The sequence below is a fragment of the Urocitellus parryii genome, chromosome 1 (assembly GCF_045843805.1).
Source record: "Urocitellus parryii isolate mUroPar1 chromosome 1, mUroPar1.hap1, whole genome shotgun sequence".
NCBI lineage: Eukaryota > Metazoa > Chordata > Mammalia > Rodentia > Sciuridae > Urocitellus > Urocitellus parryii.
The window spans coordinates 66,062,428-66,134,516 of record NC_135531.1 but is presented as its reverse complement, the minus strand read 5'-3'; positions in this window follow the sequence as shown (position 1 = coordinate 66,134,516).

Here is a 72,089-nt window from a genome sequence, read left to right as displayed (position 1 = left end):
CTGACTATGGCATGTGAATTAACTACATATCAATAACTATGCATCTTGAATCCATCTCAAGCTAAATTCTGCCAGACCCATCATTCTGAAGGTCAGGTAGGCCCACAGTGATGGCACATTTGGGATTGGGCAGGAATAGGGCCATAGGAAACAGTAAGGTGTAAATGAGATGTCTCAGACTCCCATGTCTTTTGTCAATATTGTACCTCTGCCTGTTCAAATGTATGGTCATGTGCAGTGATTGTGGTAGAGCCCTTATTTCCAGCTGACTAAGGAGGAAAAAGACTGAAATTGGTACAGAGATGAGTTGACTTGTATGTGATTGTAAGTCAAAAACAGATTGTGATCCACTGAAGCCTTACTCTGGAGTGGTTCTGAAAGACATCAGTGACATCCCCCTCTCTATCTACAATCCTGGCTCAGTGATCTCATAGTTATGGCTTTAGATACTTTCTATATGTTGAGAAATCCAAATTTGTATGTAAGCCATATACCTGCTCTGAAGTAAATTTGTCTGCACAAATATATACTAAATATCCATGCCTTATACTTAAAAAAATACCTAATACTCAATTCAAATTTAATATGTCCCCAATTAAACTTATTTTTCCTTAAAAGTAAGTTCTACCCCAAGTCTTCCCATTCAGTAACTATACATTTCCAGTTGCTCCATTTCAAAAAACCTTGGAGTCGGCCTTTACATTTCTTGTTCTCTAATATTTTTCAACCATCTGCAAATCTTTGTCACTCTACATTAACAATATGTCCAGGAGCCATCTATTTCTGCACCACAATTACTGCTATCTTCCTGTTCCAAATTGCCATTATCTCTCACCTGGATTACTCTGATAGCTTACCATGAGTCTCCTTCCTTGCTTTCCAACCTCCAGTTAGTTCTGAACACATTTTTTCAGTTGGAAATGTGAATCAGCATCTCTCTGTCCAAGTCAAAACTCCTGAAGTGGTCCCCATTTCACTTAGCAATAGGAGACAGAGATCTTACTTACAATGGATGACAAACCCAACATAAGGTGGCCATCATTTTTTCCTCTTTTCTTTCTGCCACCACTCTAATTTGTTCCCTCTTCTTCTGCCACACAGGTCCCTTTTCTGTGTGCTGACAAATCAAACAAAATTCTACTTTACAGCACTCACATGAGCTGTTTTATTGGCCTAGAGTGTTCTCCCCCACATATCCACCTGGGCAGCCACCTCACTTTCTTCAAGTGTTTCCTTAAATGCAAGCACCCCTGCCTAAAAAAGAGTCCTAAAAACTCTTTGGTGGTTTTCCTATCACCTCCTAAATATATTTTATAATTTAATTTTGGTATATCTATCATTGTCTGCTCTGCTAGAATGTAAGGTTCACAAAAGTTGAAATTTCTGTTTTATTCATCAATCTATTTCAAGTTCTTAGAACAGTGTTTGACATGTTTCAGGGCTATCTAAACGTTTATTATGTGAATGACACTGTCATTATACACCAGGCAACTGAACAAAATGATATAATGAGGTGACACCTTTTGTTGCTCTGAGCTTCTCATACTACCCTGAAAAATCTCCCTGATGGGCATTCCAGCCACAATTATGGGCCCTGTGCAGTGGGGTACCGTACAAGTGGAGAGAGGCAGGCTGGGAAAATGGCCAGGAAGGCAGGCTCTAGAGAGACCACCCAGCTCTGACACTCCACCTGCACAACCTTGAGCAGGACTGTCTGTACTGGGTCAATTTTCCTCACTTTTCCTCATTTGTAAAGCACTAATGATAATAATAGATAACTTACCTCCTCTAGCTTGTTGAAGGATATATAATGATATGTCCTGGTGTCTTATAAATGTTTCATTTTTAAAAAATTGTAGTCGCAACCTTGAAGATTAAGTATTTCCATTTTGCAAATGAGAAAACAAACAAAACCCCAAACCCCACAGATTGAAAATGATTTGAACAAAGTATTTTCTGCCACAAGCTACTGAACTATAATTTGTCCCCATGTTCATGTTATTTTTCTCTTTCCACTATGTGATACTCCTCTGCCATACATTTTTAGCCCACCCCACACCTCAGTTTACTCTTTCTTTGACAATGCTCCTGCACTAAACAATAATGCCAGTCTTGCATATAGAAGCTCATATCAGGGTTGTTTTCCTTCTCCTTCTCTCTCCCCCGTAATCTTCTTCCCTTTCCTGTTTTAGGTCATGAAATAGTAGCAAAAAGTTAAATAAACAAGGTGAACTTAAGCTTTAAAGATCCAGCAATTCTGGTGTCTGACTCTCTCAAAGTTAATAGTCATCAGCTTTGAAAGTTGTAAATCAAGCAGAGAAATCATTGCAGATGAAAATATTTCAAACTGGCAATAGGTATATGGGTTAAGCAGAGACTAGTAGATACAGTGTGGGAAATGGTCTTATGTGATAGGACAGAGATCTCAAGTTGAGTGGGCAAGGAGAATTTCCTTCTATGCAGGATCTTCTTCAATTTGCTTGTATCATTTTCTCTCAATGAAGTTAAGTCTTGATTTTTCTCAGGATCAAAACTGAAAGCAGAAAGACCTTGAGTACTTAGTAGACTTCTAACTTCTTCAAAAAAGGAAAGAACCAAAGTATTTCACAGTTTTGTTAAGAACATATTATGTTCCCTTAAAATAGAAATGACCTCTCCTTCTTTTATCAATGTCTGGAGAGGAGCTGCTAATTTTTAAAGAGAAATTCTCCCTCAGCCCAGTTTTGAGACTATCTTTAGACTTATCCCTAATTCTCTTCCAAAAAAAATAAATGAACATTCATAGACTTATCAGCCTAATTAATTAATTCAGACAGCTTCTAGTGGGGAGAGCAAGCAGTGTCCTTTCCCTCTACTGTAAAGACAAAGCTACTGGACAATTACTGATTAAGCCATTATGATGAGTAATCCTCCCAAGGTTCTGCTCCACGCTATAGGCTATACACCCAATCTTTAAACACTTTAAAGCTAAAATAATTTGCAGAATGTAGTTACTAACCAGAGACCAATCATCCTTCTCTAGAAAACAAGTCTGGCTTTCCATTCACAGCATATTCGTCAAATTTGACAAAGCAAATTTAGCCTGTCTCTTCTTGTAAAATGATGTCTGAAAATTATATTTTCCCCTTTTTTTTTGTAAAATTCTCATTTCTATGACATCAACTCTCTGGAATCTTTCTTCATTTTAAACATGGAGGTCTTACCTTCTTCCTGTAAGAAGCATTCTAAATAACAAACATCCCTACCTTGTCCCATTCCAAAAAGGAGAAGAAAATGTTTCTGTACTTGAGTGAAAAGAGAAATATGTAGGTATTCATATGATTCATGACTTTCTAAACACTGAGAATTTAAAATTGAAAAATGTAACCTAGCATACTATTCAAAACATCTATGGCTGTTGTCTGACATTAATTTTTCTAAATCTACTTCTTAATAAATCTTCATCCTGAACAACAAATTTTCACAGGGAGGAGAAGAAGGAGAAAAGCAGGCAGTAAGAGAAAGCTTTTGGGACCCAAACACGTTTGTTTTCCATCACCTTATATGAGTCAAGAAACAGAATCATCAGTGATTGGGCAATTTATTTTTAATGGCAATGAAAATGATTTATGAGTGTTAAATGTAGCATTCTTTCTCACAAAGCCTTTTTATTTGCCTCTGAGCTCATCTAAGAGAACAGTATTTCAAACTCTACTGCTTATATGATGTACCTAGTTTTGAAAGAAATCAATCTGGCTTGGTCAAATTTCTTGTGGCAATTTGGATTTGGATAGGATGGATTTGCATTTGATACAGAAAGATGTCTACTGTTAATAGTAAGAAACAAACCATGTAATAAGTTTAATGAATTCATCCAAATTATCACTTTTGTTGATGAATATTAGCAATCTCTAGAAAAATAATTACTTGGCTGTACTTTGGAATCACCTGAAGAACTTAAAAAAAAAAAAATGCATGTTTCCACTGCCAGGGGTTGTGATGTGATTGGGCCCATCCATGGGTTGGTGGCACTCTCTTATGCCACTGATATTAAGATCCTCTGCTCCAGAATGTGTGGTACAAACTGCTCATCATGCTGCAGACACCAACAAGGAGTTACAAGGTGCTTCATTATTTAAGCTGCCCCACATGTCTCAATTAGCATCAGTTGAGAAACGAGACTGACAGCATTCCTGAGAGCAGCATAGAAGGTGAACCCTGAACTCCTACAGAATTTACTGAGTAAAGTTTTTGTAACTCTAAATGTTAGTGGGCAGCCTGAATACTCAGTTCATCACCTATCAAACACACACACACACACACACACACACACACACACACACACTCAATCTGCACACATTTGATGAGAAATTTAAGTGGAAACACACATGCCAGAAAGGAAAAAGGAAGATTAGTTAAGGAACAAATCAGTGGAAATAACTTTAGACAGGACATCTTTCATCGTTTCTTTTGACTTGCTCTGAAAGGGAAGGTATTCATGTTTTCCTTTCCCTCCCAAAAGAAAGTGGGGATGGATATTCAAGCAAAAATAAAGTGGGTGCCAAAGAGTGCAGGGTGGGAGCATTGGTCACAGTGGCCCTGCCCCTCCCTAAGTAGTAAGATCTTTGTAATGTGCAGGATCATCCCTTCCCACAGCTCTTTTCCTGGCTGGCTTATGTCTACTCTATGGGTGCCACAGAGGGAAAGGTGTCCACTGGGAGGCTTCTCGGTCACCAAGGTTGTCAATGGGGAAAAAAGACAGTCACAGTCACAAAAGACAGACACCACATCGTTTAACTTCAATTCAACTAGAACTTCAAGAAAGTAAAATAATAAGGGGGTTTATAAAAATCAATGTACAGCAGTCAGGATAACTTTTGATGTTCATATTACAGAAACATGAATGTTCTTCCCATGTTCTTCTCTCAAAGCTTTCACAGGCTGCATCCCTGTTACACAGATGTGTGTAAAACAAACTGACTTTGGAATGTAGATAGAGATTATAGCATTCTTTCTACAACTAGTCTTCTAGAAACTGACTCCTAATCATGCCAAAGATCTTGTAAAGAAAGTTGGCATTTTTTTTTAACTTCCTAACCCATTTCCTAATTAACCAATATTTTCCAGTATTTCCCAATTGTACCAAAACTTCTGAAATTGGAAGGTCTAAGTAATAGTCAAGTTGTGAGACACTGTTTTTCAAGACCTGAAGAGAAACCCCGCTCCTTCTTTACATGAATGAGGACAAAATGAGAGTTAGTATGTTCCTAACAGCAACATATATGTTTCATTTTCTTTGAATATAGTCATGTAATATTAAAAATTATTTTTTAGCATACCCAGTATTAACTTTTCAGGCTATCATGCTGAGTAAGATTAAAACCTTTTTCAGAAACTCACAGGGCAGTGGGAGAAAAAAATCACAAACACCACTGGAATAGGGGCTATTCTGAAGGCATGTGTAAATCTTTTAGGGCATGGAGTCAGAAGTAACACAAAAGGGGTGTGTGTATGTGTGTGTGTGTGTATGGGAGTGTGTGTGCACATGTTAACATATGTATGAGTGAATGTCCCCAAGTTCTTGATAAATTAGGAAAGAACAATGGGGTCCATTTGTTTCTTCCTATGAAATCTTAGTATATCTTACTTTTATACCTTTGTTTATTTTTATGTTGTGCTGAGGATCAAACCCAGTGCCTTATACATGCTAGGCAAGTGCTCTGCCACTGAGCCACAACTGCAGCCTCCATTATATCTTACTTCTAACACCCATTGTTGCCCTAAAAACTGGAGGTCCAACTAATAACATAATGCCCATTTTCTTAGGCTCTACAGATCGCTGTTAGGATATACTAACAAGCTCCTGTTAACGATATTTATTAGGTTTGATGTCAGAACCATGAACATATCAACAATCTGATTATTGATAAAGTAACCAGTTTGTGAAGACTGTAACACACACGTTAAACGATGCACAGCCTCAAGTGCTCTTAATGCTGTGGCCCACTCTCCTTTTTTATGTGTATCCTAATCACTGGCTCATCTGGGTTTTTCAAATGGCTAAGTACAAAAACTTCAGAATGATGCAATATGCCTGTGGGATAAAGATAAAGTTTCAAAATATTTTAAAGTCAGGAGAAGTCTTATATCCAAACAAAATCTTATGAGGAAATTAACTTATACAAAACAAATTGAAGCAAAACTTTTCTGGTCTAAGGAAAGGTGGGGTTAGAGCAACAGTTCATAGAGCCTATCCCAGTCCCCTGAATGCCTTTTCACCTTCCTCTTAGGCTCCTTCCTGAGGTCCTGCTGGGGAACCCCAAACATTTCTCAGGATGCAGCAGAAGCTGCCCAGCTACTGTTCTGTCACAAACCATGCCAAACTGGGCATGTCCCTGAAACCTTCTGAACACTCCCCATCTCTAACATGGCTGTCCTGTGTGCCTTATGAGTTATTGTGAGACTTAAAATTAATTTGCAAATGTAAAGAATACTCTAAGAACTCCTGAAACTTTGTAGCATTTTCTCTTGAGTTAATTGAGGTAGAGTGAAAATAATTTTAGACTCAGAAAGGTATACATTTCAATCTCAGCTCTGCAATTTAGTAAATGTGGGACTTTAATTAAGTCATTTCATTTTCCTGGAGTCTCATTTTCAAAACTGGGGGCAGTAATAGCAAGTAGGCTTGTCATGAAAAGTAACAACAGCAAGAAGCCCCTACCTAGCCCAATGGTTGGAACATTGTAGTCACTAGATAAATGTTCATCAAATCCAAATGACTATTTTTTTTAAAAAAAGAGCTATACAATTTCAATTTAGTATGGATTTTACATCACAGAAATGCATTGTAGCAAACATATTACCAATTGTCTCACCTGAAAAATGGAGCTATATAAATGCAAATTTACTTACTCACTACAATCACACATACTCTTCGGTATCTGCTGCCTCACATCTTTCTTTCTTAAAAGCTATTATATCTACTTTGCTCTGTACAGCAGCTGCCCTTAAAATTTAATGAGTAAAATAATTCATTTCTGAACTTATTTCTTTTTTGATAGAAAAAGCTTATGTGGTCAAAGGTGACTTTATGAAAGTTCACAGAGAAATCAATGTAGAAATTATCAAATTCAGTTCTTTCAAATTAGAAAAAAAACATTTGCTTTTTTAAAAAAAATCATTAATTTTTGAAACAAATATATGTTTCCTATTACACATGTGACATTTCTGTATTTTCTATGTTTCATTGACAATAGATTATCATGAAATCTTACAAAAGAGAACATAGAAACCAGAAAAAGACCACCCTGATATCTAGCTCTTTTTTAATTTGTTTAGTGACTGCTTTTGAAATCTTGGAATATGCAAGATACATATTCTGCCAAATCTTTATATGTTTTGTCACTTCCAATAAAATATTAGATTTCACATCTGTTTCTATTTTGAGTATTTTGAGAATACATCACATTTTTTAACAGATATGTGAAAATCATAAAATGGAGGAGTCAGAAATCTGTGCAGAGAATCTGAATCTGTGTGTTATGGATGGGGGTGGGGAGGGGAGTGGATTCACAGTGATTCCTGGACTGGTAGAGCCTTAGCCAATACCGAAACACCCATCACTGAATGCCCTTTCAAGGCATTTTAGTTACAAGGGCTCTGAGCCTTTCCCATACGAGAAGCTCATTGACACTTCCAAATCTGCTTATTTGATGAGTTGCTGTTATCTCATGCCTCTAAAACAGTGTGGTCTTGATTCTAATTAATTAAAATCAGTGACCATTTATTGTAGGCTTATTTTATTAGTTCTGCTTGGGAGAAAAGAATTCTTACTCCAACTCACTATATTAGAAAGATTGGAATGATGAGACAAGACATGCATTTAGTGTAACTCATAGTTTCTGAGGAACAACTCCAATAAACCTAATGCTGCAAACCACTCAGTGACACGCTAAGCCACAACAAAAGTTGCTGGAGACACTACAGAGATGAAATCAGCTGAGAATGCTAATATCGCACAGGGAAACAAGTGCTCTTTCTTGATAGGGACTTTGCTGTATATATATCACCGCCTTGGCAAGGAAAGAATGTTCAAAAGGACACAAATGTTTTCTTGGCTTCATTCTTTAAGGAGGTGGGGAAGCAGGTAAGGTAGGCATGGGAGTTATCGAGACCCTTAAAAACAAATGTTCCTGTGGGCTACTTTGTTGGCAGGTAAGTGGAAGATGCAGGAGTGAAATTTGCTTTTGGTCAGAACTCCTTCAGTGAGGATGACAGTCACCTTGGCTACCTCCCTATCCCCCTCCCTGAGGCTGCTCCACTAAATTTTGCAGAGTGAGTATTTATACTACTGTGTAATTATTCTTCTCTTTGGTTCCAGAATATTGTTCTATTTCTAGTGTCTGTCTTTTGGAAAAAAAGCAAAATATGATGATTCATCATGGTTTGTTTTAAATTGAATTTTTTTTTTCCCCAAGATAAAACGAGACTACTACTATGGGTTGTTTTATGGTGGCCAATTTATGCCCCACAGCTTCCTAAGTAATGAATCAAGGTTAGAATCACTTTGTCAATTCCAAATGCCCAGAACAGAGACTCTCACACCTGGATTTGGTTGTGTGGTCATTTGATCCAACTGGGAAGTTGTGGCTATTGTTGAGAGAGGTTCACCCTTTTGGGCCTCACCATTCAGAGAAGATGGGATGATTGAGGCCTGGGCAGGCAGCTTAACATCCCTCTACCACTTGTGAAACTGCATGCCCAGGCTCTATGAGTGAGAGCTATATATTTCTATAGAGAAGCTTTATTATTTATTGATATCCTGCTTTCCTCCAAATGAATTAAAAATGTTACAGAAAATGATCACATGACCTGAAAAGGGGACTTAGAATTGGTGCTTTCAAATTAGAGTTTTATAATATAATAATGAAATGTGCAGAAAAAGGAGATTACTCTTTGAAGCTATTAGGCAATAAATTTGTTAATCCAATTATGTGCTTAATTTACATCTGAGTCCCCAAGTAGCCAAGTAAATAAGGAAACCTGATATAGACTTCTATAATCAAAAAAGAAAGAATCAATTAAAAAATAAACAAAAAAAACAAAAAACTTATTTCAGGCCCTAAACTCTAGAAAGAATTCATGATCTGGGTGCTTACTAAAGAAAACCACATGAATTAATAGAAAATTACCTGTAATTATAATTTTGTATATCATTCTTCATGTGGAAATTCCCATTTCATCTTTCTGTAAAAACTAAAGGAATAACATCAAACTGTAACTCAGTACAGTCATGTGGGTAAAAGATTAATGTTCTGTCTGAGCAATCTGGGAACTCCTGATTTTCAGCTTGCTGTTGGGTCTGCAACAGACCTGAGTTGGTCTGGTTGTTTAGGCTGGGAGGTACAGGGTTATGAAGTAATTATCTAATTATAATAATAATATAGTACATAATAATAATAGTACATCTTCCGATTATTAATATATAATGCTTTATTATAGAACTAATCATTCTATAATACAAAATTAAAACTTTCCATTGCTGCTCCACAATGATTACCATTAAAAATTCTCAGACACATCTTTCCAGATATTTTTGTGTATATGGGGTTTTGTTGTTGTTTTGTTGAGGCTTTGTTTTTTGTTTTGGCCAACTTGCCATTTTTTTCCAATCAACAATCTACCTCTTTCCTATTCAATAAAATTTCATTTCATCTAATACTGAGACAGCATTTAAATTTCCCCAGTTGCCCCTAAAATACTTTTGTCCAAACCAGAATCTAAATGAGGAAGGTACTGCATTTGATTATTGGGTCCCCTTAGTCTCTTTTCAGCAGTTTCTTCCTTCCTTTCTTTCTTTCTTTCTTTCTTTCTTTCTTTCTTTCTTTCTTTCTTTCTTTCTTTCTTTCTTTCTTCCTTCCTTCCTTCCTTCCTTCCTTCCTTCCTTCCTTCCTTTCTTTCTTTCTGACCTGAACTTGTTGAAAGGACAGAGGCAGCATTCCTGTAGTGTTCAAACTTGCAAAGTTGTTTGATTATTAGATAATTTAGTGAGAGTGACCATTAAAAAATTCAAGGGACCCAGATGCCATCTCCTGCAGGTCTTGTTCTAAGCCACAGAGATGGCATTCAGGCATGCACATACTGATCTGGGCAACCTCTGGTAGGTGGAACTATAGAAGAGTCTAAATTTTAGATAAATTAATCTGAGAACTGGCTGGCAGGAGAGGGTCCCTTCTCAGGAGTCTGTGATTGGAAAATTGCAGTCAGAGGAAAGAGAGTAAGAGCAGGTAGTGGGCCAACAATGAAGGAGGAACTAGTGGAGATCTGTTTATTGGAGCCTGTGTCTCTCAGAAAACAAGAATCAGTAGCTCTGATGACCAGGGTTTGGCTTACTGCACTACTCTTGAATGGGAGCAATTACCCCATTTGGGAGGCAAACTCACATTACAGCAGTCCTGAGAGATGAAGGAACTCCCTCTCTGCCAGTGCTCATGTTTGTGTTTTAGAGTGGCCTTTTCAGAAGGGCATAATTCACTCAAGGGTGGTAACCGACTCATCTCTGAATCTGCAGTACTTGGCACGGCTCCTGGTATACTTCAAGACATGACTTTTGGAGGTGTCTGACATCTCTGATGCATGATCATGAGCAGCTATTCAATACCATCTAAACCCAAGCCCTTCCTTTAGGAGCTCTGTGCCGGCCTCCTCTAGTCATGCCCTTCATTGAAGTGAAGTTTTTCTGGGCTAAGGAAGTGTGCCCAACTCAGGGCACACCTCTACTTTCTAGATAATATTGTACTTATATGGGCACTGGAATTTGCTGCTAGCCCTGGAATTCACTGCTCCAATGGGCACAAATGCATTTGTAGAACTTGAGTGGATCTCTTGGCATGTATAATTTCCTGAGGGGTTTTCCTGAGCCACAGTAACTGCATTTCTAGGTCTGAAGGCTGGCCACAGGACAGTAATTTCAAGGATTGTAGGTGGAGCATGGACCAGAGGACAGGGTATCCACATTTGGATTGAGATTTGGGGTGGAGCTAAGGATGGAAAGAGAAGTCTATAGTTCTGGACCGGCTGCCCCAAGCCTGTCACATTTCAACTGGGAACCAAAGGAATCAAAAGAGTTCAAAATCAAAGCTGGCATCCTAGCTTATTAGGAAGGTGTGTCTGTCAAGGTAGGAGGCTAGAACATTTTGTTTAGTGGTGTTTCTCTCTCTCTCTCTCTCTCTCTCTCTCTCTCTCTCTCTCTCTCTGTGTGGGGGGGAGTGGTACCAGGATTGAACTCAGACACTCAACCACTGAGCCACATCCCCATTAGTATGTAGGGTCTGTATTTGTATTTTTACCCCAAGCCCATAATCACCTGGGAAGACTCTGCAGCCACTTCAGATTGTTGAGAGAAGCACTTCTTAAAGAAAAGGGTTTTGTTTCATTCCCGCCCCCCCCCGACTCGTTTTTTTCCCATAAAGTGCTAAGTGCCAACTAATCTACTAGAGCCCACTCTTCCTGAATGAGCTAAGCATTGGTTTGAGAAGCCAACCAAATTCAGGGGAATCCTTCACAGCTTCCATATTCCTCTCTGATCCCATCACCACATGGTCACAAGTGAATTCCACTGCAGTCTGAGAAATACTAGAGATCATTCAAGCTCCCACTGTTTCTCCTTCTACTCAGTTTTTGGCCATTTCACTGCTCTTCCCCACCCCTGCCAGTTCAGTAGCATAAGAAACATAAAGAAAAAAATGGCCATTAATTTCACTGCATTAAAGTTCCTTGTAATGGACAAGTATACTGGTAATGGAACTATAAAAATATTATATTTTGTTATTATTGACACTATTGTGAACATATTTCAACATTTTTTTGCTTTCCATTAAATGGTATAGCCAAACGATGACTAAGGGCTATTTTTAGGAGATACAACAAATAGCTAATGCAAGCCAAATGAAAATATTAAAAAATCATACACTGGAAGAACACTTTTGCAAACAAGAAGCAGGAAGGGAACATTTCTAGCTTTTCAGCTATGCTTTTATTGAAAAAGAAATGAAATATTTTTACTTTCATAAAGCAGCATTTTGTTCTAAACCCGAAATTACACATCTCAACTGTATCAGAGACATGTCTTACAATAATTTTGTAAGGAAAAAAAAAGATCCTGTGCCAACAAAATTCAATCCTCAATTTGAAATGTATTTATATAGTGTATGGGAGTTCAGAAGAAAAGGACTTGAGGAACAGATGGAAAGTTTTCTTTGAAGTGTTCTAAGAATAAGAGAAGCCCCAATGCCCAGATCAAATGCCATATCTCCTTCTCTTCCTCTCTCCTAGGACAAACTATTGCGTGTCCCCAGAATAATATTTCATAGGAAGGCTTGTAAGTGAAAACATCCGAATCCTGGGAACCTGATCCCTGTTACCAATTTTACATTTCCAAACGGGCATTTAAAGACATCATTGTTTGTTCCCAGTGACTAGTTAATTGCATTTTGATTTGGTAATTGCAAGCAGATTCCAGTGTCTCAACTTTTATACAAGCATAACAATCTTAAATGTGGTGGAACAAGGGTTATACTTATAAATTCCCAAAGAGGTTTGTATTAGATTCTCAGGTGTTTTCTGCTATATTATTGTCAATATTAGATGTAGATTTTTTTTAAACCTACAACTATGATTATTATTGATTAAATGTTGATTTGGTCTATTGGGAGATTGCTCCCCCCCAAAAAAAAAAGTTCCTATTATCTGATTTCACATGATAGATTATTTGCATTTTCATGCATTCCAGACCTAGAGAAATAAAGGACACCCATAAGAAATGGAAGACTTTCTTCCTAGTTTGGAAATATATGTGAATGATAAATTGATATTAAAAACTCTACTTCCTTTAAGAGGATAATTAGTCATAACATTTGCACCAGTTCTAAAGTGCAGACACAGATTACTAATTGAATTAGTAAGATTCAGAGCAAGATAAAACTAATAATAGAAGTGAAAAGGGACTCCCTACACAGCAATAAAAACAATGAACTATTGATAATATGCAATAAAATAGATAAATATCACAGACATTTATTGGTAAACAAAGTTAGACATAAAAGTCTACATATTGGGTATGGGGGTGCATCTCTATAATCTCAGTGACTCAGGAGGCTGAGGCAAGAGCATCACAAGTTCAAGTCCAACCTGGACAACTCAGCAAGATCTTTTTTTTTTTTTTAATTGTTTTTATTTTTTAAGTACATGTCAAAGGTAGTCTCTTTTCTTTAGTTCTTATTTTATTTAGCTTCTCTTTATTTTTTCATCTTTTTTTCTTTCACTGTTTTCTCTTCACATCTCAAATAAAAGGTGATGGGAGGTTGGCCAGAGAGAGAGAACAAACTGCATTCGAGTCTTGATTTCCTTAAGGAAGTAAGTACAAAAAAATGATAAAATTAACTAGTTTATCACTTTAAAGTTTCCAAAGCACTTCCAGATTCATTATCTCATTTGATCATATCAATAACACTATAAAATATGTATTCATGTCATCATTTTATAGATTAAAAAAACAAAAAACCCTTTTCTCAGAAAATTAAAATGACAAAGTCATGACATAATAAGAGTAAGTTAACCCCCTCTTTTTTTTTAACCCAGATTTATTACTTTGATTTAGGCGATCCAGCAACAATTTGGAAAAATAATATGTGTCTTTATTTTTATAACTTCTAACTAAGCATATCTCTCTATTATAAATGTGTGCAGCAAACTTCAGTAGTACTGATGGTACTGTGACTTTGTCACCAATAGAAATAACAACAGGGGGCTGGGGATGTGGCTCAAGCAGTAGCGCACTCGCCTGGCATGTGTGCGGCCGGGGTTCGATCCTCAGCACCACATACCAACAAAGATGTTGTATCTGCCGAGAACTAAAAAATAAATATTTAAAAAATCTCTCTCTCTCTCTCTCTCTCTCTCTCTCTCTCTCTCTCTCTCTCTCTCTCTCCTCCCTCCCTCCCTCCCTCTCCTCTTAAAAAAAAAAAAGAAATAACAACAGGCACATCTTATAGTTGAAAGTCAATCTTGAACTATCATTTATATACAGAACAGCTCTGAAGTCACTACTAGATTGCATGTGATTGAAGCCTTTCTTCACAAAAGCTGTGATGCTCACAAAAGCTGTCTGGGCATTTGGCACATTGTGGGTCCTTCACCACATCGGAGACGAGGGTTCTCACTGTGACCCAGACATTTAGGTCACTTTTCAGCACTTCATACCTCTAACTGTTGGTCATCAATACTTGGAAGGAGGTGAATCCAAGATCAAATCCTACCTAGTGTTAGTGTTTTCTTTCTAGCTTCACACACTGTATCTTTAAAATGCAATATTTAAACCTTAGCATTCTTATTTAAAATCATATATTTAACATGCATTTTACATTGACAGATACATTATTATTTTCATGCCTCTAATATCAAATATTGTTATTAAAAATTAATTAATAAAGAAACGTGTTACTTTCTCACAATATTTTTAAGTACTCGAACTTCATTTCATTACAAGTAGTTTCCTTTGGAGTTGTATGCATTTTATTTTATACTTTAAAAACACTCTTCTGAGAAGATATTCATAGGTTTCATTAAACTACCAAAGGGGACCATGGAATAAACAATTAAGAACCTCAGCTTAATACTTCTGCTTTTTCCAATATGTAAATATTTCACTATATTTAAAAAAAAACAGGAACAAATTTAGGAAAACTCTGAAAAAGAAGGAAAAACTTTGTGATCTGCATCATTCATTTTCTCTAGCTATTGCCTAGAACTCCAATGGAACATTTTAACTTATTGTTTTCTAGATCTAAGGACCAACTCAGGCAAACATATGCCAAATTGCAACTTCCCTCCTAACTGTTGCTGTTAGTCCTAACTGCCTACAAATGCAAAGCAGTCACTTATCACTGTGGGACCATCAACAATGAACATAGTTTTGGCATCTGTACTGATGGTTGCACTATCAGTAGGTCAATATGCCACCAACACATTGCAACATCAGGTGACCCAATAAGGTTTGGCATACAGTATCTGTGTTTAAGAATTAATGCAACATAAGATGATGATGATGATGATTTAATTATACTGTATCTTTTTCAGTTAGGATGAGTTTAATCAGAATATTTTGATTGAGTATACTATATCCTCAAATTTCATTTATAATTAAATTATAGTTGCATTGTTGGTACATACTAATTATACAGAATAGTGGGGGTTTGTAGCATACTAATACATTCATATAACATAAATCAATCTATATCACTCCCAATAACTCCACTTACCCTTCCTTCTTCCCTCCTCCTTGATACCTTTCCTCTACCTAATGGCCTCCCTTCTACTTTCATAAGATTACTACTTATTTTTTTTTCTATCTCTAGCTTTACATAAATGAGAGAAAACATATTATCTTTCTGAGTCTGGCTTATTTTGCTTCACATGATGCTTTCCAGTTCTATACATTTTTCCTACAGTTAATACATAATTTCAATTGCTGAATGAAACCCCATTGTATATAAATACTATATTTTTTTATTCATTAATTCATTGATGGACACCTATGCTGGTTCCATAATTTGGATATTGTGGATTGTGCTGCTATTAACATGGTGTACCAGTATATCTAAAATATGTTGTCTTTAATTCTTTTGAGTAAATACCAAAAAGTGGTATAGCTGAATCATATGGTAGTTCCATTTTTTTAGTAACTCCATACTGATTTCCATAGGGCATATACTAATTTACATTCCCACAGTATATAAGTGTTTACCACCCCCCCCCATATCTTCACCAGCATTTATTGTCATCTGTATTGCCTTTCTGAGTGAGATTAAACCTCAAGTGTAGTTCAGATTTGCATTTCCCTGTTGGTTAAAGATGTTGAATATGTTTTTCTCATAACTGTTGGCCATTTGTACTTCTTTTGAGAAGCGTCTGTTTAGTTCATTTGCCCATTTATTGAATGGGTTATTTGTCTTTTTGGTGTTGAGTTTTTCAAGTTCTTTATGTTTTCTGGATATTTATCTGTTGGAAGAGTAACTGGTAAAGATTTTTTCCACATTCTATAGACTCTCTTCACATTGTTGTTTGCCACAGTCTGGCTGGGCACAATTCAGGAGCCACTTGTCAAAAGAAACAAACTTTATTTTTAGAACCACACACACCAAACAAAACAGCTCCTCAGGAAAAACCTTCAGAGCCCAACTGCCACCACTGGCTTCCCACAAGCCTCTCAACCGCCCCTCCCCTCCTGCTCTTGAGGCCCATTGGCTGGGTCATGTGGGCGGAGCCAAAAAAGTCCCCCAATGAGCAGCTCCGTAGTCTGAAAGGGCCGGGAAACAGCCCAATGAGCATCACCGCAGAGGAGCCAATCAGCTAGAAGTTGCTGGGGCCACTGTGAGCCAATAATCAGCTGGCAGCTGGAAGTTTGCTGGCAGCTGGAAGTTTGCTGGGGCCCCTTGGGCTGTGGCTCTCAACAGTTGTTTCTTTGCTGTGCAGAAAGTTTTTAAATTTGATGTCATCCCATTTGTTGATTCTTGGTATTATTTCCTCAGATATTGGCATACAATTCAGGAAGTTGTTGTCTATTCCTATATGTGGGAATATTTCCCCCTATTTTCTTCTCACAGTCGCAAAGTTTCTGGTCTAATTCCTCGTAATTTTATTCATTTTGGGTTGACTTTTGGGCAGGGTGAGTGATAGGGATGGAGTTCCCTCCTTCTTCATATGGACATCTATTTCTTCTAGAACCATTTGTGAAAGAGACTGTCTTTTCTTCAGCATGTGTTTTTGATCCCTTTGTCAAGTATCAGCTTTATCTGTGTAGGTTTGTCTCTGTGTCTTTTAATGTAAGAAATGCAAAGGACTGTTTTATTTTTTTTAATGGAAGAAGTGGTATTGTTCAAATTATGTATATGGAGGAAATAAAAAACAGATATGGTTAAACTACTCCTATAAAAATGTCTAAAAATGTATTTAATAGAATTGGCAGCAGGTGCCAAAATGCCTAACTCCACATTCCTTTTTTTCAGTTTGTTGAATTAAAAACTAATTACAAGTATTGAACACTTGCAAATGATTAAAATATATTTAGACTGCAATACTGCCTTAAAAATAAAAATAAAAATAAAACCGCAATTGTATTGCCAAGTTCAGCACTTAATTATTCTGTTGTTTTTCATACTAATGAAGCATGGTGGTTAAAAGTGTGGAGTTTAAAGTCTTACTAATTCCTAGCTCAACTACTTCCTGGTTTTGTATTTCAGAATAAGTCTCTTACCCTCTCTGAGGCTCACTTTTCTCCTTGTAAACTGAAGGTAATGTTGGTAACTTCTAGACAGGCACAACAAGCCCTCTGGGATAGCTATTGTAAACCACTCAAACCTTTAGAAAACAGATGCAGGTAAACATTATGGTTTAATTTTGGTTCCACATATAAGTGAAAATAATTTGTGGCTTTATTTATTTATTTATGATAATTCACCCTTCTAAATTAAGAACCAGATGGTTAACATTGGTTCTTAACACATCAGATAAAATATTTAAAATATTTAATTAGTTCAAAGGAAGGCATTTTTATAAAAATCTTTGAAAACTTAATCATCCAAAATGGTATTTCCCAGTGAGAAATATTTGAGTGACAAATAACCAAAACATAAATATTCTGCTCTCTGTCTACCTATAAGAAGTCATTTGACCATCATCACCACTACAAGTACAATTGCCTTACTCACTGAATTGGTTTCCTGCAGTCATGAAATGCTCTGTAAAGATCATATTCAAGGGGCTGGGGCTGGGGTTCAGTGGTAGAGCACTTGCCTAGCACATATGAGGCATTGGGTTTAATCCTCAGCACCACATAAAAGTAAATAAGTAAAATAAGGTATTGAAAAAAGAGATTATATTCAAACCTTCAGTGTCATACATCAATATGCATGTATTTTGCTCATGGAATTGAGATGTGAAGCATCTCTGTGATATACGCAGGGTTCATTCACCCAGCTGAAGATTGTTTAGCTAATAACTGATCTAGAATGGCTGTGTTTAGGTTGCCTGGGATGACTCCGCTCTATGCACATGAATCTTCTGACTCAGGTTAGCTTAAACACATTGTCTTCATGATGTAGAAGGCAAAGGCACAAACTTGGTCATATTGTCGAAATCCTACAGGCTAAAGCTAGCCATAACAAGCTCAGAATCAAGAGGCAGAAAAACATATTTCACCTCCTAAGAACAAAAGATGGAAAGTCATGGACTCAGTTAAGAATAAAGAACCACCACCACTAATGCTACCAGTCTGCCAGACCCATCACCATGTAGATCATTGCCACATTTCACTTCTCACGTAGTTCACAGCTTGGACCAGTAACTGACATGCATCATGATAATATGTGTTCACTGCCCTTTGAATGCTGCCTGTACCACCTTCTCCCTTTTCTGTATTTATTAATTTCTCTCACAAGTAGTATCTTACCCTAATTTCTGTCTCATTATCTTTTACTAGAATAAATATACATTTATTTTCAAGAAAACAATACAATACATATACATTTTCTCTAGTTCTAATGTGCCTCTATTGACTGTAGCTGAAACATTTACATTTTGCACAAGTCAAATTTAAATGCACCTAAAACCCAAATTTATGGTAGTACCTGAAGGGCAAATATATCTTCTGTAGGATTTCACTGTTATGAAAGAGTCATGATTGATGGTTTATAATAGAATCTCTTAGACGCAATTGTCTCTTACATTTATATTCTTCTATAAATACCTCAAATCTACCTACAATCTGGTCCACAGCTGACTTCTGTAACAATACCACGTGTCTGTCATGTGCAATGATGATTGCGTTGGCAACATTTTCACCTGCAAATAATACATCAATAATACATATCCATGTCTTCATGGCATATTTCCAGCCAGCAGTTTTAACTGTTTCCTTCTACATGAGTTTTCAAAAGTGAGTCATGACTTTCTTTGCTGAGTCTTAGATTGGGATTCTTCATATTTGGTATTTGCAATATTTCAATAATTTTACAAATGAAGATGCCCACAGTACAGTCCTTAAGGATGTACTTGATAACTTCTTGGAACTTCATTCTGATGTTGAATCAATAATGCAAAGGTTTTGAGATGAGTTTCCCTTATCTCTTCTTGGAATGTTAAAGACCTTTTTAGAAATGTTATCCTCAGTTCTTGGTATAACAATAATTTATTAAATCTCACAAAACTATGTTCATCTGTCTCTAAGAAACATTACACAGAGGAAGTATGTTAATAGGAAAAGCCAGGTTTTAAAAAAAATATATAAAATGTATGTGTTCATTTTATACAGCTGCAGTTAAAACAAAACAAAAAACAAACAAAAACAAAACAAAACAACAACAACAACAAAATCTCATCCACCTGGTTAGTTTAAAGTGATACAATGACAAGAAATAAAACAGGACATTTTTACAAACTTGCTTTTGCTGTTGTCTCCCTCTCTCCTACTTTGCTCTCACTGCTTTCTGTAACGAATCCCTCGCATTTCATATATTAATGCCATGAGAAGGCACGTCTAAGTTTTGTCCTGGTCTCTTGTTAAACCTCCCTTGTGGGTGTCAGCCATTCTTCCTCTCTTCTCTACTATACACTCTTCAATTCTTTGTTTCCTATAGTTCTTGGAAGAGCCTTCTTTGTTTATTCTTTTTATGGGCTGCTATGGAAAGCAGCTGTTTTAGCTTATATATAAATTTAGGTTTCATCTTTTCTGTTTCAGAGCAACTTAATCCTGAGTTTCTTTCTAGGCTGGAAAGACAGGAACAACAACAAAACATGGTTTCATGAATGTCTAATTTAAATGGATGGCATTATTTCATTTCTCTCATACTTAGTTCTGTTGTAAAATGATCTCACTAATGTAAGAAATTTTACTATAAAATGTGCATTTGGAAGGCATTTTGGAGAGTTATGGACAGTCATCACTGCTTCTTTTGCCTTTATGTGAAAGATTGTCAGAATCCCAAAGCAAAAGGAGAGGGCAACAGCGGGAATAGAGCTGTTGACAAGGGGTGGTACCAGCTTCCTGCACTTTTTGGAATTTGAAGGACAAAATGATTTAGTCCAGAACACTGATTCCCCTAATAAGTAGTAAGGGAACATATAAAATTTGTAGATAAGCTATGACACCAGTGCTGCATTGTATGGTGACAGGCATTATCAAAATTGGTATAATAGTATAAATTAATATAAATTTTCTGATCAAATAGCTAACAATTTCTCTGAAACATAGTATTTGTCCCTGTAGGCTGTTCTAGTGGTTCTAGATTTATCTTCAAACTAATTTTTTTAAAGTAATAAGTAAACTAACACATTCTAAAATAAAGGTATCATATGTTCATTTGATCTCTCTGGAATTTTTAAAATATATTAAGGATAAAATGAAAATGATCACAATCCTAACAATCAGAGATGACCACAGTTTGTATTTTGCTTGTTCCTTTTAGTTTCTTGTATATCTCTATGTCATATACAAGTGACCCATAAGCACCTCAAACTCAACATAACTTAAACTGAACTTGCTCTGTGTCAAGTACCTCTTTCATGTCAGGCATTTCATTAAACAAAACTAAGTTTGTGCCTTATTGGCTCTTATACCATAATGGCAAGGTAGCAAACAAATCAATAAGAAATATATTTAAAGGCTGAGGACGTAGTTCAATGACAGGGCATATTCTTAGCATGCATGTGTGCTTGGATTGGCTCTCCAGCAAAAGAAAGAGAAGAAAAAAAATCTATCGTATGATCTTATTATTTCTCTCCTTTAGATCAAGTTTTTTTGGCGGGTCTGTTTAATTAGAAAATACTGGAATGCCAGCAATTCTTAAATATTAGATCAAAAGCATTTTTCATATTCTTTCTATTGAATAAACAAAGGCTAGGACGTGCATGGGAATTTTGAGCATTTTTTAAATCTTTGGTAGTTTTATCTTTTATGACATTTTTGATCCACAGTATTGTTTTTATGTGTAAGTTATCTGAGAAAAATGTGAAAGCAGAAACAAGATAATAGGAAAAAAGAAGTACACAGTTCAGAATATATAAGAAGGAATGATAACAAGGAACCAAATCAAAAAGCAGGACATAAGATCCAGTATTTAACATAGGTAGGAAAATTGTGCAGTTTTAAATTAAGAAATAATCCATGTCATGGAAAAAATGGAGGGAGGATAACTATAGTGTTTATAAAATGAAGAATTAAAATATGTTTATACCCCTGGGTGGAATATGCTTTTCCTCATCTAAAATCTGTTACTCTTCTTAATATGTAACATAGTCAGTTAAGGATATCTATACATCCCACTTAAGTGACAACAAAGCTTTGCCAATTGGAAGGAAAAGGAATAAGGAATTGGTTTTCCCAAATCAAAGGAAGTAGGCAAAATGGAGTCAGACAAACATCGTCTGTCCTGACTCTACCTTTCACTATCTGTGAGTCTGAGCAAGTACTCAATCCCTCTGAGCATCAGTGTCTTCATATAGAAAATAGCAATAACATCTATCTTATAGGGAAGTTCCAAGGTTTGGAAACGCTGCCTGTCACGCACTTGGCACAACCACTTGGCACTTCTCTGAATAAATGGTATGTACGTATTATTATTAGAGTCATTGAAAACTCTAGAATCAAACCAAAGCAATCATGTCGTTTGGCCTAAATCATGTTATTATGACTAAAGAAACAAATGTAATCATTAAATTCTAGGCAGAAATTACAATGTTTTGAAATCCTTTAAATTAATTTTTAGAGCCCTCACATACTGTATCTTCTTTAGGAGGAAAATGTAATCTTCAGCATTTACCCTGTAAAATTCTGCCACTTTTCTGCTTTTCATTGTTTAAGTAGGTTACCGAGAAAAGCCTGAAGAGAAGCATAGAATATTTATTTTGTGGGAGAATAGTCCAGACCCTGTACTTGAAAGATCTCTGCTAGCGTGTTGAAAGCGGGTGCTTTGGTGATTCATGCTTGGTGTAGTAGCTTAGGTCACTTAGAAGTGTTTTGCAACCTGTGTCTTGGCAGGACTATAATTTCCAACTTCATTCAAAGCCCCAAAGAAAAAATATATCCTAACAACACAACAATAACAAAAAAGAAAGAAAGAAGAAAACAGGAGACAACATCTTTTCCAGTAAACACTGAATGAATGAACAGAGCAGTGCTTGTGAAGAAGCCACTGAGTCATGGCTCATCCAGAAAGTGTGTGTCAGAACACCAGGTATTTGGTTTCAAAAACATGTTGTACTTGGCTTTTCCACCTTTAATAAATATCATGGAGCAGCCAGCCCCAAATCCAAGGGAAAGACAACTTGCATACAACCATCAATTTTGCTTGTAACAGGATGGAAGAGGAGAAGGTTGACTTAATGGGTTCTTTTAGGCTGTTAACTCCCCTAGTGGCTCTTATCCTTTCCTCTCTTAGGAAGTGAATTCTGCCTAGAAACTAAGGCCAGGATTGGTTATGGCCAGTGTGCCGCTCTAGAGCTGAGGGCCTGTGCCTGGCCAAGACTAACAGTGTTGGTCCATATGCAAGTCTGTTCTAGTGGCTTGAGTGATTGACTTCAGGACTGAAATTTTGGAGCACACTGAAGGAAAAATATAACTTGATACATGAGACCCCATTTTTCTAAATTTTAACTTTTTAAAAAGTTATTGGTAGCATATGAATACCTGATCAACTGCAAGACTTTATTCCTAAGAAATAGTTTTTGCCTTTTATTTTGATTCTCTCACTAGGTGCATCCATAAATGTTAACCAATAAATATATTGAGATCTTTTGTCAATAATATTTAGAATTTTGTTTCTGGGATTCTGTAAGTGATTATTCTCCATGTTCTGTCATCTACCAACTCATCAATAAAAGTGATAATCAGAGTAATATGAATACACATTGCTGCATTTCACAATGAAGAACTGCTCTAACAATAATCTATATTCTTCCATCAGTTCCTTTTCTAGTTTATTTGTTCAGTTATGAAACCACCAAACTCTCTGTGACTTCAAATAATGCTCCTCAATATTGTCCTCTTGACCAATAGGAAATTATGAGAAACTTTGTAATATACTTTAATAAAATCCATATACACTAGGCTTGCAACCTTTCTGGTTTTACTAGGTATACCACTCCATCCATGAACAAAGGTAATTAGTTCAATTTATTTCCCCTTTCTTCCTTCATCCCTTCCTCCTTCCCTTCCTCCAGCACTCCCTCCCCCCTCTTTTTTCCTTCCTCCCTCCCTTCCTCCCTCCCTTCTTTCCTTCCTTCCTTCCTTCCTTCCTTCCTTCCTTCCTTCCTTCCTTCCTTCCTTCCTCTTGTACCAGGGATTGAACCCAGAAGTCCTTAACCACTGAGCCATCCCCAGTGCTTTTTATGTATGTATTTATTTTCTTGGAGACAGGGTCTCACTGAGTTGCTTAGAGCCTCACTGAGTTGCTAAAGTTGGTCTTAAACTTGTTATCTCCCTGCCTCAGACTCCTGAGCTGCTGAGATCCTAGACATGCACCACCATGTTCAGCTCAATTAATTTCCTGAACTCATCTGGCTCCTATGACCCCTGGTCTTTCTTTTAGCTGCTCAAGAACTGTTTGCTTTTTACGTCTTTCCTATAAAATATGTTTATTGATAATGAAAATATATACCATAATGTTCACCTTTTACAGTAAACAATTAAGTGGTGCTTGGTATATTTACAGAGTTATATCTAACTTTACGTTTTTGTCATCCCCAAATGATATTTTGTACCCATTAATAGACCCAGCCCATAATCTTCTACCCACTTGCATTCCCTTCCCCAGCCCCAGTTAAACATTGATCTGCTTTCTGTCTCTTCAGATTTGCCAATTCTATGCACTGTCTTTCAATAACATTATACAAAATGTATTCTTTTCTGACTGACTTCTCTCATTTAGTAGGTTTTTGAGGTTTATCCATGCTGTACTGTGTATCAGAACTTACTTCCTTTTAAAGTCTGAATAATACCCTATTATATGTATAAATGTTTTTATTTATTCATTTATCAGATAATGGACATTTGGGTTGTTTCCACTTTTAAGCTATTCTGGAACAATGCTGCTATGTACATCTGTATGCAAATTTTTGTGAGAACATGTTTCATTTTTCTTGTGTAGATAAAGACTGGAATTACTAGATCACTCTACATGTAACATTTTGAGACACCACCAAACTGTCTTCCAAAATGGCCAACCATTTTATATCCTCACCGCTGATGTGTCAGAATTTCAATTTCTCAGAATACTTGACAACATTTTCAATTTCTCAGCATTCTTTTCTATTTCCTTTTTATTATAGCCACTCTACTGGGTATGAAGTGCTATTGTGTGGTTTCAATTAGATTTTCCTAAAGACTAATGATGTTGAACTCTTTTTATGGGATAATTAGCTGTTAATTATCTTCAGAGAAATGACTATTCAAATCCTTTTACATTTAAAAAACTTGTTTGTCTTTTTGTTGTTGACTTTTTTTAATATATATTTTTTAGTTGTAGTTCTTGATGGATGATTATTTTATTTAATTTTTGTGGTGCTGAGGATCAAACCACATGCTAGGCAAGTGCACCATCACTGAGCTACATCCCCAGCCCTGTTGTTGACTTAAAAAAAAATACCTTTATTTTATTTACTTATTTTTATGTGGTGCTGAGGATCAAACCCAGGGCTTTGCACGTTCTAGACGAGCGCTCTACCGCTGAGCCACAATCCCAGCCCCTGTTGTTGACTTTTTTTAAAAAAAATATTTTTTTAATATTTATTTTCTAGTTGTAATTGGACACAATACCTTTATTTTATTTATTTTTACGTGGTGCCCAGGATCAAATCCAGGGCCTCATACATGCTTGGGACACGCTCTGCTGCTGAGCCACAACCCCAGCCCCCTTGTTGTAGACTTTTAAGAGTTCCTTTTATATTCTAACTACAGGTCCCTTAACAGAGTGATTATTACTAAGTATTTTATTGGTTGTCTTTTACTTTCTTGGTGATGTTCTTCCAAGTGCAAGTTTTAAAAATATTGATTTATTAATTATTTTAACTGATTAAATTAAAATTACTTTTAATTTAAAAACATTTAAGTGACAATATATTTGTATATATACATATATACATATACTATATATATACATATATGTGTATACGTGAACATATATATATGAATATACATGAATATATGAATATATATATATATATATATATATATATATATATCTCAAGGTGTGTAATGAGATCCTCTGATACATGTTTAACTTTTTTATAATTACCATGGTCAGTAAAATTAACTAACATATTGATCACCACCCATATTTTCCATTGAATATATGTGCCTTTGTGTAAATTTGTGGGGGGGGGTGAGAACAATTAAAATTTGCTTTCATCAAATTTTAAGTTCCTAATATAAGTTTATTAACTATAGTTATCATGATGTAAACCAGATCCCTTGTATACTGTTCATGAAAACATAAATAGGTATAGCCATTATGCAAAATGATATCATTTTCTCAAAAAAAAAATAAAATTAGAACTACTGCATGACCCCAAAATCCCACCAATGTGTATCCAAAGGAAAGAAAATCAGTATCCCAAAGAGGTATCTGTATCCCCTGGCTCATTTTATCACTATTCACAATAACCAAGATATGGGAGAAAAACCTAAGCATCCATCGATGGAGAAAGAAAATGTCTTATGTATACCCAATGGAATATTATTCAGCAGTAAAATATGGAAATTCCACCATTTTTTACAACATGAATAAAACCAGAAAACATTATGGTAGGTGAAATAAACTAGACATAGAAAGATAAATACTGTATGATCTCACATGTGGAATCTAAGAAAGTGAACTCATTGAAACAATGAGTAGAATTGTGTCCGGTGGTGGTAGGGTAATGGCGAAATATTAGTCAAAGTGGACAAATTTTCAATTATAAGATTGTTTTATCCAGCTTTTTCATCTCTATAACCAAAAGATCTGACAAGAATAACTTTAGAGGAAAAAGAATTTATTTGGGACTCATATTTTCAGAGGTCTTGGTCCATAAACAGTTAACTCCATTGCTTTAGGCCCAAGCTGAGGCATAACACTCTAGAGGAAGTGTATGTGGAGGAAGAAAACATCTCAGGACTTGACAATTAGGAAGTATAGAGACTGCTCCACATACTAGAGACAAAATACCGACCTCAAAGGCATGCCTCCAGTGACCCACTTCCTCCAGCACTCCCCACCTGCCTAGAGCTAGCCTCTAGTCAGTCCATTCAGTAATGCACTCACTAGGTTAAGGCTCTCATAACCCCATCATTTCACCTCTAAGCTTTCTTGCATTGTCTCACACATGAGCTTTCAGGGGACACACCGTGTCTCAACTGTATCCACGACAAATACATCTTGGGGCTCTAGTGCACAGCATGATGACTATAGTTAATAATATTGTATTGTTTACCAATCTTTTATCTCTTGAGTTCTGGGGATCATATCTAAAAACTCATTTACTAACCCAAGATGGAGAAGATAACTTCTGTGTTTTCTAATACTTTTCTTGTTTTAACTCTTGCATTCATGTTTAAAAATCCACTTTGAGTTAATGGATTATGCATGGTATGAAGTAGGTGTCTAAATTAACTCCTTCATAAGTAGGTACTTTGTACCTACATAAAATTTTGGAAACTGTGTTGACCCCTTTGAATGTCTTGATTGAGCCATTTTTTAAAACCATTTAATCATAAATGTAAAAAGAATGTTAGAGGGGTTTTTTTAATGCCACTTCTTACTAATTCTAATGTACCTAATGTATTTGGGGAATTTTTTTAAATTTTCATTGAAAATATGTACCTTACTATTATTTTCCTCTTTTAAAAAATATCTTCACTTTCTTTACATTCAGAGCCTAAGGATCCTTTTCAATCATTTTGACTTTGCTGTGATGTGTTTGTCAGCTTTCCATAGCTGTGATATAATACCTGTAATAACCTAAAAGAAGAAAGATTTATTTTGGATCATAGTTTGAGAGTCTCAGACTTTGGTTGATTGGCCCATTCCTTTGTGGCCTGTGGCAAAGCAGTGCATTGTGGCTGGAAAGTGTAGTAGAGTAAAGTTGCTTACCTCTTGGAGTCTGGGAAGCAAAGAGAGAGAAGTCAGGATTCCAGTATCCTTTTAAAGGCACACCACCATGGCCTTTTCTTCCTCTAGGCCTCACCTCCTAAAGGTTCAACCACTTCCCAATAGTATATAGGCTGGGTACCAAGCCCTAAACACACAAGATCTTTATTTATTTTTTTTTTTCCTTTTCTTTTTGGTAGTACACATTGAACCCAGGGGTGTTTTCCTACTGAGCTACTTCCCCAGTCCTTTTTATTTTTTATTTTGAGGCAGGGTCTCACTAAGTTGCTTAGGGCCTCGCTAAATTGCTTAGGCTGGTGTTGAATTTGCTCTGATCCTCCTGCCTCAGCCTCTGAGTCAGTGGGATTACAGGTTTATGCCACTGCACCTTGTGGTGCAAGCACATGAGCTTTAGGGAGACAAACATGTGACATTTTTCCTTTTCAAAACCCTCAAGATCATAATCTGTTCTAATCTTTATAATTGTTTTATTTTTTGCAGGGCAATGGGGACAGTATCAGGGATTGAACTCAGGGGCACTCAACCACTGAGCCACATCCCCAGCCTTATTTTGAATTTTATTTAGAGACAAGGTCAGTTCACTGATTTGCTTAACGCCTCACTTTTGCTGAGGCTGGCTTTGAACTTGTGATCCTTCTGCCTTAGTCTTCTGAACCTCTGGCATTACAGATGTGCATCACCAACCCAACTATAATTGTTTTTAAATAAAATTTAAAATATATTCAGAAGTTTTTGACAAGTAAAGGGCATCACATGGATATATCACACCAAGTGTGATCATTCCTACCACTCATTATTTCATTCATTTTTAATCCATAGTTTTTATTTTTATGTTATAGTCTTTGGTTTATATATATATATATATATATATATATATATATATATATATATATATTTGTAGATGGACACAATACCTTTATTTCATTTATTTGTTTGTAGATGGACACAATAGCTTTATTTCATTTATTTATTTGTAGATGGACACAATACCTTTATTTCTTTTATTTATTTGTATATAGTGCTGAGAATTGAACACATTGTCTCATATGTACTAGGCAAGTGCTGTAGTAGCCACAACCCCAGATATTTACATGACAAAAATGGATCTAAATTAGAGACCAAATCCAACCATGTGTAAAATGCAAATAATCTAATGGAAGAACATGCCATAGCTAAAAATCACTGTAGACAGTAACAATTTGTATCTCGTGGCTGAAGAGTACATTTTGTCTTTGGTTATAAGATACCAAGATGTTAACATTTTCTAAGATGTTAATGTGTTAAAAACAACAACAAAAAATGTGACTTCAATAAAAGTACAATAACAAATCTCAAAGTGGTTCATGACACGTATTCTCTCCCTTTGCAAAATAACTGAGTTACACACATGGATCCCTAGTCTTTCAGCAGTTCTCTATGGTCTAAGATCCCTGCTCTCTCCTTGAAAGGTCTTGTACCTTCTGGTGTAACTCATTCTAGCCATTTGGTAGAGTCCTTTAGAGGTTTAAAAAAACATGCCAGATTTATTCTGTATATATTTTCACTTTTCCATATTCATCCTGTTTTCTATCTCTGAATCAGTCTCCTTCTTAATGGAAGAGAAAAGCAAAATAGAATGTGGAGTTTAGGTTTTTGTCTCCTCCCAAACTGCCCCATTGTCCTTGGTCAGAAGGCCTACTTTTCCTTTGCTGTTATGCTTTTAAAAACGACTTAAAGCAAGTTTCTTTTTTCTTTTCTCCTTTTCTTTCCGCTATCAACATTTTTACAATAGACTTCCTGACATGAATTTAATCATGCCGTGCTGGCTCCTTGCACTTATCCTCACAAGAGAAATGACATGTAAAATGCTGTCTATGGTGGCCGGCGTATCAGCAGCAATTGCTGTGGTCTTCATCATATTTGTTGTCACCATGGTTGCCACAGTTCCTTTAAAATCTGAAGTCCTGGTGCCATTGCAAAGCCTTCATTTTTAAAAAATACAAACCCCTAATAACTAAGAACCTAATAACCATCATCACTAATGCCTCACTCTAAATTGCTTGTCTGTGTTCCCATAAGAAAACCAGATTTCTAATAGTCTTTGAACAAGAAATGCTATATTTTCAGCAAACAGGAGGAACAAATTAAAAATTGGCTCCTATTCCTAAAGCTCTAAATGGGTGCACCCCATGGCTTTCTTTCAAAAGATTTTATATAAGATGTGCAGACTGGAAAACTGATCTCACAGGTGTGCACTTTGTATCTACTTATACTTGGACAAACAGCGTGGGGGAAAGGGACATTTGAAAAAGGTGGTCCTGAAAGGTTTCAGTGACTGGTCCCACCTGGAGGGTCACGAGAAACAGACACAAACTCCAAGGGACAAAGCTCTAACTAAAGGATCTACTCCCCAAATTATTCCCCCCCCCTTCCCTCCCTCAGATTTCTTTTGTGTTCCTCAGCAGTCTGGGGGTTGCTCTACAACTCAAAAATGCTAGTTAATTGGCCACCTTTGCCAGGCTTGCAAATTTCTGAATTGTATAATTAATAATTCTGAAAATATCAATAACAAGAGTAATCATCTATATTCAATTTTAGGTGATCTCCCATGAAATCTTTTCTGACTCAGGTAAGCCTAACTACTTCCTCCTTCATGGCCCCCCTCAAACTACTCACTTGACTATCCTGTCACACAACATTCACCGTGTGTATCTGTGTTGTTTCTACAGCACCCACTTTCTGCTACTAGGCATTAGCTTCTTGTAATGGCAGTCACACTGCAGGAACGTCACGAATCCCAACAAATAGTTGTTGAATGATTCCAGAACTAAAGAAATTAGTAAATAATTAATAATTAACAGTTTGGTACATCAATGTAACATGTAGTCAATACTGATATTTTATATTAAAAAAATGCTTTTCCCTAAAAAGATTGAATATTTGACCACTCAGAATAAAGACACGGTAGCAGATAAAGCCTCTCACCTTTCCTTTTTCTATTCTATCATCCTGACACCCAATCAAGTGCTGGTAATCCTGCTCATCAGAGCCCTGTCTGCTACCTACACTTATGGCAAGCTTGTGAAAATTTAAAAATTAAGACAGATGGGAGAGCTATGGTCAGCCTGCAATTAATTTGCAATTCATAGGACAATAATTAGAGGTTGGTAGAAGAATGTGTCAAATAGCTCACCAACATTCAATGACTGCCTGACTTAAAGAAATACTAATGACTTTCTAAATCTAGCAGATAATTTTCATAAATCAATCTAAATCTGAACCACTCATTTATTGTTCTGCATTTATTTTAGCACGTTTATTAGTAGTAAGTCAAGAAAGAAGAAAAGAGAAATGTAAAGTTAAATGCAAGAAATTATTTGCACAGAGTAGTCATCTTTTTTAAAAAATACATATATGTTGTATTCTTATAATAAACATTTTTATTGAACAATAACATATATGTAGAAGTTCATGAATCATAAAAAATGATTAACAAAATTTTTTCCAAAGTTAACCCACCCATATAATTATCACTCAGAACATTACAAACATCCCTTACTTTATCTCAACCCAATCACTACCACAAAATTTCTGAGTGAAAATAAATATGTATTTAACTGCAGTAGTTAAACCAAGTGTCAGCTGATATAAAAAAAATGTTTATATCAGTTGACACTTCCCACCAGTGGTTTGTGAGAGTCTCCATAGGATCTCCAACTCTTGATAAAATCTGTCATTTTTACTATACCCATTTAAGTGTGTATGTAGTAGTTTCGCATTGTGATTTGATTTTGCATTTCCTTGGTGATTAATGGTGGTGAGTACTTTGTGTTTACTGGTCATTTTCCTAGTAGTCACATAACAGGGAAAACAGGTTTTGGAAAAATGTTTAAGGCAGCAAACCTGAATTGAGGACTAAAACTTATTTGGATCCCTGCCCTAACCACCCTGCACAGCATTCATCAGAAAAACTAGCTTTAAGATTGCAACTTAGGTCCAAAGACATGTAAGTCGCCAGAAAAACCTAACATAGCACTTAGACACAGACATTATACACATATAGACACATATAAACCTCCAAGAGAAAGGAGATGAAAACCTTATACCAGAGTAAGTGCACATTGTATAATCTTTATATTCTCTTGAGAGGTTGAAACATGTGTGGTCCCTGGAAAAGAAGTTAAATGAATTATGCAGGAGATCAAAGAAGAGATAATAAAACACCATGAGAAGATCAACAAATAGTTAAAACTAGCAAAGAAATGGAAAGGAGAAAGAAAATCTTAATAGAGATCAAAGCCACATTAGAAACAATGGTAAGGGAACTCGACCAGAAAAAAACAAAAAACCAAAAATGAATGATCTCAAGGTTCCTAGTTGGTTTGATTTCTTCTTCCAATTTTCAGCTTTCTCATATTTATATACACACACATGTGTGTACATAAATATGTATATAGAATGTTTTACATATGCATATATAAGGCATATAGCTATATACATAATAATAAAACTCTATATACAACTATATATAAAACATATGTTAGTCTTATATATGTGTGCATAATATATGTGAATTCTCCAAAATTTTTAGCTCTGCTTTGTAGCAACCATAGGAAGGCATGTGCTTACCATGTTACCAGGATCTGAAGCCTGTAGATTGTATATTGGACGGATTTTTATGGATTCTCAATACATTTCTCCTCCTAAAGGAACACAGGATGGTTCACTCTGAGTTAGCATCTATTGGCCTCCCTTTTCCATGTTTCTACCTAAAGGCAAGCTCATGGAGTGGGGGTACTTTCGCTAGGATACTTTCTCAGGTACATTTGCTCATACTGTCTGGCTTTTAACTGGTTGGGCTAATAGGAATTTTAATGGTAGATGGAAAGAAGGCAAAAAGAAGGATATCAGGAAGGTAGCTTCTTGTTCTCTTCCTTTGGAGTCATGTGAGACCTACTATGTCCTACAGTGAAGATCACCATTCCACTTCAAACAGTCTTTTAAAATTTTCTTCTTGACCATGATGTTCAGGCTTACCATAAGCCCTGAGGAATGGAGCCCACCTTCTGTGGACTAAGACCTCTGAAACTGTGAGCCTTCAAATAAACTTTTCCTCTTTCAAAATTTTTCTGGGATTAGGTGGAATCCCACCAGCCAAGCCCACACGGACCCTTGGGCCGAGCACGGGTTCTCAGAAGGGGAAGGAAGCGGTACAGTCCCATCCCCCACAGCGGACACTCCGCCGAGCCAGTCAGCGGCCACCATCCGGGAAAGCTGAAGGATACACCGCCACTCTCCTTCAGAGTGCGACATCAAAACAGGTCGGTGTCATTCAGCTCACCCCCCAGACAGCGGGAATTCGCATAAAATCTCTCCTAGGCTTGCCGGGAGAGGGAGTATCAAGCTGAGCCTCCATACAGGCTAGGGGGAAACCAGAGACACCTGACCTCCAACCCCTCCTCCCAGTAGCAGCCAAAAGGAAACCTGGCTAGCCAGCGCTGGGGGAGGGGCAAGCAGAAAAAATCAAAGTGATAGAGTGCCAGGGATCCCAGCAGCCTGCAGCAGGGCCCGGAGAGCCAGGCCAACTGATTCGCGTGGCCTGCCCTGCGGCTACAGAAGGCGTGGCGCCTCAGTGAAGCCATTAATTGGCAAGCAGGGAGGTTAGGGAAGGCCATTAGGTGGAATCCCACCAGCCAAGCCCACACGGACCCTTGGGCCGAGCACGGGTTCTCAGAAGGGGAAGGAAGCGGTACAGTCCCATCCCCCACAGCGGACACTCCGCCGAGCCAGTCAGCGGCCACCATCCAGGAAAGCTGAAGGATACACCGCCACTCTCCTTCAGAGTGTGACATCAAAACAGGTCGGTGTCATTCAGCTCACCCCCCAGACAGCGGGAATTCGCATAAAATCTCTCCTAGGCTTGCCGGGAGAGGGAGTATCAAGCTGAGCCTCCATACAGGCTAGGGGGAAACCAGAGACACCTGACCTCCAACCCCTCCTCCCAGTAGCAGCCAAAAGGAAACCTGGCTAGCCAGCGCTGGGGGAGGGGCAAGCAGAAAGAATCAAAGTGATAGAGTGCCAGGGATCCCAGCAGCCTGCAACAGGGCCCGGAGAGCCAGGCCAACTGATTCGCGTGGCCTGCCCTGCGGCTACAGAAGGCGTGGCGCCTCAGTGAAGCCATTAATTGGCAAGCAGGGAGGTTAGGGAAGGCCATTAGGTGGAATCCCACCAGCCAAGCCCACACGGACCCTTGGGCCGAGCTCGGGTTCTCAGAAGGGGAAGAAAGCGGTACAGTCCCATCCCCCACAGCGGACACTCCACCGAGGCAGTCAGCGGCCACCATCCGGGAAAGCTGAAGGATACACCGCCACTCTCCTTCAGAGTGCAACATCAAAACAGCGGACACTCCATCCAGGCAGTCAGTGGCCACCATCCGGGAAAGCTGAAGAATACACCACCACTCTCCAACAGCTTGTAACATCAAAACAGCCAGCAGCAGGACCCCGGAGATCCAGGCCAACTGATTCGCGCGGCCTGCCCCGCAGCTACAGAAGGCGTGGCGCCTCAGAGAAGCCATTAATTAGCAAGCAGGGAGGTTAGGGACTGCCATTAGGTGGAATCCCACCAGCCAAGCCCACCGCCCACGCCCGGAAGAGGCCCAGCGATCTGCCAGCATTGTAGTCACGACACCCCAATTGGAATAGGGACAGAGTAGAGCCGCCTTCCACTCCCGGAACAGGCCCAGAGAGCCGCCAGCGTGATAGACACGTCACCCCAATTGGAGTAGGGGCACAGCCGCCGCCCGCACCTGCAAGGGAGACTTTTCAAGTATACAAGAGCAACATAAATAAATAGGGGGTAAATTTCAAAACACAACAGTTGCACCAAGCAGAAAGAAACGCGGGCAGTATGAAAAGACAAGGAAAGAAAGGACCACAAGCAATGCAGGTCAACTCAACTTTAGAAGAGGTAATAGCTGCAACAGATGGAATATCAGATAAAGAGTTCAGGATATATATGCTTCAGATGATCTGGAGTCTCAAGGAAGACATGAGACAGCAAAATCAGACAATGAAAGATCACATTGACAAACAAATCCAGGAAGTCAAAGATCAATTTCACAGGGAGATAGAGGTAATAAAAAACAAACAAATTGAAATTCTAGAAATGCAGGAAACAATAAACCAACTTAAAAACTCAATTGAGAATACTACCAGCAGAGTAGATCACTTAGAAGAGAGAACATCAGACAATGAGGACAAAGTATTTCAACTGGAAAAGAACATAGACAGCTCAGCAAGTCTGCTAAGAAACCATGAGCAGAACATCCAAGAATTATGGGACAATATCAAAAGACCAAATTTAAGAGTCATTGGGATACAGGAAGGCACAGAGCTCCATTCCAAAGGAATAAACAGTCTATTCAGTGAAATAATACGAGAAAACTTCCCAGAATTGAAGATTGAGACAGAATCCCAAATCCTAGAAGCCTACAGGACGCCGAATGTGCAAAATCATAAGAGATCCACACCTAGACACATTATAATGAAGATGTCCAACATACAGAATAAGGAGAGAATTTTAAAAGCTGCAAGAGAAAGAAAGCAGATTACATTTAGGGGTAAACCAATCAGGATAACAGCTGATCTCTCAACACAGACTCTGAAAGCTAGAAGATCCTGGAATAACATATTTCAAACACTGAAAGACAATGGGCTCCAACCAAGAATCGTGTATCCGGCGAAATTAAGCTTCAGGTTAGAAGATGAAATTAAAACCTTCCACAATAAACAAAAGTTAAAAGAATTCGCAGCTAGAAAACCATCTCTTCAAAAAATCCTTGGCAAAACATTACAGGAAGAGGAAATGGAAAACAACATTGAAAACCAACAATGGGAGGTAGGACAGTAAAGGGGGGAAAGTAGTCATAGAGGATAACAAATCAGGTTTAGTAACATCAATAAACAAATATGGATAGAAGAACAAACCATATCTCAATAATAACCCTAAATGTTAATGGCTTAAACTCACCAATTAAGAGACACAGGCTAGTAGAATGGATCAAAAAACAAGACCCAACAATATGCTGTCTACAGGAGACGCATTTGATAGGAAAAGATATACATAGACTGAAGGTGAAAGGTTGGGAAAAATCATATCACTCATATGGACCGCGGAAACAAGCAGGAGTGTCCATACTCATATCTAATAAAATAGATTTCAAGCCAAAGCTAATCAAAAGGGATATAGAAGGACACTTCATACTGCTCAAGGGAACCATACACCAACAAGACATAACAATCATAAATATATATGCCCCAAATAATGGTGCAGCTGTATTCATCAAGCAAACTCTTCTCAAGTTCAAGAGTCTAATAGACCAACATACAATAATCATGGGAGACTTCAACACACCTCTCTCACCACTGGACAGATCTTCCAAACAAAAGTTAAATAAGGAAACTATAGAACTCAATAACACAATTAACAACCTAGACTTAATTGACATATATAGACTATACCACCCAACATCAAGTAGCTACACTTTTTTCTCAGCAGCACATGGAACCTTCTCAAAAATAGACCATATACTATGTCACAGGGCAACTCTTAGACAATACAAAGGGGTAGAGATAATACCATGCATCTTATCTGATCATAATGGAATGAAACTGAAAATCAATGATAAAAGAAGAAAGGAAAAAGCAAGCATCACCTGGAGAATGAACAATAGGTTGCTGAGTGATCAATGGGTTTTAGAAGACATCAAGGAGGAAATTAAAAAATTCCTAGAGTTAAATGAAAACACAGACACAACATATCGGAATCTATGGGACACATTGAAAGCAGTTCTAAGAGGAAAATTCATTGCTTGGAGTTCATTCCTCAAAAAAAGAAAAAACCAACAAATAAATGATCTCATACTTCATCTCAAAATCCTAGAAAAAGAAGAGCAAAACAACAGCAAAAGAAGTAGAAGGCAAGAAATAATTAAAATCAGAGCTGAAATTAATGAAATTGAAACAAAAGAAACAATTGAAAAAATTGACAAAACTAAAAGCTGGTTCTTTGAAAAAATAAATAAAATTGACAGACCCTTAGCCATGCTAACGAAGAGAAGAAGAGAGAGAACCCAAATTACTAGCATACGGGATGAAAAAGGCAATATCACAACAGACACTTCAGAAATACAGAAGATAATCAGAAATTACTTTGAATCCTTATACTCCAATAAAATAGAAGATAGTGAAGGCATAGATAAATTCCTTGAGTCCTATGATCTGCCCAGATTGAGCCAGGAGGATATAGACAACCTAAACAGACCAATAACAATAGAGGAAATAGAAGAAATCATCAAAAGACTACCAACTAAGAAAAGCCCAGGACCGGATGGGTATACAGCAGAGTTTTACAAAACCTTTAAAGAGGAACTAACACCAATACTTTTCAAGCTATTTCAGGAAATAGAAAAAGAGGGAGAACTTCCAAATTCATTCTACGACGCCAACATCACCCTGATTCCGAAACCAGACAAAGACACATCAAAGAAGGAAAACTACAGTCCAATATCTCTAATGAACCTTGACGCAAAAATCCTCAATAAAATTCTGGTGAATCGGATTCAAATACATATCAAAAAAATTATACATCATGATCAAGTAGGATTCATCCCTGGGATGCAAGGCTGGTTTAATATACGGAAATCAATAAATGTTATTCACCACATCAATAGACTTAAAAATAAGAACCATATGATCATCTCAATAGATGCAGAAAAAGCATTCGACAAAGTACAGCATCCCTTTATGTTCAAAACGCTAGAAAAATTAGGGATAACAGGATCATACCTCAACATTGTAAAAGCAATCTATGATAAGCCACAGGCCAGCATCATTCTGAATGGAGAAAAATTGAAGGCATTCCCTCTAAGATCTGGTACAAGACAGGGATGCCCTCTCTCACCACTTCTGTTCAACATAGTCCTCGAAACACTGGCCAGAGCAATTAGACAGTCAAAAGAAATTAAAGGCATAAAAATAGGAAAAGAAGAACTTAAATTATCACTATTTGCAGATGATATGATTCTATACCTAGCAGACCCAAAAGGGTCTACAAAGAAGCTATTAGAGCTAATAAATGAATTCAGCAAAGTGGCAGGATATAAGATCAACACGCATAAATCAAAGGCGTTCCTGTATATGAGCGACAAATCCTCTGAAACGGAAATGAGGACAACTACTCCATTCACAATATCCCCCCAAAAAATAAAATACTTGGGAATCAACCTAACAAAAGAGGTGAAAGATTTATACAATGAAAATTACAGAACCCTAAAGAAAGACATAGAAGAAGACCTTAGAAGATGGAAAAACATACCCTGCTCATGGATAGGCAGAACTAACATCATCAAAATGGCGATATTACCAAAAGTTCTCTATAAGTTCAATGCAATGCCAATCAAAATCCCAACAGCATATCTTGTAGAAATAGATAAAAGAATCATGAAATTCATATGGAATAATAAAAGACCCAGAATAGCAAAAACAATACTAAGCAGGAAGTGTGAATCAGGCGGTATAGCGATACCAGACTTCAAGCTATACTACAGAGCAATAGTAACAAAAACAGCATGGTACTGGTACCAAAACAGGCGGGTGGACCAATGGTACAGAATAGAGGACACAGTAACTAATCCACAAAACTACAACTATCTTATTTTTGATAAAGGGGCTAAAAGCATGCAATGGAGGAAGGATAGCATCTTCAACAAATGGTGCTGGGAAAACTGGAAATCCATTTGCACCAAAATGAATCTGAATCCCTATCTCTCGCCGTGCACAAAAGTTAACTCAAAATGGATCAAGGAGCTTGATATTAAATCAGAGACACGGCATCTGATAGAAGAAAAAGTTGGTTATTATCTACACGCTGTGGGATCGGGCTCCAAATTCCTCAATAGGACACCCATAGCACTAGAGTTAACAAATAGAATCAACAAATGGGACTTACTCAAACTAAAAAGTTTTTTCTCAGCAAAAGAAACAATAAGAGAGATAAATAGGGAGCCTACATCCTGGGAACAAATCTTTACTCCACACACTTCAGATAGAGCCCTAATAACCAGAATATACAAAGAACTCAAAAAATTAGACAATAAGATAACAAATAACCCAATCAATAAATGGGCCAAGGACCTGAACAGACACTTCTCAGAGGAGGACATACAATCAATCAACAAGTACATGAAAAAATGCTCACCATCGCTAGCAGTCAGAGAAATGCAAATCAAAACTACCCTAAGATACCATCTCACTCCAGTAAGATTGGCAGCCATTAGGAAGTCAAACAACAATAAGTGCTGGAGAGGATGTGGGGAAAAGGGCACTCTTGTTCATTGCTGGTGGGACTGCAAATTGGTGCAGCCAATTTGGAAAGCAGTATGGAGATTTCTCGGAAAGCTGGGAATGGAACCACCATTTGACCCAGCTATTCCCCTTCTCGGTCTATTCCCTAAAGCCCTAACAAGAGCATGCTACAGGGACACTGCTACATCGATGTTCATAGCAGCTCAATTCACGATAGCAAGACTGTGGAACCAGCCTAGATGCCCTTCAATAGATGAATGGATAAAAAAAAATGTGGCATTTATACACTATGGAGTATTACTCTGCATTAAAAAATGACAAAATTATAGAATTTGGAGGGAAATGGATGGCATTAGAGCAGATTATGCTAAGTGAAGCTAGTCAATCTTTAAAAAACAAATACCAAATGACTCCTTTGATATAAGGGGTGTAAACAAGGACAGGGTAGGGACGAAGAGCTTGAGAAGAATATTTACAGTAAACAGGGATGAGAGATGGGAGGGAAAGGGAGTGAGAAGGGAAATTGCATGGAAATGGAAGGCGATCCTCAGGGTTATACAAAATGTCATATAAGAGGTAAGGAGGGGTAAGTCAAGAGAATACAAATGGAAGACATGATTTACAGTAGAAGGGGTAGAGAGAGAAAAGGGGAGGGGAGGGGAGGGGAGGGGGGATAGTAGACAATAGGACAGACAGCAGAATACATCAGACACTAGAAAGGCAATATGTCAATCAATGGAAGGGTAACTGATGTGATACAGCAATTTGTATACGGGGTAAAAGCGGGAGTTCATAATCCACTTGAATCAAACCGTGTAATATGATGTATTAAGAACTATGTAATGTTATGAACGACCAATAAAAAAAAAAAATAAAAATAAAAAAAAATAAAATTTTCTTCTTAATTTGTTCTTTTAGATATACGTGACAGTAGAGTATATTTTGATATATTATACATAAATGGAGTATTAATTATTCTTTTTAGGATCCCATTTTTGCAGCTGTACATGATGTGGAGTTTAACTGGTCCTGTATTGATATATGAACACAGCAAAGATATGTCCAATTCATTCTACTGTCTTCCCTATTCTCATCCCCTACCCTTTCCTTCTCTCTACTTTGTCTAATCCAATGCCCTTCTATTCTTCTCTCCCTCACCTTTATTATGTTAGTATTCACATATCAGAGAGACATTCTGTATTTGTATTTTGGTTTTGGGGAGGCTGGCTTATTTCACTTAGAATGATAGATTCCATTTCCAACCATTTACCAGTAATGCCATAATTTCATTCTTCTTTATGGCTGAATAATATTCCATCATTGTGTGTGTATGTGTGTGTATGTATATATGTGTATGTGTGTATATATACATATATGCCTATAAATATATAATACTTTCTTTATCCACCTGATGAAGGGAACCTAAGTTGGTTTTAAAACTTGGCTATTGTAAATTGAACTACTATAAACATTGATGTGGCTGAGTCACTGTAGTATGCTGATTTTAATTCCTCTGAGTATTTTCCAATGAGTGGAATAACTGGGTCAATGGTGGTTCTATTCCAAGTTTTTTAAGGAATTTCCAGACTGCTTCAAAGCCTATTTGCAGTCCCACCAGCAATGTATGAGTACCTTTTTCCCCACATCCTTGTCAACATTTATTTTAACCTAAATCCTTGATAATTGTCATTCTGACTGGAGTGAGATGGAATCTCAGTGTAGCTTTGATTTGCATTTCTCTAATTGCTATAGATGCTGAACATTTTTTATATATTTGCTGACCATTTGTATTTCTTCTGTGAAGTACCTGTTCATCTCCTTTGCCCATTTATTGATTGGGTTATTTCGAGTTTTTTGGTATTAAGTGTTTTGAGTTCTTTATATACCCTGGAGATTAGTGCTCTGAGGTGCAGTTGGCAAAGATTTTTCTCCCATTCTCTAGGCTCTTTCTTTGCATTTTTGATTGTTTCCTTTGCTATGAAGAAGCTTTTTAGTTTGATACCATCCCATTTATTGATTCTTGATTTTACTTCTTGCACTTTAGGAGTCTTGTTGAGGAAGTTGGTTCTTAAGCCTTCATGATGGAAAGTTGGGCCTACATTTTCTTCTGGTTGGTGCAGGGTCACTGTCTAACGCCTAGGTTCACTTTAAGTTGTATTTTGTGCCGGGTGAGAGATGAGGGTTCAATTTCATTCTGCCATATGGATTTCTAGTTTTCCCAGCATCATTTGTGGAAGAGGCTGTCTTTGCTCCAGTGTATGTTTATGGCGTCTTCATCTAGTATGAGATAACTGTATTTATGTGGGTATGTCTCTGTGTCTTCTATTCTCTTCCATTGGTCTTCGTGTCTGTTTTTGTTGCAATACCATGCCAGTTTCATTACTACAGCTTTTTATTGGTATTGTGATGCCCACTGCTTCACTTTTCTCGCTAAAGATTGCTTTAGCTATTTTGGGCCTCTTATTTTTCCAAATGAATTTCATGACTGCCTTTTCCTTTTCTATAAAGAATGTCTTTGTAATATTAATAGGAATTGGCCATTTTGAAAATATTAATTCTGTCTCTGTAAGAACATGGGAGATCCTTCCATCTTCTAAGGTATTCTTCAATTACTTTCTTTAGTCTTGTGTAGTTTTCATTTCAGAGGTCTTTCACCTATTTTGTTATGTTGATTCCCAAGTTTTTTTTTTTTTTTCTTTTGAGGCTATTGTGAATGGGATAATTTCCCTGATTTCTGTTTCTGTTGATTTGTCATTAGGGTATAGAAATGCAATTGATTTATGGACATTAATTTTATATCCTGCTATTTTGATGAATTTGTTTATGAGTTCTAGAAGTTTTCTGGAGAAGTTTTTTTTGGATCTTCTAGATATAAAATTATGTCATCCACAAATAGGGGTAGTTTGAGCTCTTCTTTTCCTACTAGTATCCCTTTAATTTATTTCTTTTGTCTAATTGCTCTGGCTAAGGTTTCAAGGACTATGTTGAATAGAAGCAGTGAACAAGGGCATCCTTGTCTTATTCCAGTTTTTAGAGGGACTTCTTTCAATTTTTCTCCATTTACAATGATTTAGGCTTTAGGTTTAGTATATATAGTTTTTATATTTAGCTTTTACAATATTGAGGCATGTTCCTACTATCCCTAGTTTTTCTAGTATTTTGAACATGAATGGATGCTGAATTTTGTCAAATGCTTTTTCTTCATCTATTGAGATAATCATGTGATTCTTGTCTTTAATTGTATTGATGTGAGCAGTAGAAAACAGGAAATGATTAAAATCAGAGCCAAAATTAATGAAATTGAAACAGAAAAAAAATCAAAAGATCAATGAAACAGAAAGTTGGTTCTTCAAAAAAAAATAAACAAAATGGATAAAACCTTAATCAAGCTAACAAAGTAAAAAAGAGAAAAAAATCAAATTACTGAAATTTGTGATGAAAAAGGCAAAATCACCTGGTACACAACTGAAATACAGGTGATAATCAGAAACTTCTTGAAAAATCTATACTCCAAAAAAAATGAAAAACTATGAAGACACTGACAAATTTCTAGAGACATATGACCTACACCAATTGAATCAGGAGGACATAGAAAATTTAAACAGATTATTTCTGGCAATGAAATTAAAGATTCCCCCAAAAGCCTACCAACAAAGAAAAGCCCAAGACCAGATGGATTCTCAGTCGAGTTCTACCAAACCTTCAAATAAGAACTTATATCAAAGCTCCTCAAATTATTCCATGTAATAGAAAAGGAGGGAACCCTTCCAAACTCATTCTATAAAGCTAGTATCACCCTAATATCAAAACCAGACCTTGACACATCAAAGAAAGAAAACTTCAGACCAATCAATATCTCTGATGAGCATAGATGCAAAAATTCTTAGTAAAATACTGGAAAATCGCATACAAAAATATTGAAAATATAGTGTACCATGATCAAGTAGGGTTCAACCCAGGTATGCAAGGTTTTTTCAACATACAGAAATCAATAAAAGTAATTCATACTACAAACTCTTGACACAACTTTCTCCTGCAAGTTCCTTCCTGACTTCAGAGTTAAGAATGGTTGGAACTCCACTGTCACTCATCTCAGGCACTGCCCTAGTACTACCAAGAGCACTTTACACAATTTTAACCATTGCCTGACAAAACATATGACATATCTCCTTAAAATCATCTTCATTTTATTTATTTATTTTCAAATTTATTTTTTAAAAAATGACAGCAGAATACATTACAATTCTTATTACATGTATGTAGCACAATTTTTCATATCTCTGGTTGTAAGTCTTCATTTTATTTATTTGTTACATCACACTCAGTATTTCTAAGTTTAGCTAAAGGGTTTTCAACTTATCTCATTTTTATATTCCTCTTGACTATGCTTCTTAATATGTCTCAGAATCCTGATGGACTCATTTTGAGTGTGACACTTTGGGTGCATTTATTCAGGTCTCTAAACCACTATTTGGAGTTAAGTTTTTTTATTATTTTGAGCTTTGATGAAATGAAGTGTACAGAGGTCCAGGCCCAATACCTGCACCATGCCCTTCCTTTAGACTTAACTTGCTCACATGTTTTATTAGCCTCTTTCCAGGAACTAGAAAGTCCCTTGCTCTCATCTTTTGCAAAGACCTTTCAATCATCTTTATTCCTCAAAGTACCAAAATGCAGCTGCCCATCATCATCACTGCACATATTTTTGCATTGCTTTTCCATCTCTAATCAAAGGATATATATATCATCTTTGATGTTTGTTTATTTCTTGTTCTTGTATCTTTCATTACCATACCTTTGGAACAGAGAGCGTACTTCAAAGCCTTAACTCCCTAAGTCACCGTGGCTGAAAGCTTGTTCCATTCTTCTGAACCGCAGACTGTTCTCCATGTCAGTCACCTTCATAATTATTTCAGTGTCTCATTCTTCTCTAAAATCACTGGCCACAATTAAATAAATATATACCAAAAGTCTCCTAAGAACAAGGTTCTGTTCTAGGTGATGAGGACATAGTCATGAGTCAGGAAGCGAAGTTCTTATGCTGGTTGATATAATCACATGTTTTTGTTGCTTCTCAGATAACTTTCACCTCCAGCGATTTTTCTTCTTCCATCTTTTTCTTAAGCTCTTTCTTTCCATAAACTGTACTCTGATCTCTTCCTTTAGTACTATATATTTCTGAGCACTTTTAAAATTAAAAATTATGTTATCTGTATTTAAAAAAACTGTATTTTGTCAACATTTTTTAGAATGACTTAAACAATATTTGACACATTAAAAGATATAGAGACTTTTTTTTTTTTGCAGTGCTAGGAATCAAACCCAGGGCCTCGTGCATGCTAGCTAAGTGTTCTATCACAGAGCCACATCCTTAGGCAAGAGTAAATTATTGAACATACATGTAAGTAGTAGCTAACTTAAGAACTACGATATTCTTAATATAGTTGAAGGCTCTCCTGAATCTATTTATGTGCCCCCTACTGCTACAAGCAAAAAAAAAAAAAATTTTTGTCATTTCTGTGCTTATCTTCTGAAGCAGTATATAGTAATGTTATTCATGTTTTAATAATCAAAAAAGATACCTCTTACTGTATGTATTATTTGGACATTTTAGGTTGATCTATATTGACCATAGAAGTATTATTTTTCATATTATCATGTCACGAATATGATAATATCCATCTTGTAACCAAGGAGCTTGATCTGTTAACATTTATTGTTGATTTAGTTGTTATTGTTTCTAAATTTCATTTTGTACTTTTGTCCTATTTTTCTTGATTTCCTCCCCTCGCCACCCAGTTTTGTTTTGTTTTTTGCTTTCTCCATTTGCTGCTGTTATGCTGTATCCATTTTTCTTCTTATATTCATTTTTAAGTCGTATGCAATGTTTGATAGTCCCCATAACTGTTCCCTGTTCTTTACAGTCTGAAGTTAATAATTTTTTGCCTTCCTATCATACAATACAAAGACCTTGATCTCTTAATTCTTGGAGCTGCTTCTGATTTCACATTTCTTTCTTTATTTTTATTTTTAATTATTTTATTTATTTGTTTGTTCGTTTGTTTTTGGTACAGGGGATTGAACTCAGGGGCACTTGACCACTGAGCCACATCCCCAGCCCAGTGTTATATTTTTTATGTAGAGACAGGGTCTCACTGAGTTGCTTAGCACCTCACCTTTGCTGAGGCAATCCTCCTGTCTCAGCCTCCCGATCTGCTGGGGATTACAGTTGCGTTCCACTGTGTTCAGCTCACATTTCATTCTTGTTCATTTTTCTGTGCTCATTCATAAGCTTGTTTTATAAAATATCATTTTTAAGGATTTATCATCTTATTTAAATTTTTCTTTTCCTCTTTTCCCCCTTGAATCTGATTCCTTTCTGGGTTCAAGTTCCTTTTTCTTGAAATACATCATTTAAAAAGGCCTACCAAACATCCTTTAGTAGTCTACTTTCAGTTTTGACTGGTCTAGAAATGTCCTATTCTATTCGGTAGCAAAACAGAACAAAACAACAAAACAAAAAACAAACAAACGAACAAAAACAAACCCTCCAAGTTAGAACTAATTTTCTCTCAGCTGTTTGAACATTTTATTTCACTACCTTCTGACTTCAGTCATAGTTGAGAAGTCAATCATCAGTATAACTATTGTTCCTTTACAGATTGGGTTTTATCTCGGAACACTCAAATTTTTCATTAGCTTGAATATCCTGCAGTTTAACAGCAATGTATGTAGCAATGTATGTATTTACTTTACTATTCTTGGCATCCATCAAGAGTCCTAAGTCTTTGGGTTAAGGTTTCTCTTGAGTTCCAAAAATTTTTCACCATTTATTTCTAACATTAGTTCCCATCATTTCCTGTCTTTTATTTTTGAAACTCCAATTAGACTTTCTCATTCTATCCCATTTTTCATGTTTCTTTAACTCACTTTGATATTTTCTCTCACTTTTTTCTCCCTTTGATGTACATTCTGTATGATTTTCTTAGAACTACTTTCCATTTTATTAATTCATTTTATTGCATTTAATCTTTATTTTTATTAATTGAATTTTTAAATTTTTATTTTCATTTCCACAAGTTCTTTTTCTGATCTCCCTATTCAATTTTTAAAAGATCTAAGTCTTACCTTTTTACACATTAAAAGGTAATCATTTGGCTGAACTTGGTGGTGCACACCTGTAATCCCAGTGACTTGGGAGGCTGAGGCAGGAGGATCACAGGTTTGAGGCCAGCCTCGGTAACTTAGTAAGGCCCTAAGTAACTTAGCAAGACCTTATCTCAAAATAAAAACTAAAAAAGGACTAGGGATGTAGCTTGGTGGTTAAGTGCCCTGGGTTCAATTCCCAGTACTGCCTATCAAAATTATTTCATGGTTCTTATATGCTATTTCCAAAATTTGAAGTCCTCAGAGGTTTAATTCTGCTGTTTATTGTTTCTACTGACTTGTGAGTTTGTTTTGTTATGTATCTATAATTGGAGTTGTATGATCCTATTTGGTGATCTAAATCTGTGGAAATTATGGTGGATTATTTGTCCAGAGAGAGAAGTTTTGTATTTTTTTCTTGCAGAGATCTTAGAAAATTGTCAATTTAAGACCACACTTCAATTTAATATTCTGTCCTGTGTACCTGGGCTACACATAGAATACAAATTCAAAACTCTAAATGTATGTGATGACAAGCCTAGACTCACAAAATTCTCAATGGTGAATTTATTTTTCCATTGAAAATACAAATTAACTTGTTATTGTCTTTCCCAGAAAGGCATGCACTTTCCTTGTCTACCCTACATCATTCTTTAGTTCCAACCCCCGCTTTGCACAAACCTCTGGTCTTGTTTCTATTCTGCATGTGGATGTCGACATTTATGAATGAATAGATATTTCTGGTGCTAGCACCCACTTTTAGGGCTGCCTTAGCCCTGGGACAGTTTTTTTTCCCCAACTATCAATTTTGGTTCTAAAGAATTCAGATTCTTTTATTTTTATGTTTATTGTTATTGGGTATTGAACCCAGGGGTGCTGTACACTCCAGCTATTCCCCCTGTACTTTTTTATTATTTTGAGACAGGATCTCACTAAATTGCTGAAACTGGCTTTGAACTTGAGATCCTCCTGCCTCAGCCTCTCAAGTCTCTGGGATTATAGGTGTACACCACCACACCTGGCAAGAATTCATAGACTTTTATTTTATTGATAAGAAATTAGTTTTTTCTATTGCTAGAAATCAAAACTATATTCTCCATTGGCCAAAGTTCCTTTTCTGCATTATTTTTATTCACCTTTCATGTAGATAGTCCATTTTTCACTTTTACTGGTAACCCCTCGTCTGGGAACAGAGCCAAACTTTTGTTAAAGGGGGAGCTTTTGAGATGGAGCATTTGCATCCCCCAGAAAGAAACTCCATGAAGATGGAGATCATTCTCCTCATCCTGGCTTTGTCACAAACAGAGAATATTGATTCTGACACCACGTAGGTTTTCAATACAAATTTTTTGAGTGAAAGGGTGGACAACTCCACAACCCCGGTTTGTTTCTTGAACACTTGCCATTTTTTTCCTCTTACATGGATGCATATTTCTCTTCCTTCAAATTTGTTATTTGAAATTTCAGGCTTCTTCATATGAAGATTTCTCCTGTACCAGACTGTTTTTCTCCTTGTCCTGCCATTCACCTAATCGAGGAGACTAGATCAAAAAAACTTTACCTCCCTGACCATTCTGAGCTACTTGAACTAGGTGTCCATAAGGGACAGTCTTATTTCTAGGTTTGCCCACAATCTGGAGACAATGTCCCTTTAATTAAAGGATCAATGGATAGACTTTTCAGGACTGTAACAGTGACTTTTAAGGAGATTTGTCTACCGATTGATGTCTGAAGAGGCCTGTGTGGGCAGTCCACTTCCTCCTATTTTCACTGGTACAGAATTCTTAGTATTTGGAAGGTTTGCTCTTTAACTTGTGGTTTGAGGTTGTGGCTACTTCCTTCTAATATAGAAAATGGAGATTGATCCCCTTCTAATCTTTGCTAATTTGTTATTTTCAGTTTGTGAAGGAGTGTCAGCTGTAACCCATGTTGTCCTTCCTCTCCTGGAGTCAACCTCCCCCAGGGTACCCCCCTCTTTCTCTCATTACTGTGGTCCGTCTTCTCATTCTAGAAAGCACTGCACCTTTCTTTTGAATAATTTTGGCATCAGGCTCAGCCTTTTCCTCCACGACCACTTTTGATCCCACACTCTATGAGGGTTTTTAACTTTAAATTGGGATCAAGAAAAGCGGTTGGTGCTTTTTCCCTGTAATTTGTGTTTCATCACATGATATGTCAGTGTCTGAGCTCTGGGACTGCTTACACAAAAGTGAATCTGTGATTACAGCAATGCCTAGTGGACAGCCAGATTGCCCGGATGTTGAAATTGAATCTCTTTATGCTATTGATCTACAGTCTGTAAGATTTCCAAGTGGTAAAGGATTGAAACAATGTGTAATTTCATAAATCTCTCCGGTGACCAGTAGCTTAGCAAGATGGAAAGTTAGGTTAGATAAGCCACCCCTAACAAGAGAAACAAGAACAAACCACCATAGGAATCAAATGACTTTTGTTGTATTATCTCTGTATTTCTATTTGAATCTGCCAATCAACCACAGACTAAATTTACTATTCCCTAAGTAATGTGCTGTAATATTCAATCTATTTGTGTTTCCATCTACTGCCCATAGGTGTGGTATTTTCAATAACAAAAATATGTGTAACATATTTAAGCTCCTTTAAAAGGCAATGGAAATGTGAGTATTGTTTTCCACAATATCTACTTTTCTCTCCCTTATTTGTTAGCTTAGAATGTAGGTAAACTAACAAATGAAATAGGGAGAAACTAAACATGAATATTTCATTCCCTCTACCTTTTCTAAAAATGTGACAATTCTGTTTTTTTTAACCTCCCTTTAACCTTTATCTGATACCACTATAATATTGTCTTTAAATCAAAGTCTAGAAGGTTTTAGTTGTTTTTAGATTTTTATCAATTTTTCCCCTCTGGGAAAACAAAGGGGAACAAATCTTGCCAAATTTTTAACATCTTTTCCAGATGTAAATAGTAGCTTGTATAGGATCAGGACAGTTGAAATTCTCTGAAATCTTTGATAACATTACCTATAATTCAAAGTAGAATTTTCTTCCTTTTCCTTCATTATCTGGGCATTATGCCGTTATTATATACTACTTTAATGCTTGTTTTGCAAGATGCAAATTTGTTTCAAAGCCATTAATAGATTAGAACATAATTTGAGCATAACACTATTTTGTCTTTGTGATTTTGTCTGTAAGAAACAGTAGGTGAACACAGAAAATTGCCCCAAAATGAGATACATAGGAACACATACACACACACACACACACACACACACACACACACACACACACACACACACCAGTTTTCAAATATCTACCAGCTACCTCTGTTCACTCTATGTATTAAAATTTTTATCTGGTATTAAAACTTTTTGTTCTATTTCAGACTACCCTGTTTCTACCATTTCAGGGTTACTTGTTAGCTGTCACTCCGGCAATGCTCACTTCCACAAGCAAACTTCAGGCTTTTTCAAGGTACAGTGTGATGGTTACTGAAGTATTCATGTATTTCTCAACTATTTAACATGTGTAAAACTGTACTACTAGTTTTACAAGGTTCTTCTTCTTTTTTCATGCGATTTTTTAGTATGGTGCTCCTAATCCCACTTTTTCCTAGATTTTTAAATTTGTTCTAATTAGTTATACATGACAGTAAATAAATACATAAATGGAGTATAACTTCTCATTCTTCTGGTTGTACATAATGTAGAGTTACATTGATCCTGTAATCATATACATACATAGGGTAATAATATCTGATTCATTCTACTATCCTGGCTACCCCTGTACTCCCTCCCTTCCCTTCACTCTCCTCTGTCTAATCCTAAATACCTCTATTTATCCCTAGCACCCTCCCCATTGTGAATTAACATCTGCATATCAGATAAAACATTTGGTCTTTGGTTTTTTTGGGTTTCCTAGAGTTTTTCAAATTATTTATTTATTTATTTATTCTAATTAGGTATATATGACACAGAATGCATTTTGATTCATTGTACACAACTGCAAAACAACTTTTCATTTCTCTGTTTGTACATGATGCAGCATCACACCATATATGCAGTCACACAGGTACCTAAAGTAATGATGTTCATCTCCTTTCATTAAAAGAGAATACAATTATGACATTTTAGGTGAATGTATGGAGTTGGAGAATATCATGCTAAGCAAAGTAAGCCAATCCCCAAAAACCAAAGGCTGAATGTTCTCTGTGATCCATAATAGGTGGGTGGCATGGGAAAAATGGAGGAACTTAGAGTTTTTAAGTTGCACTTTTAGGGCTGGGGATATGGCTCAGTGGTAGAGAGAGATACACACACAGAACAATACTTTCATTTTGAGATAATTACAGATTCACATACAGTTGTAAGAAATTACATAGATTCAGTTTGTCCTTTACCCAAATAATTCCCCTAATGATACTACCTTGCAAAACTATAATCTGATATTACAACCAGGATATGGGTATGGAGTTGGTCAAGATGCTGAACAATTAATTCCATTGCCACAGGGATGTCTCCTGTTGTTATTTTATAGCCATGCCCACTTCCCTCTTGGTCCCCTTTCTTGTCTCTAACCCCTGGCAACTTCTAATGCTACATAAATGAAATCTTTAGTATATACTATTTTTTAAGAATGTTACATAAATGAAATCTTTAGTATATACTATTTTGAATTACTTTTGTCACTTAGCAATAATTCCACAGGAGTTCATTTGAGTTCTTGCATCTATAAATTTGTTCCCTTTTATTGCTGAATAGTATCCATTGTGTGGGTTACTGCAGTTTTTCAATCATTCAGGGTTGGAGGATACTTAAATTGTTCCTAATTTTGGACTATTACATATATAGCTACCATAAACATCCATGTATCAGTTTCTGCAGGAAGGTAAGTATTAATTTCTCTGGGGTAAATGTCCATGAGTTTAATTGGGGGACCTCATGGAAACTGAGTGCTTAGTTTCTGGAGTTGCTAAACTGTTTTCCAGTGTGCCTATGCCATTTTACATTCCCAATAGCAATGCATGAGTGATCCAGTGTCTCCACAGCCTCATCAGCAACTAGTGCTGTCTTTCTTTCCTATATTAGTAATTCTGATAGGTGTGTGTATCTTATTGCAGTATCATGTGCAATATCTCATTGTGAATCTAATTTGCATTTCTCCTGAGGCTAATGTTGAACATTTTTCATGTGCTCATTTGCCATCTGTATAACCTCTGCTCTAAAATGTCTCTTTGTGTCTCTTGCTCATTTTTTAATTGGATTTGTGTGCTCAGTTTTCAGAATTCTTTATATATTATAGATACTATTTCCTCATCAGAAGTGTGGTTTACAAGACTTTTTTCACAGTCCATCACTGGTCTTTTCATGTTCTTCACAGAGTCTTCATAGATGAAAAGTTTTCCATTTTAGGGAAGTTCAGCTTATCATTTTTTTTTCTTTTGGAGGGAGTTGGCTCATGTGTTGGTACCCACTGCATGATTGTATGTAGCAAGGTAGTGTTTAGGCATGCCCATGCCATATCTAATTTAATTAACTGTACTTGAGAGAAATTGAAATAGAAACAATTAGGGCAGCAAGACTATTATCTTCAAATAAGTTATCAAGGACTCCATAAAATTATGAAAGCCCTGAGAGCCTGAAAACTGATTTTTTTCTGGTTCCTTATTGCAGTAAATTCCTTGGTGGTTGACAATTAGCTGGCTAATTTGACAGTATTGATGAAACTCCAAGGAAAAAGAGCCTTGCAAGCTTAAATGTGAAGATTCATTCTGCTCAGGGCACCACACTGTATTTAGCCACTAGTTCCAAAAAGTAGTGGGAAAATATCTTTCAATGAGTTTAAGTACTCTTGTTAAAAGATCTTTTTATCTTACTACTTTGCAATTTAGCAAGACCCTCATTGCAACAAAAAGCTGAATGTTTTCCAGTCAGCCCCTCAGGGAAGATACCATTTTTGGCTCTGAGAACCATTATGAAAATTTGACCTTTTTACCTTTTTCTGATCAGGCCTTTTCCAGATGCAAATTTAATGGTTTAAACATTGAATACTATCAGCCTCATAAAGCATGAAACCTGTCTGGTCAAAGCAGCCACCATAATTCAACTGGGGAGGCTGCCACCGAGCAGTGGGCTCCAGCCGTGTGCCTGCCAGAGAAGCCATCAAATCAGTCCTGCTCTTTCTACAGTTTTCAGGGGTACTGAGAGTTGACCTCAAGTTATGTCTTCCATGTAGAGGAAAAGGAGGGAGGAAAATAAATTATTACCTAAAACAAAGACTATATTATGTGGTACATATGTTATGGTTTACCCCATTTCATCCTCTGAACAAGAGATTGTCTGCCTTCAACTTTTCCAGGCTTTTAAAATCCCTTTTTATAGTCTGTGCAGTCAACTTAATGAGGACCATTTGAGGAGCATAAGAGAAATGATGTCATTTGGGCTCTCTCCTCCCTCTCCCTCTCTAACTGCAGGATACGATCTACTCTGAATGGGACAAAACTACGCACACAGTCCCAGAACTGTTAAAGTGAAAACTTTGATTTGCTTCAGAACACCGAGTACTTACACATTTTACCAAATAATTCCTGCCCCCTCTACCATCCAAGACTATTATTTTGCATTTACCCCAAATTTATTGAGCACCAATATGCTAAGCACTGAACTAAACATTTCTATTTCATATGTCCATTCACAACAACTTGCAACACTAGCTTACACAGTTCTGGAAGATAAGTATTGGACACGATTCATTGTATTGCACTCAGTGGAGCAGCGCTGGAGCTGGGGTGTGCTGGCTTGTGAAAGCCAATTGTTAAATTTTCAGGAATTTTTTGAGTACTTATTCAACATAGTCATTATTTAAAATTACATTATATAAGTTTGCAGTTAAAGAAATTATAAGCAGGGGCTGGGATTGTGGCTCAACGGTAGAGCACTCGCTTAGCATAGGTGGGACCCGGATTCTATCCTCACCATCACATAAAAATAAAGGCATTGTGTTGTGTCCATCTACACCTAAAATATATATATATATATTTTTTAAAAAAAGAAATTATAAGCAAAGCAAAAGTAACTAATGCTCAAATTTCACAATTCCTGATTATTTTACTACATTTTTCTAGTGTCTTTATTCTTGAGATTATTTACAACCACTTCATTTGTTTAGGGGAATAATTCAAAATTGTATTCTACTGATCATCTCTTCCCAATTCCACTTTCACTGATGTTGTGTTGGTGGCTTAAAATTGGCACCAATGGGAATATTTATAGCATGGAATTCAATAAATGATATAAATCAGGACTTTTACCCTCCAGTGAGCTAGAGAGCTGGATGCTGATATTTTACCAGCACACAGTGGCTAAATTTTTCCATGCCTTATGCAAATCATATCATTGACTACAAATTTTGTGGATAATTATGTATAAAAAAATCTTCTCTGTGTCTTAACCTCTAGTAGAAATCAGGAACATCTTTAACTCAAACGCATTCTTTTGTTATTATAACATAGGAAATGCAGTGAACCTTGGTGTCTCAGTAAGGTGTGTATGGGAAGGGGCTCTCAAAAGCAAGGGTTTTGTAAGAAAATAAAGAATCTCATGAGACATGAGTTAGGGTAGAGAATGTTCCTTCAGTTCAACAGGAGGGTAATTGGGACTTAGGGAACCCAACACAAGATGCAAAGTAAGAGAAGTCACAGCAGCCAGATTAGTCTCACCAGCTTATAGCTGGAGTTGACTCTACATTCTGGAGGACATGCGGCATAATGGTGGATAAGGTGAGGTGGTGAGGGTTTAACATCACTGTAACAGACAGATGGAAGATGACAAGTATTGAGAAAGCAAATAGTACATGATGAACTAGGAAACCAGCACCTCCAAGTAATGCTGGAGAGAATGGAAGGCTTCATCTAATGGCCAGGAGGAACGTTTGCATGTACGGAAACAAGCTGTAGGGATTTCTTGAAATAATTGGCATAAATTTAAGAGGATTAATCTCCATGTTTTTTACAATAGGAGCTGAATTAGAAAATATTGGCATGTTGTAATTCTTCAGAGCTAGTTATTCTCAGTTTGGGTGGGCTGAAAGAGAAAGAGCAAAGGCAGGAGAAAATATGAAATTTCACTAAAGTTATTAGTGAAAGCACACTAGGGTCAAACTCACTTTTGTTTCCAAGGCCTTACCTATGTTCTATGATGGGAAGTCATAAAGCCAGAATTAATATCATGAGCATTAAGTGGCTATTCTGTTCATCTAATAAAAACTGTAGGACAAAAGTAATACCAGTATAGGTCCATACAGTTTTCTAGTCAGAAGAATCTGGTATCCTCACTCTCTACATGTTCACCATAAAATATGTCTCTTCATGAGTGTATAAAACAAACTACAGTCCCTCTGCTTTTGAAGAACCGTTATGAAGAGTTTGGGTTTTGGTCCAAGCTCTGTCACTCTCTCATAGAGTGGTCCCTTTTGAGTCACAAAACGTGTGTCCCTCAGTGTACCATCTACAATGGGAGAGGTCTAACATTCTAGAATTCTAACTGTGCCAATCCAAAGGAAAATCATGCCTATAAAGAAACGTGTTTCCAATTATTCAAGTGGCCAAATAGTCAGTCATCACATAATCTTCTTTGGGAGAAATCTTCATAGCAATCTTTGAGAAACACTTGGCCTAGAGGGTGGTGGTAATGACTCTGACGGTTTAGTGTGCCAGGATTCTTTTCTATTTGCTTCACTGGCACATTGCAGGGAAGAGTACTTCTACAGAAACCTCCCTAATAAACTCTAAGGTATTTCCACAAAGACATTTTGTGACTTTCAGACTGCACTACTATATTTGAAGTATGTGTGTGTGTGTGTGTGTGTGTGCGCACGCGTGCAATAAATGAATAGATGATAATTTAGAGAGACAGATCTCAGAGTGTGCTCTTCCCACTTCATGATTTATAGTAAGTCAAGCATAGACTCAGCATAATCCACATCTTTTCAAGATGCTGTGTCCACCAAGCCTACTTTAAAATAATAACATAGTCATGCTTAATTACATATTATTTTATTATTTAACATAAAAGAGAGAACCTAGCATGGAAGTAATTTTCAGATTAGTTACTATGGAACTGCTGAACCAGGATAAAAGAAGCTCCAAGGAAGTGATTGATGATAATGAGGGCATTTTTCACACATTCCTAGAAAGTGGAGCAAATGATCTGGGGCTTTTCAAATAGAGAAACTTGAAACAAAAGCAAAAATTTGAGTGTAAATAGCTGGATACTCTCATTCTCTGATGAAGATATTAGGTGTGATTCATGGGTTGAAGGGCAGCTAAATTTAACTGAAAGAAAACCCATTATTTTTATGCCACTCTTTATTGAAAATCGAATAGGAAGAAAATGTTGAAGTGCAGAGAAAAGAGTAACTTTATCTCAAGAAAAAACACAATAGGTAGCCCTTATTTTGATTAAACACTGGCTATATAACTAAGTCAGTTACACTGAAAGAAATGTTGCTTTTCATATAGTTCATTTTGCTTAATACTGTGCTACCCACAACCTTTCTCCATAGCCTAAGTTGACATTCACATTTGCCAATGTTATTTGCTGAGAGGAAATCAAACGGTGTGGTGCTTTTAACAGTGTTAAAAGATAGTATTCACTGGGTCTCAGAGTCCTTATGATGGATTTTATTATTCATGTTGAGTAACAGGGAAAATAAACACTGGTTCAAGAGTCCAAAAATCTAAGTTTAGGCCATGTCTTCTTCAGCAAGCTACAGAACCACTCAGAGTTGCATTAGATAAAAATCAGGATGTCTTCTAGCTTTACACTTGGATTCTGATAAGGAACCATCAATAATTTGTAGGTAAATTGTGTTTAGGATTCTCACTGAATTAATGATAATACTTTAGCCCTTTGGAATGCGGTTGTTCTGAGAGAAACTAAAACTAGAGTGATTGCCTCAAATCCAATATCAGGAGTCTCTGAATTGTTAAAATAAACGACAGATAGGGAATGAATCTACAGGTCATTTTGTTTGTGAGAAGAAAGAAATCTTGTTCTACAGTCCTCTGGAGACATTCTTGGTCCCTTAATCCCCTAGGTTAAGTCTTGCTTTGAAAAGATACCAGAATGCATAACACAGAATACCAGTAGATTATAGTAAGGGACGAAAAAGGGAAGAATGGAAATTTATACTGGGTTAATTTGCAATGAACTACAAATGATTTATGCCTGTGCTTTCCATTAAGTTGGGCAGTAGCCACTTGGCTATTGAACTCTTTAAAATGTGGCTAGTGGGATTTGATATGTGCGGACCTTATACCACAGCTTTTTTTTTAAAGACTTGGTGTGAAAAAAAATGTAAAAAAATCTCAAGTTTTATACTGATTATATGTTGAAGTGATTGTTTTTATTCTAGTATCATGAAAAAATTTATTTATTTATCTTATACATTTAATATAATTTTTTTCTGGCTCTGAAGTGAGCTCTCCCTCTTGTTATATACATAGATATGATGATGGCTGTATCTGGAGAATACAGAGGCATTAGCACATACCTGTATAGTTAAGTCTTCACACACACTTCTGTTTCTCAAAACTTAGATTTATTGAATAATCTTTTTTATTTTAATTTTTTCTTTTTTTCTTTTTTTATTGGTTGTTCACAACATTACAAAGCTCTTGACATATCATATTTCATACATTAGAAGTGATTATGTTTTGAATACAATATGTGTTTCATTACCATTAATTTTACTTGTTTCCTTTTACTTTTTGAAAGGTACCCACCTGAAAATCTAAGATCACATGCATGTCTCAGATTGTGTTTCTAGTGGGCAGTTGCTGTTTTAGGCATCTTGCTGGCTTTCTATATACCCTGAAAAATGTATGTTACTTATTGCATAACCAAGAAGCAAGACTGAGACTAAAGGATAGGACTGAAAGTAGAAGGGACCAGTGAAATTCTGCATCATGTACAACTACAAGAATGGGATCCTAATTAGAATAAGTTATACTCCATGTATGTATAATATGTCAAAATACACTTTACTGTCATTTATATATAAAGAACACATTTTTTAAAAAAGATGCTATTGATGACAAGATATAGCCTAATTTTAAAAAATATTTAATATGAAAAAATAAAATGAATCTTAATCATAAAAGAAAGAAAATATAGGGGAGGTTGGTTGGGAGAAAAAAAAAACACTTTATCATTATGCCTGGAGCTGTATGGGTTCATGTCAAAAGGTGTACTTGCATTTGCATCTGTTTGCTTCTTTGACTGCATTATAAGTCAAGCAATATTGGGTTTGTCTTTTGTTTTGTTTTTAGTATCTAAGCATCTCTCCCTCATTAGGTTTACTTTTTTTTTAACTACAGACACTTTGATTCACAACATCAGTATGAAATATGAACATATCTTTTTCTTTCCTTGTCCATACTTCCTAAGCAGGAATAAAAGCAAAATTTGGAAAATCTACGACCAAGAACAATGTTCACTAACTGACATGCTCTTATGACTACAGCAGACATTGTGGGTTACTGAACAATTTCCAACCCTCCTAACTGTCAATAGTCAATTTTAGTCAAGCATCAAATCTATTAGATTATTTACTTTTTATTTTTGATTGTCTAAATCTATTCACAGAAGACAAAATCCAAATGTCCAATAAATATGGTAAGATATTTAATATCAGAAATAGGTACATTTAAATTAATTAGGATAAATTTCAAATTTATCTCAAATTATTTTAATGTATGACAGTAATGTCAGCAAGCTCACAGAGTAGTAGATATTTTCATAAGCACTGCTGGTGGAAGAACCCGCTGATACAACTCACTAGGAAATTCAGCAGTATCTATTATACTCGATACAATACTTTCCAAGCTAACACCTTCTCTTCTGAATATTTACCCTACACACAAAGAGATGAAAATTCATAGTCTAGAATAGTCTTGTCCAATAAAAGAATGTGGTATTTTACACAATGCAATATGATATAGGAATTAAAGTGAATGAACTTGAGTCCTACGGATTGATACTTTTAAATCTTCACAGCATAACACCGATTGAAGAGAACAGTTGAAGCATAACATTTAAGTGTGATATCATTTTTGTAAAGTCCAAAGGCAAGCAAAACAACACATTACTTACAGTTATATCTGATATATAATTCAGAAAAACTTTTGGATAGAGAGGAATCAGGGTAGGATGCATGGAACCTTCAACTTAAATTTAAAGTTTTATCTTTTTTAACAACAGAAAGAGGGCAAATGTGATAAAAATGGCCTAACTAGAAACAAACTATCTATAAGCAATTATTTTGCAGAATCACACTGTATCTATTTGTTCACCAAATTTTCAATCATCCATTTATTTATCTAACAGCCAACTCATTTTGAACACTTACTCTGTACTCAGTACTAGGGACACAAAGAATAAGATGTTAGTGAGATTCAGAGACAGCATTCATGGCACAAAGCATAAGTATAGCTGACCCTCCATATCTGTGGGTTTTACATCTGGAGATTCAACCAATGTAGATGGAAAAATACTAGAAATAATTACATCTATACTGAACATGCAAAGAAATATTCTTCTCATTATTCACTAAATAATATGATATAAAAAGAATTTGTGTAACATTTACAATATATTAGGTATTACAAATACTCTAGAGATGTTTTAAAATATATGGGAGGATACATGTAGGTACTACTCGGTGTTCAAGCAAATACTGTGCCATTTTTGCATAAGGGATTGAGCATCATATATTTTGGTGGGGGTGGGGGATTCAGGATAGTCCTGACATACTGAGGGAGGACTGTAGCTCATCTGGCCTGGGGATGGGGTGGTAAGGATCACAGGAAAGCCTCCCTAGTGAAGTAGTCCCCTGAGTAGAGTTTCTAGTAATGAGAAAGAGGAGGGCAAAGGAAACAGAAGTGGGCTTAGATACTTAAGGAGAGGGAAACCAGGAGAAACCTCAGCATGAGTAGAGATTCAGGGATGGAAGCAGCATGCCTTCTTGGCAGAAACTCTAACCAGTTTGGCTTCTGCAAACCAGATATTTGAATGAAAAGATTGGGCTAGAAGTGGAAGGTAAGAGGGAGGCTGGTGAGGGGTGAGGCTTTAGAAAAAAGATTTTTTTTTCCTTTCTTCCATAGGTTCAGGAGGTCAATGACATATTTCATCAGGGACAGTGCATGGTCAGACCTAGATTTCGTTGTGACAGGATGATAACTGGCTGAAAATGGGGAGGCACCCAAGGCAGCCACAGGAGCTTAGAGGTAGTACAGTTTGAATGACAACCTGAACTACAGTGGTGGCCATATGGGTGGATCAAAGGGGATGGGCTCAAGAAGTACTTTAGAAGATTCAAAAGAATTGACAGATGAATGGATGTTGGTAGGTGATGACAAGGTGGGAGGAGTCAAAGATGACTCCCGGGATTCTCACAGTAAGTCCTTCTCTTGGCAGAGATAACTCATCAAGGAAGCCAAATGAAATCCTGTATTGTACCAAAGTAGCCTCAGGATCAAATCTTATATCGTCTTTACCACAGCCCTTGCCCTTAGACTAACATCCTGCTTTACAAAGGGCTGTTAATACCCCTGGAATCTGTTACTTCTACCTCAATCCTTTCAACCATATGAAACTTTATGTTGCTGGATAAGACTTCTTTGCCATGTGTTAGTAAGGGGCTTGTGGAATACTCCGAACATAACTGAAATGGTGTTAAGGGAATGAAACCCAAGATAAATGGTAAGTGAAGGCCATTAAATATAAAAGTCATAGAAGTTTAGTGGAGAAGCATGTTCAAAATATCCTTTAGCAAATTCTACTTGAAAGCCAATCCTCAAGACCCCCTGGGAGAAATAAGAATGACAAACAATTTTAGAAGAAATGTAATAAAATCCTAACAGACATCAAGCTATCACATAAATAAATTACATGCATAACCAACATGTATGCATGTATGTTCGTTTGATTCCTTTTACGAAAAAGAGGGTAGAAATATCAAACTCAAAGAATTTTTAAATGCAATATCCAAGTCATATGTCAGCACTTGGCAACTTGCTGTCTTTCAGAGATTTTCAAGTTTATTTATGTTAAGTTTAAATGTAAGGTTTGATCATGCTCTCAGAGTTGTGACTCTTTAAAGGTTTTACCTTTAGAATCTTTGCTCCATAAAACCCTCCAAACCACTTTCTACCAGAGACATAATATTAGACAGAGCAGCCTTGTGTTGATTTTTTTCCAACCATCATATATTTTGGGCCAAGAACCACACACTATGAAAAGCATAACTCCCCAATGCATCACCAGACTATTATTTTTTAATGTTCTTCATAATATGAAAGAGAAAAATGTCTTCATTGTGACCAAATGCATATGTGAGGTTTCTGAATGGACAAACATCAAGTAAATTCTAGCAGGACCAGAGAAATCTAAAAGAAGGTTTTGAGCAAGCCCATCTACCCTAATTTGCCTTTCATTTCCCGTTCCTATTCCCCCACAGTAATAGCAATAACAATTGCCTCTTCTGGCTGGAAACTTGAAATTCGACCTGTTTTGTCAGTAATGGAGAGACCTGTGAGAATGGGAAGCCACCTGTTGAAAAGACAGCTCCTCTTAAAATGTATATAAGCTCAAATGAGGAGGGAGACTCTAGTCAAAATCAACTGATGAATCTGCAGGAGGTCAAAGGGCAAAGAAGCGCCTGAGTATTGGGTACTGGGAGTTCTCCCTGTGAGCTAGCAGCTTACTCTTCTGGAAAAAAAAAAACAAAACCCTGGACTGAAATATTCATGGTACTGCTCAGTGTTCAAGCCACTCAAGGCCCTTTTCACCACCTGGTCCCTTTTGCCACCCAATAAAATCACACAGTCTGAAGTTATATATTTGCTTTGCCACCTCTTGGTTTGCCTATGCTTGTTTTGAGATAACTCACTAAAAATAACAAGGAGGATGATGAAACATTTGGAGAGCAGAAGTTTTCTCTTCTGTCTCTAGATGAACTATTTTTCATGAGCCCCTGGTGTTTCTGGGTCTTTGTTTATTTCTTAACAATGGGAGCGGGATCTCACCACAGCACCTGTGCAAACAGTCCTGTTTGGTTTGATTCTTCCTAGGAGGTCAGAGGACTAGAGAGGTTTCAACAGAAGAAAGCAGATTGTTCCTCAGAGCCCAGGTGGAGTGCTAGACTGTCACTCGGCCACGGTGGAAGTGTCTGAACGAAGGCCCCTGGACACAGGGTCAGAAATCTCTGAGCACAGAGAGCAGTGGATGGAGACCTCAGACTGTCTTAGAATCTCACATCTCTCATCCAGCAAAACACAGAAATGGGGACTCACAAAACACTTCCAATCCATTCTTACAACTTCTAGCTCATCTATGTAGACAACTCTTTGTTCCTCTTTTTAAAAGTTAGGTACCATTATAAGGAATGGCAGCAATGAGAGGAATATTATATGTATCACAAAACCATATCTTCCCTATGTACTGCCACTCAGAAGCCTGAGCATCCATCACATGGGCTTAAGAAATGTTGTGAATGACTGAGGCTCCGTTTCTTGTCACCTACTTGTCAAGTGTCCTGACTTTTCCCTGTGTGTTTCCACAGCTTCTCAGTATCACAGGGCTCTGTGCCATCTCCACGCCAGCACCCTGCAGGCTCAGATTCATATACAGATTGAAACACAGAGCAGCCAGAGATAGCTGCTCTGCATTGGACTTTTACTTGTGGGTGCCTCTTTGGCCAATCTCATTTGTCATCTGTCTCATTCTCAGCTCTTTGTTCTTTATTCAAGTTGACAAGCTGATCAGGACCAAGTTTATCATTGACAATAGCTGAAAATGTAGAGAGTGGCACAGTAAAACTGGCATTCATTGTGCCCCTGGAAGAAAGTGAGCCCGGGGGGAGAGGCAGAAGGAGGCAGAGCACTTGTGCTCTATCTGCGGAAACCCGATCCTTATGGATGCATTTAGAGTATCCTAAATTGACAGAACCAAGAAGTGTCAATTTTGATTTAAAGTCAGAACTAAAATGGAGAAATATCCAGCTTATAGCTTTTGCTTGGTTCTATGCACCCTTCACCTTCTTGGACCATCTGCTCTTCCTTGAAGTTTGTATTTTGCTCAATGTCACTGACCTTGAAGACACTCCTCCTAAGTCTCATTGCCAGAGACAATTCATGGAGTCCCTTGGTTACAGTTCTCCTCTCGACTCCAAGTCCTGCTATCATCCTGGAAAACTTCTGCAATTGTGTGGGTGGCAAAACCATCCACCAACCCGCAGAATTTCTCAACTTCCTCAAAGCAGTGGATGGAGACCTCAGACCTCAACAATTTTCCCCTCTACTCCACCCCAGTCACCACTGTTGAAACATCCCAGGCACCATTATCTCCTAGGGCTGTTCCATCTAGAAATCTCTGAGCCCAGCCCAAGACCCCAGCAACCTTGACTCCTCAGTCCCAGTTTCAAAACCTCTTCTTCTTCCTCATACTCCTTCTCATCTCCCTACTCATAACCTTATTTTCCAAGTCTCCTGGATGTTATCTATGTGCCTTCTGTGTTCTTAGTCACATTATTTTCCCCATCTTTTTCAAAAGCAGGACTTTTATCTTTCTCCTATAATTTCATTTTTTTCTCTCTCAATTTTTTTCTACCACACATCCCATAGTCATATCCTCCACTATCACATATACATACATATGATCAGCATACATATATCATATGTAACTTACACATGTATATTACATGTATTACATCACATAGTCATATGCCCCACTATCATACATATACAACATACATACATGCACCCTGCAGGCACAGATAAACATGTAATATATGTATGAGAGTGGGGGATATAACTATGTGATGTGTATCTGTATGTATATGCTCTCCCTTACTCCATACTTTTTTCTAGTTACATCTGCCATTTTCCTTTACCCTCCATAGCTAAACTCCTCAAAAGAATAATAACCTACCTGGGTTGTCCATATAGTGCTGTCACTGAAACAGCTTTGGGAAAAGGTAAATAAAACCTCCAAATAAAGGAATTATATTCATTTCTTACCTTGCAGAATTTGATAATGCCAATTTTCTATTTATTTATTTATTTTTATTTGAATTTGTTATATATGACAGAAGAATGCATTACAATTCATATTACACATATAGAGCACATTTTTTTCCTATCTCTGGTTGTACACAAAGTAAAGTCACGCCATTTGTGTCCAACTTTCTTTTTTTTTCCTAAAGGATGTTTAATAACGTCTTTGACATCCTCCTTCTAGTGTCCTTTACCTACTGTCCTTCTGCTACTCAATTCTTAAATAATAACTTTTCTACAGGAGTAGCAAGAGTTCAAGTTCTACCACTTCTTGATTGTCTGAACTGGATAAGTATCTTAAGTCACTCTGAGCCTTGGGATTTTATTTTTCATTTTTAAAATGAGAAGAATCATATCTACCTGGAAAGCTTTTTTATGATTAAGTGAATCAGCATGTGGAATGTACGTAAAATACTTCCTGCCATGTAGTAAGCATGCAGTAAATATTACTTATTGCTGTTGTCTCCATTATTATGAAATTGGCCCTCTTCCCACCCCAGATCTCATGGAGGGAGGTCTTATTCTTATGACTCCCACAGATATTTCTGTGTGATGACTCCTCTCAAACCCACTCTATCAAACACTAACCTTATTTAATTTCCTCCTAAAAAGTTACTCCTCTATTAGTAGGAATCTCATTGGAAACCCTAGTATCATTTATTCATTCTTTCAACAAATATGTATTGTCCAGTTCTTACTAGGCAATTTTCATAGTGAGAGATACAGAGAACAAGAATTAGGCCGAGTCCTTGCCCTCAAAGGCAATAACCAAGTGAGGACATAGCTGTCCTCTCAGAAAGCAATGAGATCTATGAAGACAGGCAGGAAAATATGGGACAGAGAGTCACCAGGAAGGGTGAAGGGTAGTATTTTTATGGAAAGGGTGGTCAAGGGTGTTCTGGAAGACATGACATTTGAGCAGAGAGACACTCAAGCCAAGCCACAAACAAGTAAAACAAGTAATTAAATTCTCATATTTTTGTCTTACTGATTGTTGTATGCCAGTCCTCTCTTTCTCTCTTACCATTATTTCTGCCATTGTAGTGTCTTATATCTGGTTATTACCAGATTTTTCTAACCAATATCTCTACTTTTAGTCTTGCAGTCTTTGCTCCCCCAACCCCCTCTCTCTCTTTTATGACTGGTCTTTAAAAGTGCACAATTCCAAATCCAGCTGAAAAGTCATCAGGGACTTCTCTCTCTTTACTTGGAGAGGTATGTGAGACCTCTGTGAACTACGTCTGGTTATTTGTCCAAAATCTTCCAATCAGCCCTACTCAGCCAAGCCTTCTCTCCTGTCTTCCCCACCAAATACTCTTCATTATAGTTAACCTCTTGAACTTTGTCCATGATACTCCTTTTGACTCTGAGATTCTTTCACACAGCAATCATTTAAACTACCTACAAGTTTTCTCACCCAAAACAAGTTTTATAAAGTCTATTCTGCCTTATACATTACTAGCATTATACATTACTACCTCCCCAAATATGCTTCTTCTGTGAACTTCTTTGCTTATTACCCTCAGCCCAAAGATCCTTAAGGGCAAGACCTATTGCCACTATAGGACTTTATTGCATAGGTCATATGCAGCACAGGAGAAATTTAAACCCAGATCTGAATTCAGAGTCCTCTTTGTTTCCAGAAAACACTGAAATGAAAGTCTAACCCTCAGTAGGAACAAGATTAATGATTGCACAGACTGTCTTTGCTTCAGGACCCCAGCACTCTTCTACAACTTTGCTCACACTGTTAGCCATGCATAATTGTCATCCTATTCCTGCCACATGGGAATCTATCGGCCACACTTCACTCAATGGCATACCTTTCTCTGCCCTCTTGAAGGCCTAATGCTCTATTGATGCCAGCATTATTTTCTTAGTAGATGTGCTGCCTCACCTAGGGAAAGCAAAATGAAAAATCAAATATTAACTTTAGTTTCACATGCACTTGCTTGAGTAGTTGCTGTTTGAAAGGCACTGTGCTGGGGAATTATGCAAGGAAACTATGCCAGGAGACCAAATGTGGTTACTGCCCTTAAGGCACATAGAGTGGATGGATGGCAGATTGATGTCTGCAAGTGGAATGGAAGGCAGAACATGAACAGAAATTCATCAGGAATTTACAAATTTAGTGAGTTTTTCTTGGGACATCAGGCAATAACTCTGTGATAATCATTAATTCTATGGTTTCCTCCCACCATCATGATATATCTTAGCACATTAAAGCTCTGAATAATCCTACTTCAATGGAAATCTATTAGACTTTAACTCAGAATTTCCCATTTATCTAATTACTAATTGCAGGAGAATTTTGTGGTGGGGAAGTCTCAGTTTCAAGTGTGGTCCCTTCTCACACCCCCTGATGCCAAATCACTATCCCCATGGTTCTTAGGACAAGAACGTCCTTGTTGCTGTCATAGCTTGTAGCACACATGAGTATCTGTAAAATGTGAATGGCCTGGTGTTTCACTTCTCCCATCTGCTGCTCTTACCTTTTAGAAGTGAAGAGCAAGGTCTGTGTCTGAGACCACCAATGATACACACAGTTGTAAATTTACCTGCTGAGCTTGACAGAAATTTTTTCAGACATTCTGAGGGGCTCCAAATTTGATTTGATTTTCATTGCTTCTTCATTTCCTAAGTACTCCTGCACTGATTAGAAGAGATTTGAGAAAAAAAATCTGAGCATCTCTGCCATGTAATAGAAGCAACAGGCCCTAACCTCTGGTTCCCACAATTTCCCATGTAGGAATTAGTTCTCTGTACTCTGTTGGTGGCAACAGACACCTTTCTTCTCAGTAACTAAGGGAGCTGGTGTGTGGTCATTCTTACTTTGGTTTTTGGCTCATAATCCCATTGGATCCCCACCTGCTAGCATTCTGGTTGGTTGGGTTCATAAAAGTCTGAATATGCTACACTTACTCCACATTACTTTGAAAGTAAGAAAGGAAGCACAAAACAGAAAGAATACTCATTGAATTGGATGAATCTAAAACTATAGAAGTTCAATTCTTGGGAGATTATCTGCAACATTTTCAGTTTATTTGTAATTTCAGATGAGGAAAAACTTAAGGTATGGCTTTTTGGTGGAACAAAAAACAAAACTCTACCCCCAAAACCCCACAAAATTCAGAGTAGTCCAGTGTTCTCCTAGAATGTCTGGATAACACCATGAGTTCCCTACCTTTCCTTGTGCAGCATATTTTATATTCCAAAATGTGTTCCATGGAAAATTCCCTTGGGATAAGTAATTAGATAACTTTGAGGAATTCTGGATTAAAGTTAAACAGATTTCTGTTGAAGTAGGACTAATCAAAACTTTAATATGCTAAGATACATCATGAATTTCCAAAATGGCATAATGGAAAGCACCATTTTCCAGGTATGTTGGAAAATAAAATGCTTTCTTCAAAGTACGTCTCATGAGAACAGTATTCCTTAGGGAAATTCTCTTCTAACCACATCTCAAATATCTATCTACTCATGTAGATCAGCCTTAAAGAAAAATCCTTATCTTCCTCCTTTTAAGTTTTCATTAGTTTCATTTTTTTTCTGACAATGCACAAGCTAGTCAATTTGGTTTCTTCCTGAAGATTGTAAATTCATAACCAAAAAGCTCAGAATAGTAGCATTCCCATATCTATCTCTTATCTAATGTGGCTTTTAAAAGTGCTAACCATTTTCTAGTCCAGCTGTATTTGGAAATATCACATCATTAGAGAGTTAATAGTGATGCCTAATTTTAATTGCCTGAGACATTTTTTTTAATATTACAATAACATTCCCAGAATTTAAACAGATACTAGTAATAGTTAACATGTATTGGGTGCTTGTTTATTCTTCATTAACTGATCATAGAAACACTATGAAATAGGCAGTATTATCATTCCCAATTTGTAAGTAAGTAAACTGAGAGAGGTTAAGTAACATGATGAAGGTCACACAAATAGAAAGTGGCTAAGCCATGATTTGAATCTTATTCCAGAATTTACCCTTACTCACTAGATGGTACTGTTCTGAGAGTTAATGAAGTTTGTAGCAATATATCTAAGAGTATACAGTTGATGGCACCATCCCAGTTATCTGAATCTCTGCATATATATGTGGATGGATAGTTTCAAATATCCTAGCACTGGGAATTGTCTCTGTATATACTTACTTCTTAAAGCTGCCTTAAGAAAGTTAGCAATGATAAGCTGACATGGGTCAATAGTTATACCTTTTGAAAGACATCACAAATGGGTGACTATGTGTTGGGCTTTGAGGATACTCTCTGTCCCTATGAACTCTCCCAAGGAATATTTGAAGTGCTATCATTAGCAATTTCTTCAGCTGGATTAAGATATTGATAGAGCAGAAGGATGGGAGGGGAGGGGAGGAGGCAGGGGGTTAGAAATGATGGTGGAATGTGATGGACATCATTATCCAAAGTACATGTATGAAGACACAAATTGGTGTGAAAGTACTTTGTATACAACCAGAGATATGAAAAATTTGTGCTATATATGTGTAATGTGAATTGTAATGCATTACGCTGTCATATATAAATTTAATAAAATTAAATAAAAAAGTAATAAAATTCGTAAAAAAGATTTTTAAAAGATTATATATTGTTAAAATTAAAGATTCTTAGAATATTTAACACATTTTTATCATTATTTTTTTCTATCGCATGCTATTCTTTTTCTCTATAAGAAGTAATGTATAAGAGCAAAAATCACTGAGTGTCTATCAGACAGCAGAAATTATATAAGAAACCCTAAGCACATTATCTCTTTCCTTCTTTCACCAACTCTGTTCAAAACGCTTTATTACCTCCTATGGACAAATGAAGAGACTGAGGTTTGAGGGAGATTAAGTAAATTGCCCATTATTTTACAATCTGTAAAGGGAGAATGATGACTTGAGAAGGAGGTTCCTCAATTTTCCATCCTTGCACATACTTATTAATATTAATATTTCAAAATGGATTAGTTAGTCAGGTTCTTTCCAAACCAATCAATTAGCTGAGTGCTTTTCTAAATGATAGGTCTTTTTATAGGCCTATGGTATGGAAGGGGGCATGCCTAGCATGCTGATGTTCCATCACAAAGGATATATGAAAGCTAGAAGTTATATAATATGAAACAGTAGGCAGAAGTTAGAAGCTCAGGACTAGTTTGTGACAGAGCAACATGTATGATCTTAAAATATGAAGCTATATAGAAAAAAAGAGTGTCGATGAGCACTATAGCTTTTGTATAAAAAATTTTAAATCATGGGCACAAAACATGCTGCATGTTTTTATGGATACAGGCAAGTTCAAGCATGTGCATCAGTGGTTGACTAGGCAAGAAAAAGAAAGGAGATGGAGTAGGAGGCAAAAGGAGAGAGAGAGAGGAGGAAGAGGAAGAGAAAGAGAAAGGAATTTGGGTGTGGGGTACACTTCTGGAATTCTAGATACTCTGGAGGCCGAGGCAGGATGATCACAAGTTGTTGGTGAGCCTGGGAAACTTAAGGAGACATTGTCTCAAAAAATTTAAATGTAGGGGGTGGTGGTGGTGGAGATGTACCTTAATGGTAGAGCATTTGCTAATGTATGAAACCCTGGGTTCAATTGATAATGTACCCTGTCTGTCTACTGCCCTGTATTGGATGGTAGAATTTATTCAACTTTCTGAGACTGAGATCCCAAAATTTTTAAAGGAAGAAAAAAAGGAGCACCATGGTCCAATCAATGCCTGAGGAACTGAAGACAAGAGTCACCCTCCCATTAGTGGTCCCCCAAGAAAAAAAAAGGTGGAAGAGTTGATCAACAAGCCAGGAAAAATAAAACAAACAAAAAGAATGGCAGAATAGGGAACACTAATCTAAAGTTCAGGTCTTGCAAGATTCCAGCAAAAAGTTGAGACACTTCACATTTGGAATTCAGTGCAGCATAGGTATGACTCTGACAGACGATGAACACCGTGGAGCTATTTGGAAACAGCGCACCTCCCGGCATTCTGAAAAGAACCATCTTTCTTGAAATTTTTGGTCAGTTTGTTTTCTGATCATAGAAACCAACAGCCAAGAAACTAAGAACTCAGAAGAGTAAAACAGCTGTACAAGTAGAATAAATATGCTTTATTAGCCCAAAAACTCAAAGAAAAGCCACAGGAAAGGTGTTGTGGGGGGGTCCTGCACACCTATGGGGAGCAGCCCAGAGGGTATTCTCAACTCCTCCAGTCACTGTAGGACACAGGCATAATGAGTGGTTTGCCAAATGCAAAGAGTGTGGGGAGACCCCCGGCTTATGGTATCCTCATCTGCAACCCCCAGGATAAGGCTGAGCAAAGCAGGGTGACATGACGCTTATTAAGACAATCCTCTGGGAGAGAGGCCTAGTTTAATCATATGTTCTCATCCAATACCCTGAACTGAGTAGTCCCATGTTTAGCATTTGGCAGGACTCAGAACTCATTGTGCCAAGCTTTCTTCTCTTTAATTGCTAAACCCATGTTTATTTGAAAGCAGAGTTAATCCATGTATTTCTGATTACCCATCAAAACTCATCAAAATGAGGCCCTGAAAGAAGCCTGTTTGATGTTCAAAAATTAATCTGAAGCCGTCACTCTTATAACAGGAAGCTGGACTCTGCCAAACACAAACTGTTCCAAATTTTGAAACACTTCAGTTTGGTCTGATACTTTATAAGACATTTGAACCTCTTTTCTCTAGACTTGGCCAAAACTCCATCTCTCTTCCTGTATTTTTTTTTAAATCCACACTCCATGTGTTTTGTTATTTTGAGTGTGATGGTGAATTTTGTAATATAGGCTGAGAATACTGCTAAAAATTATACCATGTAAATAGTAGCAATAAAAAAAAATGTTACTCCCTTCCTATGCCTAGCTATGGTTTCTACATTCAAGATAGATAACTTTTCTTTTAGTGTTTTTTTTTTTTACTTCTCTTGCTGAATGTAATTTTTTTTTCATCATGGTTGCAGCTATCAACTAGGCAATCAACAAGTGTGAATATAACAGCGCTGAACTTGTAGCATATGTTAGAAATTGAAGAAAACCCTATTAACTTCAATATGTCTCTTACTTATATATGCATGCACATTACATATGTGTATTTATTTCTGGACCTTAGCAATGGATCTTTTTTAAACTATATAAAAAACTAACTGCATAATCTCAGCCACTGAGACTCAACTCCTAAATTCTGATCAAGCTATTAATTTTGTAAGATATTGCTATAAAGAAGTGAGACACCAGCCACACATTAAAACTGTCCTTACACATAACATCTCACAAAATTCTATTGAAAATATACAGAACAGATTCAGCACATTTACATGATAGGTTTATAAATATGAAATTTGTGTAAACATCTTGCAAGGTTGATAACATCTATAAGTAAAATGATCAATACATTATTGTTCTTTCCTTATTAAAAATTTACATCAAAAGCTCTGAGTACAGGAGTCCATTTGTTTTTGAGTGAGTAAGACCTGTTTCATGGTTTAATTTAATTTAAGGAACATGAGAGTCGACAGAAGATAGCACAGGTGTATTCATTTTCTTTCCTCACAAAATAAATGTTTCTTTTAGTTCAATCGTCTGTTCCATGGCACAGGAATGAACTTCATTCTCTCTCACATCTGGATATTTTGATCCTGAGGAAAACTGCAGTTAACACTGTCACCCAAACTCCCATTTGCATGGGGACCCAGCATTCCTATTAGCCTCCTGGTGTTGCCCATCGCTTGACAGTTCCTGGCAAAGGAAGAGTCATGATCTCAGAGGGGCATGAAGGCGCCAACTGACTGAGCAGACACCTTCATTCAGTCTCCTTTTAGCATCTGGTGACTTTCAAATCCCTCACAGACAGGAGGGTGCGGCTTGGATGCAGAGAGGATAATAAGCTTAAGCAGCACATTTCTGCATCTCTCATCTAGAATACATGGCTCTCAAGTCACATCAGAACACTTACAGGCAGGTAAGGTAAGAATTCCAGGAGGCAAGCAAGACTAGAAAGTGCCCAAGATCCGGTCACCAAAACAAAAGTCCCCCCCCAGGTTGAGAACTCAGACAGTTCACTGTGTCTGCACCCTTCAGTCTTGGTTTTGTTGTTGTTCTCAGACAAATCTGACAAAACTGTTAATTTTCATTTTTTTCATAACCTCTTTGGTTATCAAAATAACATGTTTCTTACAGAAAACCCTGTGCATACAGAACATGTAAAGAAAATAAAAATGACCCAGAGATAAATGCTGTTAATATTTTAGAGTATTTTCCTCCACCATTTCTTCCCCATGCATTTATTTGACAAAATTGGAATTATGCTCTTTAGAGAGTATGCGTCTCTGCTTTTGCATTTAAACATAATCTGAGCATAACCCACAAACTACTAAATGGTCTTCAAACCATGATTTGGGATGACGACATAGTCATTTTCTTTAATGGACCAGTATTGAAAGGTTTGGGGCTGGGTAGGATCATAAGCCTTCGCTAATAGGTATCAGTAGTTCTTTGCTTTTATTCTTTTTATTCCATTTTCCATTAGGAGTTTTCCTGCATTGGGGTGAAGGTGGGAGAACTGTGCAGGAGGTTCTTGGAGTAATAAAGGAAGTGGATCTGCAGACTTTGGGGAATCAGTGCTCTGTCTCCAAAGGTAAGACACTGTAAGTGCCACAGCCTGTCTCTTCCATTTCCCTAGCATGTTTCTGAATTTCTGCTTTCTTATCAGGATGTTAAGGAATGACAGGTCATACTGAAGAAAGGAAGCAAGAATGAATTCACAAGCATACTACTGTAGTAGAGATAATGACAAGCATTAATTAAACTGGTGATTAAATATGCACCTCAAAAAGATTTCAGAAAGGGTTTCTGACTTTTGAAATTGCACACATAAGATGGCTTCATTGTATTGTATATACATTGTCTCAATAAAGTTAAGAAAGAAGAACAGTAAAAAACAAATGTTTCTGTATGCAGAATGTGGTGATAAGAGGAAGAACATCAGACATTTATAAGAGACAAAAATAAGACAAATATCATATAGATCAGATTAAACCCAATATATGTATGCATAACTAGTAAAACTGTATATTTAAAGAAGCTCAGAGAAAATTTAATATAACGTTGAGGATAGGGGCTACCTTATGGAAATTTGGAGCTTATAAAAAGGGAGAACTACACAAATAGTTTTGCATGTTGTAAAATTTTTATTTCTTCATCTACGCAGCTACATTCTGTGATTAATCTCTGAATATGTTCATGCACTTTCCTGTATGGTACAGTTGTAAGAAAAAAATCCAATCAAAAATTCAATCAAATTGCCAGAGATACTTGCAAG